The following is a 59,108-nucleotide window of genomic DNA, read 5'->3' as shown; positions in this document are numbered from 1 at the left end:
TGAAACAGCAAGTACAGGAATGAGGCACAAATAAAACGTCATACAAACGACAAGCATAATGGCTTTTGACAGCCTAAACATACAGCACAGGTCAGTTTAAGTGGAGATTAATAAATACAATCCGTGGAGACTCTACCCTGCAATCCACAGCGCCCAAAAGAAGACTGTCCTAGTGCCAGATACCACAGAGACGAGCCCTGATCTTAATCTTTTTAATGTGGCTGATCAATGTGTGCATATATGTACATTGCTGTGAAAAAATATTCGCCCTTTTCTTGATTATTATTATTTTATTTTTTGCACATTAGTCACACTTAAATGTTTCAGATCATCTGACAGATTTTAATATTACTCAAAGATAACCTAATTTAATACAAAATACAGTTCTTAAATTATTATTTCTTCTATTAAAACCCTGTATTTTGGTCAGGAGTCTGGGTGTCATTCTGGACAGCACACTCTCTTTTGAAGCTCATGGTAATAACATTACACGTGCTGCATATTTTCATTTGCGTAATATTATCCGTCTTCGTCCTTCTCTTCGTCCTTCTCTAATTCATGCGCTGGTCACTTCACGAATTGATTACTGTAATGCTCTTCTTTCTGGTCTTCCTACGAAACATCTCCGCAAACTTCAACTTGTCCAAAATTCAGCGGCTCGCGTCTTGTCTAATACACATCACTCCAATTCTAAGGCAATTACACTGGCTCCCAGTTAAGAACCGTACTGATTTAAAAATTTTGCTTCATAGTTTGGCTCCTCCGTATCTCATCGATCTAGTAAACATTTACACTCCTTCTCGTTCACTTAGATTGATGCACTCTATTTCTCTCGTGCCGTTGCTCATTTGTTTAAGTACAATGGGAGCGAGAACTTTTAGTTTTGTTGCACCTCGGGTGTGGAACTCGCACACTTTTGCTGTAAGGTGTCCTTGGGTGTTCAGAAAGGCGCCTTTAAATAAAATGCATTATTATTATTATTATTATTATTATTAAAACTCAAGTGGCACAGATAAGTGCTGGCAACATCACAGGTCAATGACGGTTAAAAAAATTTGCTTGTGGTAGGAGGGAGGATTCAGACACTAAACTGTGTACAGTGGAACCTCGGATTACGAGCATAATTTGCTTAGGAAGCGGGCTCATATTCCAAAACTCTCGTAAACCAAATTTAATTTTTCCATAAGAAAAAATAGAAAATCAAATTATTTGTTCTACAGCCCCCAAAAATAAATACATTAAAATAAATAATACAAAATATAAGGTAAAAATAAAACAAATTAACCTGCACTTTACCTTTTAAAAAAGTAAAAATAAATCCTGACAGATAAGTGTTTCAGTTTGTGCACGCAGACGCTGTGTGTGTGTGTGTGTGTGTCTCTGTGTGCGTGTTATGTGCATGCACACACACACATTAACGGAGAGACTGTTTTATCGGAACAATCAGCAAGGAACATTGCTAGTCACACTCGCGTTAGCGCATAGTAACGGAATCACTGCTGTAAAGTAAAAAAAACACAATAAAAAAAAACAACAACAACAAATAAACCGGCACTTTACCTTTAAAAAGAATCGCGACAGAGCGAAGTTTCTGTGTAAGGCAGAGTGTGTGTGTCTGTATGTGTGTGGGAAGCCAAGAGAAGAAGTGGATAGGAGGGGGGGCTGTCAAGGCGAGAGACAGAGTGTGTGTGTGTGTTGTTGTGAGTGAAGGTGCACGGTGTCAAATTACGCGTGCACACACACACACACACACACACACAGCCCCCCTATCACCCCCTCCTTCTAACCCCCCCCCCCCCCCCCCCCCACACACACACACACACACACACACACACTCTGCCACACTCAGAAACTCCACTCTGTCGCGATTCTTTTTAAAGGTAAAATGAAACACGACAGGCTACAGAGAGTGAGAGAAAAAATGGATCTTTACCCTCTAATGAGACTTGCTTTTGCTTTTCGCTGTACAAACACGCTTACAAACACAAAATAAAATATGTATCACACACACACACATGGTCACAGTGTTATAGTAAACAATACACACGTGAACGGATGTTAATTATACCAGTAAGAGACAAGCACCAAGACCCAGCAGGAGAGACGATTACCCACACTTCTGCAGCGCAAGAGAGAGAAAAAACGTTGGCTCAGTTGTGATCATGTGACGCTCGGTGTCAAAACAAGAAGCACATGCGTAATACATGATACTCGGTGCTCGTAAACCAAGACAATGCTCGTTTTTCAAGTCAAAATTTTATTGAAAAATCTTTGCTTGTCTTGCGGAACACTCGTAAACCGTGTTACTCGTAATGCGAGGTTGCCTGGAATTTGGGTTTTCATTTATGTCAGTTAGAACAAAAGTTATCATTACTTTTATAAAGGGTAACTTTTGTCACTATTATATTTTGGTCATAAAACAAGACATAAAAACACGATTCAGTGCATTTGAGCTATTTCTTTGCTTAAATACCCATGTTTTTTTTTTTTTTTTTGCTCAGTCAGGTTTGCATAGTGAACTGAAATCCAGTTCATCATATTGTTTATTTTGACTTAAAACGTGAAACTTATATATAAGATAGACTCATTACATGCAAAGCAAGATAGTTTAAGCCGTGATTTGTCATAATTGAGATGATTATGGCATACAGCTCATGAAAACCCCAAATCCACAATCTCAGAAAATTTGAATATTAAATGCAATTAATAAAACAATGATTGAACATAGAACATATCAGACCTCTAAAAACTATAAGTATGCATATGTACTCAGTAGTTGGTTTGGGCCCCTTTTGCAGCAATTACTGCCCCAATTCGGCGTGGCATGAAGCTATCAGCCTGTGGCACGGCTGAGGCGTTATGGAAGACCAGGATGCTTCAATAGCGGCTTTTAGCATTTCTACATTGTTCGGCCTTATGTCTCTCATTTTTCTCTTAGCAATGCCCCATAGATTCTCTATGGGGTTGAGGTCAGGCGAGTTTGCTGGCCAATCAAGCACAGTACTCCCCCTGGTCATTGAACCATGTTTTGGTGCTTTTGGCTGTATGGGCAGATGCCAAGTCCTGCTGGAAAATTAAGTCAGCATCCCCATAAAGCTTGTCTGCGGAAGAAAGCATGAAGTGCTCCAAAATCTCCTGGTTGCGTTTACCCTGGACTTAATGAATCACAGTGGACCAACACCAGCAGATGACATGGCTCCCCAAATCAACACAGACTGTGGAAACTTCACACTGGACTTTAAGCATTTTGCAGTGTGTGCCTCTCCATTCTTCCTCCAGACTCTGGGTCCTTTGTTTCCAAATGAGATGCAAAGGGTTGGCAATTCATTTTTTTTCTTTAGCCCAGTTAAGACGCTTCTGACGTTGTTTGTTGTTTAGGAGCGGCTTGACAAGAGGAATACGACATTTGAAGAACTTGTCCAGGATCTGTCTGTGTGTGGTGGCTCTTGATACACTGATTTCAGCCTTAGTCCACTCCTTGTGAAAGTCCCCAACACTTTTAAATGGCCACTTTTAAAAAATCCTCTCCAGGCTGCTGTCATCCCTGCTGCTTGTGCACCTTTTTCTTCTACACTTTTCCCTTCCACATAACTTTCTATTAATGTGCTTTAATACAGCACTTTGGGAACATCCAACTTCTTTTGCAATTACCTTTTGAGGCTTTCCCTCCTTATGGAGGATATCAATGATGGTTTTCTGCACAACTGTCATGTCAGCAGTCTTTCCCATGATTGTGCTTCCTACTGAACCAGACTTTAAAAAACAGCTATTTAAAGGCTCAGGAACCCTTTGCAAGTGTTATAGCTTAATTGGCTGATTAGAGTGGGACACATTGAGCCCAGAATATTGAACCTTTTCACAATATTCTAATTTTCTGAGATTATGGATTTGGGGTTTAAACATATCAATTATGACAAATCACGGATTGAACTATCTTGCTTTGCATGTAACGATTCTATCTCATATATTAGTTTCACCTTTTAAGTTGCATTACTGAAATGAATAACTGTGTAGATGATATTCTAATTTTTCGAGTTTCACCTGTATATTCTGATATACACAGGTTATCCAATGAGGATTATTCCTTAAATCATATCTAGGTATGAATAACATTCTTGGCAGAATTACCCACTTTGCAGAGAAGTTTACCAGATCGATAAATGCACTGGCGTGGTAAGAGTGAATATGAGTTGTATTATCATTCATAATGAGAATAATGACAAGGCGCTGGGTCTTTATCTGGCTTTATGAACTTTCTGAAGTTCTCGTAGCGTGCTGACATCATAGACCAGAGCGCGTCCGCGTCACCGCGCAGGGCTGTAATGGAGTTTGAGAGGTGGCAGCTGGTTGTTTATGTCGGTGTTAGACAAATAAAACTATATAAAAGTTAGAGGGTACGACCCCAGTCATTTGTAAACATAGACAACAACGTGTTACTGAAGCAGTACATTTTAGGTGTACCTTAACTGAACAGAGGTAAGTCGTGAGAATAAGTCAACTTGTCCAAACTAGCAGAATAAAGTTATGTGGCTAAGCAGCTAGCAGTGTAGCTAGCACTGGCTAGCACACACACACACCTCGCTAGCCGTTAGCTAACACCAAACACGAACATTCCTGGCGCATGCTTTCGATTTCCAGCTGTTTGACGCCCACATTGTGTTTCCGTTTTGTTTTGGGATTAAATGCTGGACATGTCGGATCCGGTTGCGGTCGTTCTTGGCTCATTTTCCCCAAGTTTCAGGATGATATGATTAGCAACGTTGCTAAACCTGGAGTCATTTATGGTGTAATTGAATACAACTACAGCTGACAGTCTGCTGGTTCAGTCGAGTAACGTTAACCTTACTTGGAGTTTATATATATATATATATATATATATATATATATATATATATCTGGAACCAATCGAAAAATAAACTCTAATTAGATATAGTATAATGTGCCTTCTAGTTATTAGTAAATACACTTTGTTAAAACTCATGGGTCTTATCAAGTCATACAGGTCTTCCAGTGATTAGTTTGTTCACTTTGTATAGACATGATCAGTGACTTGACATTTGTTTAATAAACATGCCATTCAGATAGAGTAAATCAGTTATCAGCACCTCTCCATTTAATAACCGTGTGTAGTTACTGCATTACAGCATGAGTGTATCTGTGTGTTGTGTTCCATGAATGTGACATAGTCTTCAATCTGTTGTCTTGAATGTAAGCAAGATAGTTTTGCATTTTTGTGATACCATGTTATGACTTACTTACTTAGCACAATGATCTGATTTGTCTCCCAGCATTCCTAGGTTGTTGGTTAACATATTTTCTACCATGTAATTATTATTTTTTTTAATTTGTCTTCAGGTCAAACGGAGAAAAGGATTTAATTCTACGGAATTTTTCCCACGGGAGTTTTGTTTTCAAATTTTTGATGCCTTCCATCTGAAAGCGGCACTATGCCCGCAGCCACTGTGGATCATAGCCAAAAAATATGTGAGGTGTGGGCTAGTAACCTGGATGAAGAGCTCAAAAGGATTCGCCAGGTGATCCGAAAATACAATTATATTGCAATGGTAAGCCCTTTATTCTCATAGCGTCATGTAATTGTTTAAAATTAGATCTCACCTAGAACTATATGTGATCATCTTTTTTTATTTAAATTTTTTTTTATAGGACACAGAGTTTCCAGGTGTTGTTGCTAGACCAATTGGAGAGTTTAGAAGTAATGCAGACTACCAGTATCAGCTCTTGCGGTGCAATGTTGATTTGTTGAAGATTATCCAGCTTGGCCTTACCTTTATGAATGAACTGGGTGAATATCCACCAGGAACTTCAACGTGGCAGTTCAACTTCAGATTTAACCTCACGTAAGAACTATTTTGTCTTCATCTCGTTGTATGTATACATAATATATATATATATATATATATATATATATATAATTTGTGTGCACACAGACATACACACCTGTCAGCCATAATATTAACACATATATATATATATATATATATATATATATATATATATTAGGGCTGCAACAACTAATCGATAAAATCGATAATTATCGATAATGAAATTCGTTGTCAACGAATGCCGTTATCGATTAGTTGGGCTGCTCACGTCACTGAGGCGCGCGACCACAAGATGCACAAATACACACAGATACACAGCCGCTCGCGCAATGGAGGTTACAAAAGCATCTGCAGGAAAAAGCGCGCGCCCCGTATCCTCCAAGGTTTGGGAGTGATTTACATTAAACTCCTCTAATAAGACGGTAACCTGCACGCTATACAAGACCGAGCTTTCATGGCATGTCATGCACGAACACTTAAAAAGAAAACATGTCGGTGTTACGGATGGCGAGACGTCAGCAGGGTTAGTAAAAACTGTATCTCTCCATCGTGTAAAAGTTGAAGTGCTTTTAGTTTAAACTGTTTGCTAACTTCGGCACAGTCGCGCTAGATCTGTTCACGTGCTACTTGCTAGCATCACATTGCGCAATCACCTCATGAGCAATAGTGATTAGTTAAATGGCTCTACTTTAGATCAGCTTAATTTACACGGTGCGAATAACAGTAGAATATTACTTTTAGTGATTGTTGTGGTTTTCAGCAAATGCAAATAACAGTATATTTGTGACTATTAGCTTTTTGCATTTCTACAGTTTTTTTATAGTCCACTACAAAGTTAACTTGTAGTTAACTGTGGTTTTACTTATGAATACATAATTTTATTATACAAAATTACATTATTTTAGCTGTTTATATCTTATCAACTGAATATATCAGTGTATTTTTTAAACTATATACACTCAACAAAAATATAAACGCAACACCTTTGTTTCTGCTCCGATTTTTTTATGAGATGGACTTAAAGATCTAAAATTCATTCCAGATACACAATATTACCATTTCTCTCCAACATTCCAGGGTGGCCTTTTATTGTGGGCAGTATAAGGTAGACCTATGCACTACTCATGATGTCAGATCAGCATCTTGATGTGGCACACCTGTGAGGTGGGATGGATTATCTCAGCAAAGCAGAAGTGCTCACTATCACACATTTAGACTGATTTGTGAACAATGTTTGAGAGAAATGGTAATATTGTGTATCTGGAATGAATTTTAGATCTTTAAGTCCATCTCATGAAAAATCGGAGCAGAAACAAAGGTGTTGCGTTTATATTTTTGTTAATGGTGACATACATATACTGTATATATTATATACTACATTTCATTTAAGGTTTAAAATGTCAAAATTAAAGATTATTAAACTCTTAATGTGGCTTTTGCATTTTTAAAAGTTTATTTTTATACATAAATAATACCCTAATTTATTTTTAATAGTTATAAGCGAAATATCAAATTAAAGAAGCGGTTAGCGTTTATCCGATTAATCGATTAATCGAAAACATAATCGCCCAACTAATCGATTATCAAAATAATCGTTAGTTGCAGCCCTAATATATATATATATTTAATGTATGTATGATATATGCAAGATGAGCAAAAGTACTAGTAGTATGCATGCATACTATTTATTATAACATTATGACCACATGTGTGTGCGTGTAAAGCAAAAGCAAGTGTCATTAGAGAGGTTCCTTGGTACGGCTCTCTCTGTTAAAAAGCACTGATTCCGATAGTGTGTGCTAGTGTCATTAGAGACATTTTTTTGCCTTTTTTTTTTTTACATTTACTGTTTACTATAACATTGTGACCACATGTATGCGCGTGTGTCCAATTGTAGTGGCTGTTCTTTAGTAACTATACTGCAACAACAGCCCCCTAAAGAAAAGAAAGTTCAAAAGATTGTAGCAGTGCAGGAGATGAATCTGTTTAGCGACAATGCAACATCACATTTCTGCAAATCCTCAAAAGGAGGCAAAAGCAATGTCATTAAAGAGGTTCCTTGTTAAAGTTACACAAAAAGAAGATTCCAGTAACCAGACTCTGTCAGAGAGGATAGTCATTTTACACAGTAGTCCCCTGCTCCTGCTTCTTCTCTCGTCTAACACAAGTCACGATTAATTTCAAAGGTAAGTGCAGGTTGATTTGTTTTATTTGTACTTTATATGTGGTATAAATTATTTTTATATTAATATTTTTGGGCTGTGAAACAAATCGTCAGTGTCATTTATTTATTATGGGGAAATATGTATGAGTGCTTTGATATGCAAGCACGCTTCCAGAGTGAAATATGGTTGCAGTTACTGTAGGACGATTTTCACGCACCCACACACACACACACACACACACACACACACACACACACACACATACACACACACACACACACACACACTAATGGAAACACTGCTCTGTTTGGAAACTTCTTTAACAAGTAATATCTTCTAATTAACACTTACAAAATTATTATGTAGAATCACTGCTTTCTGACAGAGAGAGACTCTGGAAACTGCATCTTTAACAAGGAACCTCTCTGATGACACTTGCTTTTACTGTACGCATGTGCACACATGTGGTCACAATGTTATAATAAACAGTACACGCATACATGGATGTTGACTATATGAGTGACGGACGCGCAGTGAGACTGTGCACGGAAGACTATTACCCACAATCCGGTAGCGCAGGAGAGAGAAGCATCATTGGCTCATTTGTGATCAAAGTGCATGCATGCTACTCGTATGTAAAGACCTCGCTTGTTTATTAAGTTGAAATGTATTTTAAAAGTTTGCTCGTCTTGCAAAGCGCCACTTGTAATCCAAGCTTCCACTGTATAACTGGGTGATTCTCACAAAATCTTCATTTCAGAAATATCAAACATGAAAATTCCAAAAATGCTTAAATTAACTTTTTTTCCCCCAAAACATTAGCAACAAAATCTGAAGTATTTGTGACCATAATTTAAAAACTTTTACTTTTCTAAAATAAGTCCTAAAAAGTCTTACTACCGCAGCACTCTGAAAACATTATCACTGTTGGAAAAGCAAATACATTTTTACATAAAAAAAAAATGGATTATTAATACCCATGCACAGTTACTTGATGTTCTGAAATAATATTTATATTTAATTCAACAGTTTTTATTGATTTCTCTCATTACCGCAACACCTTTTACAATGTGCAACCATTTTTTTATATTTTGATGAAACCTGTAATTTTTTTAAATGACGTGACAAACCTGAAAGAACATAATTTGTAGATTCTGCACATGCATTTAACAATTAACATCATTAAATTAACAATGAACATCTGTTATTGTAATTATATAAAGGTTTCAGAAGTGAGGTTAATTATTTCGGTAATAATAAGTATACTAGTATGCAGTTTATACTGAGACTTAGTATACTACTTTGAGATAATGAAAAAAAACCCATAAGATTTGCATAATTATGCATTTAAGTTCAAAACAGTTTTATTGTGTAGTGCTTCAAAAATACAAAAGCCAAAAAATATATTAAACATTAAAACTGGAATAAACCAGGCAACATTTCAATGTGTAACTAAAAAAACATGGAAAAAAAACAGACAAAATACCACATTCTGTTTTGTCAAAAAAACTTATCACATGTATATTAATTCTTAACAACCATGCTGCATAACAGTTCTACAGTGGTAATGGAGACAGGAGTCAGAGCTGGAGGTAGCAGACCTGATGATGTTGAGGTTCTCTTTGGGAGTACCACGGTTGGACAAGATTAGGAACGAGTACATCAGAGGGACAGCTCATGTTGGACATTTGGAGGACAAAGTTAGGGAGGCCAGATGAAGATGGTTTGGACATGTTCAGAGGAGGGAGAGTGAGTATATTGGTAGGAGAATGTTGGACATGGAGCTCATAAGAGATATTTAAAAGTCATACACAATATGATTAAATTAAAAGGTGTGTTTTGCTAACTATAGAGAAGCCATGATGTTTTTATAAATTTGTCCTCAGTGAATATGAGACCTTAATAAAGTACATTTACATAAACAATTGTAAATCTATCAATTTTGGTAATGAGAATCAAAATGTCCTGTTAACAATAGAATATTTAATATAAAATGTCCTTCTGACAATAGAATATTTAATATTTAACTGGATTATCTTACCTGGTAGCCAAAAGGGATGATTTTATCTGGTAGCCATTTTAAAAGTAATTGTCCCATGAGCTCTATCACTCATAACTAAACATTATTTTAATTCTGTATGTGTGTTTTAACAGTCCTTAAAAATGTTGCAGAGGATGAGAACATCAGGCATGTACACATAATTTTCCTACTTTTTATTTATTATTATAATAAATGAATATTTAGCAAATTATTTTTATCTGTCATCTAAAATAGAGAAAGTAGAGAATATCCATTTTTTCCCCTAATTTCTTTAATTTTTTCAATTACAGCACAACGCAAGGCACATAAACTCATAACGCATTGCAGTCATCAGAATTTTAGCAGAAGATTCAGTAAAATATAAAAATAATTATTCTCATGTTGAAATTGCACATTTTGCAAGGTAGATAATAGTATTGTCTTTATTCTGATGCTTTTTACAGTATATCACTAAATTACGTATTTTATATTTAAAATCATTAGTGCTGGGGTGTTTTAATGGTTTTGTGAAAATTACCCATATACACACACGCATATATTTCTTTGTGTGTTTTATATGTCAAACATCAACCACCAACGGCGGCGATTCTTACAGTATGTGTGGCAATTCACTGACTTCAAATTTTTTTTTTTTTTTTTACTATTTTTACATTTATAATAGAGATAAATTGGTTAGATCAGCCAGTGACTAGAACTGGATAGTTTATTAGTTTGCTTGGCCATAACCGGTGATCGCCAATCAGCCTTAGATACAGTATACAATAAACGATTTCGTACTGAGCACAGAAGCTTCTGAGTGGCACACACCCATGTGCTTGCAGCCATTCAACCTGTACGCTCAATGTCAAGTTTTGAGTCTTTGGAGACATTTGAGGAGGTAAAATGTCACTGTATCTTTATAATCCTACAGTTGGCGCACTATGTGTGGTAGGAGTGAATTATTTGCTACGTTTATTTAGAAATTATTATAATAGTGGATGACAGATGCACACTGCTCTGTTAAATGTGCTTTTTTTTTTTTTTTTTTACTAAATTCTAAGTTGAGTTGATTAAAATTGCGATTCTGTAAGTATCCCGATTTTTATAAATGTCCAGATTCTACTGTATATTAAATTTTCACCCTATCTTGTTACAGTTTTAAACCATTTAAAAATTGTAATGATTGATTAAATGTAGTTCCTGTTCCTCATAACATTAGTTTTCTCTCCACAAACCCAAGTGCAGCATTTAAACAATACAAAATAACTTATTTATAAATAAACTTAGCAAATAATTCACTCCTACCACGTGGGACAAAAATGTGTACATAGTTTATCTGTAGGATTATAAAGAAATTCTTGCCTCCTATAACGCCAATAAACTCAACAGTGAGCGTGTGGGTGAGCTGAGGCTGTTTGGCCAATAACTGGTCATGGCCAATCAAACTGAAAACCGGCCTATTCTGGTTACTGTTCAGTCCATCTTTATTATAACGGTAAAAAAAAAAACTATTTAAAAAATAAATTTTGGAGTTAGTATGAGGTAACCCTAAGCATGGTAACTTTTGTAGCATGGTAACATCTGGACCCATCATTTAGAGTGCATCAGTATCTAAAATAATTTCAGAGCAGTCTTTGCCCACTGTCCTTTACATCGCTGCTTCAGGTCATTCGTGCTTTTGAGAATTTGTTTATTCACAGTTCACCAAAACTCCCTCCACAGAATCTTAATAGGGCTGAGGTGTGGATTTGGTCCTGCTGTTGGCTTGGGATCATTGTCATGTTATGTGATGTAACGTCAGCACAGCTTATGCTGCTGGACACCTAGCCACGCCTTTGTCTCAAGAATATTTTGGTATAATATTCTTTTTTTTTCTTTTCTTTTTTTTCAAGGAAAGGTCATTACAAAACGAGCCCAAATCCTCTCTGTCACCACCATGCTTTATATAGTTTCATCAGTCCAAAAGATTTTTTTACAGGGCTTTTATGATCTGTTCAATGGCAATTTTGCAGTCTTAAGATTCATATTGTTTTTGGAGATAAGGGGCTTTTTTTATATCCACACTTATGTAAAAGGCATATATGTTTAGTCAATTTCTGAGTAAACTGTCAAGAATAGACATCCCTTTGAAAGCACATAAAAATTTAAGTTTATGTTCATGGTCACATGAAGCAAGATTGGCAGCTGTTTTAAAGGTTTTTCTTTAGTAGCCACTCCTTTTCAGTGTACCATGATGAATAAGATGGTCTTATAACCCAGATGGTGGAAGTTCACCAAATATATTTACTTTCACATACTGTTTACTGTATGTATTTTACTTGAGTAGTTTCATTAGTGGATACCTTTAACTTTACCTACCTTTAACTAAATCTTGCAACAAATATTTTGACCTACATTTTTGCATGGTGTTGCTTCACAGAGATGCATGGTATTTAAGGCTGTGATCTTGCCGCCTGCTGACTATTTTCTGTAATTGCGTGATTAGCCGTTTTACGGAGGGCAGCCAAATCATGTAGGGCAACAAGCCACAGTCACCCTCGTCGATGAGTATGTACTCTTCTGCGTTTAATGAGCAACTGCTAATATCATTACAAACGATTGTGCATTGGTGAGTTGCTGAAAGTTTTTTTCCCCCACTTTGTTTCTGGTTTACTCTTTGGGAGAAATGACTGCATATTGATATTTAGGTAATTGCAGTATTTTATGGATTACAGAGGTATTACAGAGGATTGTTTTTTCCAAAATCAATTGTATTGCTGGAACCTTAAAATACTGGACTCTTAAAGACTGGAAAATGTACAATCTGATTGCTTTTGGCAAAATGTACAGTTGAAAAAAAAAACATTTTTGTGTTTCCCAAAATTTCAGGGAAGATATGTATGCACAAGATTCAATTGAGCTACTTACTACGTCAGGTATCCAGTTTAAGAAGCATGAAGAAGAAGGCATTGAGACACTGTATTTTGCAGAGCTTCTCATGACATCAGGTGTGGTGCTCTGTGAAGGGGTCAAGTGGCTCTCGTTCCATAGGTAATTTAACATTTTGTTTGGTATTGAGACAGTGAGTCGATGCATGCATTTTTATACCTGAGAGACACTAGTGCATTTCCTCTATATTAACTATCCAAGTATTGTTTATTATGTGTTCTTCTTTTTGTTTAGTGGCTACGACTTTGGATACTTGATCAAAATCTTATCTAACTCCAAGCTGCCGGAGGAAGAAGTTGACTTTTTTGAGATTCTTCGTTTATTTTTCCCCATTATCTATGATGTGAAATACCTCATGAAGAGCTGTAAAAACCTGAAGGCATGCACACTCTTTTTATTCAAAATGTGGAGATATTTTGTTTAGAATGTAGCTGTTTCCAAAAAAAGTCATTGAATTGTATAAGTAGTGAGGAATTGCAAAGGATTTTAGACTGTTTTCTGGATCACATAAAAGACATGTTTTAAGTGGTGGTTGTGTGATGGATGTTCAGGGTGGCCTGCAGGAGGTAGCTGAGCAACTGGAACTGGAAAGGATTGGGCCTCAGCATCAGGCAGGCTCAGACTCTCTCCTCACTGGAATGGCTTTCTTTAAGATGAGAGAGGTGGGTCAGGAAGCATGAAACTCCAGCCTGCATGCAGCAACACTTTTTAACCATAACCATAAGCAACTATGGTAATGGTAGACACACTTCCCAGATGGAAAAAGGGCCCTCTAATATTTCATTAGATCATCTTTAGCTTTGATTATGGTACACACTCCCTGTTGCGTTGTTTCGACAACATGATACAATGTCAACATTTGTTTCTGTCCAGAGGCGCATTACTTTGTGGCTAAGATCATGTGTTTATGACTAGAGAGTTGAACCAGTTTGTAAAGTCTTCTTCTGCACATCCCAAAGAACTTAATAAGCTTAAGGTCAGGACATACATGAAAATGATTTCTCATGCTCTAAGAACCACTTTTTTACAGTTTGAGCCCGATGAATCTTGGCCTTATTGTTCTGGAATATTTTTTGACAACAGGGAAGAAAAAAATAATAATTTGTCGAGATACCTTGTTCATTCAAGTCACCAGCTGACCACACTTTTAATATCACATAACGTTGCTGAGCCTAGACCTGACCATCTGAAGCAACCGTAGACCATAACACTGCCTCCAGAGGCTTGTACAGTGGGCAGTACATGATGCATGATGGCTGCCTTGCTTCATACACTTCACTCATCGCTCTCAAATGGGTAAATCTGCACTCATCAGTCCAAGTGACCTTTTTTCTATTCTGATTAGCCACACTATCAAGTGTTCTTTTTTTATTTTTTATGGTCATACGGCTGTTAGCCCCAATCCTGTGAATTCTCATCGTATTATGTGCGTGGGAATGCTCTTACTTTCACTATTGGTCACTAGGCCAATAATTTTACTCTTTTAAAACACAATAACGTATTTTTTCATGACTACAGGATGCAATACAATATTTACAGCATCAGAAAGGGTTAAAAGAATTTTGCTAGCTGAGACATATTACTCACTGTAGTAATTAGCCGATTAAAGGCTCCAATTAAAGTATTTGCTTATTTAAATTCAAATAGCAACTTTTTTATAGCAGGACAATACATACACACGAGTGTAAATTTTTAAATACCACTATTGTGCTATTGGCAGAACTATTGATACTTGTCATGTTGGGATAATAATTTTCTTCATACATAATCAAAAATGTGTTGTCAACACAGTGGTATTAGGACAGCACTGATGACGGAGCATATTGATATATACTAGTCTTCTGTTTCCTTCTTAGATAGGCTTAAGTCTTTATGTTTAAAAATATTAGAGGCAGGTCATCCTGATCGGACCATTTCCTGCCAACTGATTTTATTGTATGAAGAGATATACATGCTTTAACCATGCTTTTCATGTTTCTACTGTTGAAGACTTAAATTCGAATTGAGTCTTTATGATTTAAGTGTCCAACAGTATTTCCTCTCATTACAGATGTTTTTTGAGGATCATATTGATGATGCTAAGTACTGTGGTCATTTGTACGGACTGGGCTCCGGCTCATCATATGTCCAGAATGGCACCGGCAACGCCTATGAAGAGGAGGCCAACAAGCAGCAGTCATGACATAACAACAACAACCAGCTCAGTATAAAGAACTTCACTTGCAGGGCTTAAAACATGGGTTTTTTAGTTTTTCATGAGATGTTCAATAGGAATTTGCACTTTAAAGCTCGAATGAGACTCTTGGTTTTAGATGAAAAGCTAAAAAAAAAACTTCCTCCACTTTGTTGCCTTCTCTATGTTAATTTTCACAACACATTCCTCTTTTATCATAAGAGACAAGAAAAAAAATGGGTGTTTTATTTTTCCCCTGCAATGCTCAGCCTTAAGCTACATTTTATGTTTTTTTATCATTAATTTATTGCATTTGTTCACATGCTTTGTTGAGTAGCACACATTGACTATTCAACAACAACAAAAAACAGTATGCCTACATGTACAGTTGTTCCCTGATCCAAGGAGTACCCTGTTGTACCATCTCACAACCTGCAGTAGCTTGAGACAGATGGAGCAAGAGACAGTCATGCACCTGAAGATCCTGGCACTTAATGGCACGAGTGAAGCCTTGCACTGATTTTACCTTTATGTTGGGCTAACACAGGTTTTACCACAAAATAGGAGAGTGATGCATAACTGCCACTATTTAACTAAACCGAGGTCACCTCTTCTGTATTGACTGTCCTCACATTTCATTTTAAAAAGTGACTTAAAGGTTTTGTAGTATTTTAGTATAAAATCAAAGCCTTTTATTCTTTGTGCTTCTTAAAAAAATCTTAACCAACTTGAGTACTCTGTCAGTGGAATTAAATTTACTTGTAGCACTGGTTTTTCATTCATGCGTTTTGTGCTGTTTGGGTTTTGTTTTGTGTTTACGGTTGTAGATCAGCTGCATGTACTGCTAGTATTTGAATAAATGCTGTGTTGAGTCATGGTCTGAGCTTTTACAGAGGTGTACACTGCATGGACACTGCTTTTCTTCTGTTAAATGTCACCTGGCTAATTTTTTTCACAGTTGTGTAGAGTTTCCATGTTGACAATATGCAATAACAAAGGTGACTGTTTTTAAGAGCTTTTGTAAATAAAGGCCTCAGATTTTCTATCATCTGCAAAATTGGGACCTGAGTTTAGGTGTGTTGTTTTCCATAAACATTTGCATGCAAATTACAATTCTGTTCTACAATAACGATAAATCAGCAATTGCTCTTAGCCCTAAGGATTTTGAAAAACAAAAAACAATGTATATTCTTTTAAGAATGTTTGACAGGTTTCTTTAAAGGTCTGCTTTGCAGGGATTTGTTTTGACATCATTACCATTTCAAGTATATTCCAATCGTTTTTGCATTACAATAATCAATTCTAATGTGCAGGAAACACCACATGTACAGTACATAAAACAATGGCTTTATTATTGTTACTGAACACAATCATTCAATAATTTTCTAGGCAAATCTTTAATAATTGAAAGTTCATGAAACCATAAATTATGTAGCATAGTAAAAATGTCTTTGTAACAAAGATCCAGAAGCTAAAGATATGCTTTAGTTTATGGCTCACATTGTATTGTATAGTCTGTTGTTAGTTGTCTGTCAGTGGTGTGTTGAAGCACTACTCTTACAATGATTATAAAGAGACAGATAAAAACACTACAGCACATTTAGGTCTTGGCATGTCTGACTCTTTTACCACTATGGTCAACCAAAGACTGTACAGTGCCCTCCAGAATTATCATAAAATAATCTTCATGAAAATAAGCAGTTAGATAGACAGACAAACATGCAATAAGTAGTTCAATTTTTGTTCTCAAAAAACAAGATTTGAAGTGAATTTTTTTTTCCTAGGTCAGAATAACAGGACAAAGTCTTTTCTTTCTGTTTTGTCTCATCTGACAAGGTTGGAGAGAGTTGTAGAGGGATCATTGTCCACTCCACCACACAGAAGAAGCTCCATTATAGTCTTCGGATTCAACTTCAGTTTCCACTTGGAATCAAAAATGGTCAGAGATGGTCTGTGCAAAATAGCAATATGTTTCTTTACATATATCTGTCTTGATAAAAAAAAAAGTCTAGGTTGAAAACTCTCGAGCCAAGTCTGAACCTCATACCAAAGACAACCAAGCTTTGTGCTTAAATGTCTTGGAACTTAGCAGAACTTATAATGCCATAAACTGTTACCAGAGCCCTGGACCTCCAGCTGCAAAAAAGCTTCAACAATTCACCTCCATCTGGCCAAAGCACAAGATGCCAGTTGTAGTTCTAATAATGATTGATATAGTTCAGGATTTGCATTTGATTTAGGCAACTGCTACTGCTACTTATTGCAGTGATTCAAAATTGTTTGTTGTTATTAAAGTTGACCTAAACATTTGACTTTAATAATTTTAATGTTTAGTGCTCAACGTGAGAGCATTTTCACACACGTAATGCAACATGAACTCTTAGGATGGGACTGAACAGCTGTGAGGACATAAGTTAACAATTTGTTAGTGAGACTAACCTGGGAAAAAGGTTTAATTCTCTAGGGAAAATACGTTTTTAGACTAATAGAAAATGGTCATGTGCTCTAATGACCCGATTTTCGTTACTCCAAAATGATGCAAGCATCAGGTTAAGAAAGAAATGAACGTTGTGATGTTGCATAGGGTTCTTGGAATAATTGCACTGCAAATGCACATCATAATCATAGATTTACAGAATTTAAAAAGTAATCCATCAAAATAGTCAAGTTTGCAATTTTTTTAAAGGGTCAGGCACTGTACTTTTTTCAAGGTTTTTCAAGAGGTGTGTGCTATTTAGACCCCAGGGAAACGGTTTGGGTAAATGTCAAAACAGCTGTTATGTGGACTGACAGTTAATGAAAAGTTTACATTATATTTAAAATTCAGAAATTGTATATAGGTATCAACAATTTTGTTATAGTTATTGTTCAAATAAAATACTTCTGTTTTAGCCTAATCAGCATGATTTTCTTGTTAGAACATTTTTGTTGTCCTTTTAAACTAAATGCTACATTTTCAGAAAGTGTGCCAATAATTCTGAAGAACAACTGTGTGAGATGAACATGATATTTAAACAGGAAACAGATTCTCTGCTCTTCAAAAATGTGACAGATCATGTTTTTCCATGTTTGATGGATTGATCTTAATAACAGACATGCCGTTCATTAAATACATTTGCTGCCTTTGTTCAACACCACAAAACTTTTTTTTTCTTCTTCTTTTTTTTTTTTTTTTTGCAAATTATGTGGTAATTTAACAAACGGACTTCCACATAGCGTCCACATGCACCACATATGTTTTTTTACATACAATCATACAAATACTGAAATTCCAGCACACCAGATCTATTTGTTAGTTCTTTCTCTAAAGTTAACAACTACATTTTTAAAAAACCTTTGCAAATCAGGAGAGGCCTATATATTTTAAATCTATTCTTAATGCATTGCACTGTTGATTACACTGTCAAAAAAGTGCAAACAAGTTTCAAGGTATTCACATACTGACTAATCTAAGGGGCGAGAGAGCTAACATTTTCCCTGTGCTTAAAGCATTTCATTGGTTTCATGTGTACATGATTTTCCTAAGTAACTTGGATTTACGATCTGTTCACAAATTCATCCTGCACACAAATGGATTGTGTTCGTGTTGCAATATGTGTGAAGCTAATGCATTTCAGGTTATATTTCGGACCTCCAATGTATTTTCTCTATTCACTGGCTTTAGAACACTGAGTGATATACAGGGCCAATGGAACAGTTTAACATCATAATGTGTACATCATTAAAAATACAGTACAAATGTCTGCTGAAACATGCAAACAATTGAAGCATAAAAAAAATAACTATTTGATAATACTTTGCTACATATCGTCAGCAATTCGTGACAAAAGTTTACATGTTAGTTACAAGTGTCTAGATTTTTAAAAAAGTTCTTTGTAACTTTCAGTGACGTACATATGCACCACACAGCATGCACAAAAACACAAAATTCCATCCCAAATTCATTTTAAAGTTAGCCTCAAACACGGTCACAAGGTATAAACAAGGCATTAGCTGTAAATCATCACTTGATTATTTGATGTTACTCAGGAGTGCACCTTTTTCTGTGTACTGTATTTAGGCACAGAATGCAAATAAAGTCTCCATACATTGTACAAAGGACTGGATCTGTCCTAATGAATACAGACAATCAGGTAACACTGCACAGTAAGCTTTGAATAAGAAGCACCTTGCTTAAGAAATTACATGGAAACCCACTGGATAGTGGTTGTTTCCTGCAGCAGAAGGCTCCCTGTTGTACAAGGAAGTTTCTTCGTTAGTTCTATGGAAAACACACAGGACCACATAGGGATCTGACAAAGAAATGACACATTTTCCATTTAAATGAAACAGATGCTTTCAGAGTTATGAATGTATTAAACCAAAAAAAAAAAAAAAAAAGAATTATTTAGTATTTTCATTGTTTAATATTCAAGATTCTTGAATTAAATTTATGTCCATAGTCCCGATTTAAATGGAAGCAAATTTGTGATATTGACCTGGTTAATTGCTTCGTACAAAAGGTCAACTTATTCTCACACCTAATCTCTTCCACTGAAACATATGGTCAGGTGACAGATTTGATCTAAAATGAATCATTGGGTTTTGCATAAACTTGCCAGCTAGTGTACACACTGTGCATTAAAGCAAAAAAGAGGAGGTACTAAATATTTTGTAATAACATTTTGAAAATGAAAAAGTCTTGTATGTATTAGATAATATTTAAAAAAAAAAATACTTATTTTGTGATAAATCCCATTTAAAACAAACTAACTAACCTTGTTTCCTTAAAGAAGTCATCACTGTGACCAGACTAGGTTTCTTTCTCTATAATCATAGCTGGATTGCTTGCTCCTGTTCATAACGACAAAAAAAGGAAGAAGCAAGAAAACATGAAAAATAAAGTCTGTTTGGTTTCTTCGTCTCTGGTTTCTGTCATAAGATCAGCTGATTAGCCTATAATCACCAAAACAGTTTCCTGCATAACATCATTTTCCTTCATAACTTCTACTCAAAGCATCAAATCATATGAGAATGCAGACAACAAAACACACTTTGTTTCAATATAAAACCACTTTCATGTATCCTTGGGTAAAGTCAGTGGCTCGACCTAGATTAAAAACCTTCTGATCTGATAGAGCAATATATGCCTTTAAATAGAGGACGAGAGATTCTCTCAAATGAGACAGAATTAAAACATGTTTTGGGGGGTTGCAAATTATATTAATGGAACCCCACATTCTGCTTAATATAACAGTGTGATAAAAAATTAAATGCTTATACAACAAAAAAAATTACATGTACAAATAATAAAATAAAATAAATTGAAGTGGAATATAGAAACCTAGTCATGGGCAAGACAATGTGCAGAATTTTACATTGTTTTGACAACCAAAAACTCCTGCTGGATTCCAAATTGTTGTTTAGGCCATACAAAATACTTGTGTCTCTTTTCTCAGCTTTAAAATGGCATGCTTTACTCCCATAGTCTCTCTGGTCAATAAATAATTAATAGTTTAATTAACTAACATGGCATATCTGGGTAACAAGAAACACCTGGCAATCACGTTTTATTATTTTGATAATTTGATGCAAATAACAGGCGCTATGTTCTAGGTTGTTTAACAAAACTAGAGATAAGAAAATGAAAAGTGAAATCCTGGTCTATTTTCTTTTATTCCTGTTTTGATTTCAAAACCAAACTACATTGCAGTGTATAACAAAATAATTGGCCTTGCCATTTCGATAATTTTGGAGGGAACTACAAATAGCTGCAGAAACAAAGTTAATGTTTAAGAGATGCAAGATAAAATATTTATATAAAATCCAAAATTCAAATATAAATTTTACAGGTGCCAACAATTTTTAAAACAAGATTATAAACACTGCCTGGCCAAAAAAAAAAAAAAAAAAGAAAAGTAATTACTATAAATTTTTTTTAAACACATGAAAATAATTCCTCATGCTCACAGAACCACTTTTTCACAATTTGGGTTCAAAAATGCCTCTTTTGGGAGGAAAGAAAGACTCTAATGATGTTATACCCTGGTCATTCAATACATTTAAATCATAAGCTGACTTCATTCTATTCCCGCACATGTTGATGAGCCTAGACCTGACTAAGTGAAGCAACCCCAGATCATAACACTGCCGCCAAAGGCTTGTACAGTGGGGACTACGCATAATGGATGCTTACCCTGCGCACCCATCGCTCTGGAATAAAGCTCATAACTCATCAGACCACATGACCTTTTTCAACTGCTGTAAAGTCCAATCGTTATGCTCCCTTGCAAATTTAAACCTTTCTTTTTCATTAGTCATTATCAAGTAGTTTTCTTCTGGCCAAACATCTGTTTAGTCTCAATCCTGTGAGTGCATATGAAGATTCCCTCACTTTCACTATTGAACATAGCTATGGCTTTTACTGTTGAGTTTTAACCCACTTGAAGTCATTTCAAATCTCCTTAGTCGTTTTCTTTGCTTAAAACAGCCCAATAATTTAACCCTTCTGAAATATTGACCCTTTCTTTGGCCAGGCAGTGAATAAACTTACCTTCTCTGGCTTGTTGCTCAGTCTCATCACCCTCAGTCCAAGTCTGCCCATTGCTCAGCAGTCGACTTTGAGATTCTCTCAGAGGTTTAGCAGGAAATTGATGGGATTCTCCATCACTAGAAATCAACAAAACAAACAGACAAAATAGGGTGTTAATGTTATAAAAACCCAGTGCATATGATTATGTGGATTCTCTACCTTACACACTGCAGTGTTCAAATGGCGATATTATAAAAGAATCAGAAATATCTGGCCTTTTCAGGTTTGGTAGCACATGTCTTGTTTGTTTTAAAATGAGTCAACAATCCACGGATCTTGATCATTAATACAAAGACATGGACCTTTTGACAGCATGTCCAGATGGTGAGGCAGGTTGTTCTGGGTCAGGGTTCACGAGACATGTGGGGAAAGAGCATCCATCACCTTGGCTAGAATCACAATAAAGAAACCCCAATATGTTTTAAAATTTTCCTGAACCAGTTTATATGTGCAATGATAATGTACAAGCTGAGATACCTGGAAAAAACAGGCAGAAGCCAATACTTCTTTTCATCGCCGAAGACTTGGCAGAAGTTCTTGCTTACTCCAAGACTGAAGCCATTTTTGTCAGCTCCATGAAGGAAGGCAGGTGCACGGAAGACCTCTAAGGATGAGAGTTATTCGAGGGGAAAATTACTTTAGATACTTTAGATTACTTTAAATATAAAAAACAAACAATCACACATTTCTAATTATCTTTTTTTTTTTGGGGGGGGGGCTCCCTAATTTATTTGTATCCAAATCCCACCTAACACTAGGGCACTCCTACATTAAGGCCACCCCTACCAACCAGGGAGGGCCGAGACTATCACGAGTTTCCTCCGGATCATGTGATGCCTGCCAATCGCATCTACTGTATAGGACTTCCGAAATAAGGATTATTCACTATCAGAACAGCTGTACAGGACAGCCATTTTCTGTCATCATTCTTCTCGTGAGGCCAATTCATTTCTCCCGCACATACACACATACAATATATCGGACTTTAGACATTTTATACATTTACTTACACACTGAAAATATTGCCTATAATTGTAAATATTGGTATCTGGTGCACTGCAGTGTCTGTTTTTTGTACCATACACGTGAGCTACAGTACTTCCGTGATTTGTTTCCGCAGTCAGTTAGTATCTGCGGAAATTCGCTACTCGAATGTCGAGGAGTAAGTCGGGGACAACCTGTATGTAACATGACATTATTGACCTGGAAATTGGGGGAATCCTTATCACTATCACAAGGGTCGTTGAAAAGCTCCATTACTCTAGTTTGTTAAATGAAGTACCAAGTCGATCCAAGAGCTCAAGTCTTTGATGCGCACTTATGTGTTTAGAATGGAAATCAATGTGGTCATATATATTTTAAGCCCTGTCAAACTATTTAGAGTCTTATGGCATTTTCATGCTCACACCCTTTTTCAAACCTTAGCATGTTTCTATATTTGGTTATGTGTCAAAAGCGTTTTCAAAAACAAGTGCCTAAATAACTGATTGCTGTTTCAACTAAAAACTGTGGTCTGTAAACCTCAAGTGTGTTTCACACATACTCAGAGTACTTCCTAATTCACAGTAGCAGGAAATGGTTATGTTGAGATGTGAAGATTAAATATACGACGTTGAAAACAAAAACGCTCAAATGTTTTAAAATATATTTCTTCATAAGCTAATACTGTAGGTTCAACTAAAAGTCCTCATCCACACTTCTATAATAAAGTCTTGATGCAAAAAAAAACTAACATGTTTTAATGTAAATGTATCACTGAATGCTGAACAAAATGGTAATGATGTCACCAAACATTCAGTGATTCCATAGAAGTACAGAACAACGAGCACTCATTTTATGTGCCCTTTAAAATTAAATTTAAGCTCCAATTAAGATGCTTTACAGATAAAATGATTCTAAATTGATAGTTAACCTATTTAGTCTTTGCATATACGTAAAGGATCCAACACCAAATGAGTAAGTTATGATCAGAAAAACTGTTAAACCAATTAAACTTCACACCTCAGTAGATTTCAGCAGACAGATGCATTAAATCCTAAAAGCTAGATTGAAATGCAATACATTCTGTTTTTTTTTATGTCATCAACAGCTATCTATTTTAAAATATTATAATAGTTTGGTTTTTAAGGTCAAGTCACTCACCCAGGGTAGATCTATTTTTGCAAATTAGCCAGCAGTGATAGGCGAACAGTGAAGCCAGACTGACTGAGAACATGGAGGCAGCAAAGAACAGGAACATAATATGGAACTTGGCTTGAGTGTCTGGCAGGCCATTCTGTGAAAAGACATGGAACCATAAAAAAGGAATTCCAATTATATCATACCCCACAACTTATAGATTTAGGACATTCAAATAGAATAAAAACTTATGGGAACTATAAGTGGCAAAGCTATAAACACTTCAGAGCAGATTTCCTATTTCTACACCTGACACAGCAGTTTACAGTGACTAATAATTACTATAGCAGTAACTCTACACTTCTCTAAGTGTTCTGCAGCCAAGGCCACTACAGAAGTCTGTTAGGAGCTAAATAAATATATAATAAAGCTCTAACAGTCACCGCCAGTTTGACGCAGTAATTCCTACCCAGTATTGTTTAAGTCGCTCGTGTTTTACCGTCCACCTTGCAGGAAAATACAAATGTTTGGAAATAAGCACACACGGTCATCATGAAAATGAAGACAAGGCTAAGTGGTTAACACTTTCTTAAAGTAATAGAAATGAAGGCTGAAATTTATGTAAATGTTCATACAAGGGACACAGAATAACGGGAATTTTTGAAATGCGTAATGGAGCGACATCACACACTGCACGGCAATCAATGGAAGCTGTGCGAGAATTGTCCAGTAACCGTGTGATCTCAAGATTCGGTAACATTCCCTGGCCCCCTAGATCGCCAGATTTATCCGTTTGTGATTTTTTTTCTTGTGGGGCTACCTCAAGAGGAAAGTGTACACGACTCGACCAAGGACCCTGGATGAGTTAAAACAGAGAATTCGGGATGAAATTTGCAGAATCCCAGCTGAGATGTCGCAGCGGTCAATGAGGAATCTCAACAGCTGATTTCAAGAATGTATTCGTACAGGAGGACGCCATCTAAAGGACGTAATTTTAAAAAAATGATAAATTTTATCAATGTTTCCTAAATGGCAAGTTTTAGGTTTAAATTACTATGAATAAAATTTATTTATTTTATCACTTCTAGTTTTATTGGACTGTGAAAAAGTTCCCGCTTTTTGTGTAACCTTGTGTATCTATATGAACATTCTCTGGAAGAGTTTTGCAAAAGAGTAAGTTATTTAAAATTTCTTTCAATTGTGTGAACTCAAATGCTCTGATATTAATTAAGCTAAGAAATCATTTATACTTACAGTCCAAAACTGAATAAAGTACTGCAGGTCTGTCGCAGTGATAAAGAGGCAGTACAGCAAAGAGTATGAGAGAAAAAGAGTAAAAAACTTGTAGTTGGAAAAGCCCACACAGTTGTTCACCCTGTCAGAAAACAATAATTTTTGTATTAAACACAAACAGAAGTGACTTAAAAACTTGTATTTTTGTTGCATCATATTAGAGTACTCATAATGTCTATGTATTAATATAGCAAAAAAAGATAATAATTTGAAATTTACAATTTGATTTTAGGGTTCAGTCAAGCTTATGTCTCTATCTTAGTTGGCAAAAAGCTATTTTTTATTTATAAGTCCACCATATTGGTTTCAGTCCACCAATTTGGTTGGCCAAGCTGCATTCTATAATTAAACTGGGACGTTTCACTGCTTGTATCCCTACGCTAAGTGTTCGGCAAGTTAAATTCCATTCTGTAAATTCAAAACGGTTACTACAATAGTGTTAGTGATAACATTAGTGAACACAAAAAACAATATTTTTGTTAATGCTGACATAAAATCTGGTCAGAAATGGACGAAGGGATCCCAGTTTTACCGAAAGCACATTTAACAGCAATGTACAAATCAATGTGACCTACAGTAGCTGGTCAGCATGACATGAGTGTGGCTTCTGGTGGAATAAAACTTATACTAAACATTTAGCAGTATTGCATTCTAAATGTCACTGAATACAGTATTAATACATTTATAGAACTATAGTATAAAAGCAATGTCACACTCACATTTAGTCTCTTGCTCACCACTATAAATATTTTCATATCCTTGTTACTGTGTCATGCATTTATTTGATATATATATTTTTTCTATCATATTTTCTTTGTATTTATGAGCTACTACATACCACGGACAGTGGTGATCCATCTTCAAGATGCAGCTGTAAAAAACAGTATGAAGTATTTGTTTTGAAAAGATACACCAAGAGTAAGATAAGAGTTTACTAAATGTCAAGTATTTCTTTTATATTATAGAAAATCATACTTATCACAGACTGAGCAGTGATGGCATCGGTCAGGTTTCACCAGATGGCACCGATCACAGTAGCGAATAGCTATGGAGATAAGCTTTATTCATTCTGTAGAAAAATTATTTGCTAAAGACTGACTGGAACAAAAAAGTGCACTCATTGGTATTTGGCTTGCATCTGTAGAATGTTTCTTGGTCACAGTTCACCTGGCAATAAGAAAGTCTCACCTCCAGACGTGGTGCGAGTGGATATGGGTAAATCCTTGGCTATTCTTCTTAGAATCTCCTGTTGAGATTCAACACGATCCTCCTGCTTCAGCAGTTCTTTGTCAGTGTGTGACAGGTGGAACTGAGCAGACCAGACAAACACAACGCTCTGATTTCTGTTTTTACTTAACATGCAACAGTGTGCTTTACACTGATACAATGATCTTGGTGTCAAATAAGATGAAATATCTATTAATTAGAAAACTGCATTTTAGGACATGGACACAAGATACACATATACAAAGTATTATTTATAATACAATCAGATATTGTAGTTCCTGTATGGAATGGTATAAATTGTTTAAGAGGTGTTTAAGGTATTTTGCTCTTTAAAGTACAGGATTTATAAGACAAATTAATGATGCAACTGTGACATTTAAGAACTGATTAAATTACTATTAAAGATGTTGTAATCTACTAGATTACACATTATATTTATTTATATCTTAAATATATATTATTTTAGTATTACATTGTTATACATTTCTAGTCTCTCATTATTATTATTATTATTATTATTATTATATCATACACTGCCTAGTCAAAAAAAGGTTGCCGTTTCCAAGGAGTCAAATTATTGGCCTGAATCCACCAAAGAAAACATTAAATTACTGGAATTGGGTTTAGAATTGTCCAATGAATTATTAAAACCTGGAAGGCTAGTGCTGAACCATCAACTCCGTGGAAGCAATGTGGTCAGAAAAATAATCATGAATGACTTGAGCTCACTTGAACCCTGCTATATATGAGTAAAAGATTTTGTATACAAAGTGCGAGAAGAACTCACATAAACAGCTGTGTGAAAAAGACTTGAATTTGATAGAGAGCAAAACGATTAGACTTTGGAGCAGTAAAAAAAAAAAAGTCATGTGGTCTGATGAGTCCATATTTAAGATATTCCAAAGCAGTGTGTGTGTGTGTGTGTGTGTGTGTGTGTACTGGTCAGCCATATCATGCCCACTCGTTTAATATTGACTAGCCCCGCCCTTTGCCACCAAAACAGTAATGACCTCTGTGTCATATGACACATATATCTTCAAACGAGCATTAACCTTTTCCTTAATTTGAGCTACAGTAGTGCTTCTACTGGATCAGACTACACAGGCCAGCACTCCTCCTATGCATCAGTGAGCCTTGGCTACCCATGACCTTGTTGCCAGTGCATCCGTTTTCCCTCCTTGGATCACTTTTGGTATGTTCTGACCACTGCAGCCTGGGAATATTACATAACAGCTATATTTTTGGAGTTGTCTACATATTACAATTTGGCTCTTCTTACAGAAGCTACATTTTCGAAATCTAGTTACAATGGAGGCTTGAAGTGGGTGGGATACATTAGGCAGTAAGTGAACTTTTTCCTTACGTTGATGTGTTGGAAGTGGGAAAAAAAATGGGCATGCATAAGGATTTGATTCACAAGGGCCAGAGTAGACCGAGCTGGCCTGCGTAATCCAATCTAATACAAGTGCTAGTGTAGATTAAATTTCAGAAAAGGTAGATAGAAAGGCATCAGAAGACACAGTGGCAAAAGGGGGACCTACTCAATATTAGGCAGGTGGTCATAATATGATGGCTGAGAAGAGAGGGGTATGAACCAATGCACAGATTGTGCAGAGTGCCCTGTGTATACCCTGTGTTTGTTATGATGTTATAAAGCGTTATGAAGAGTTTCCACAACTGAATTGACCACCACATTGTGCACCCTAATCATAGCTAAAAGCAGTCAAATAAAATATTAGCATGTTCGATTTGTTTTTAGCCAGAATACACATAGCTACTAAAATGATAGGGGTGGGGAAAAATATTGCATACCTCTTTGAGTGGGTTCATTGGTTTGGTGAAGATGGTTTGCCAATATGACCATACAAACATGATAAAGGAGACATGGTATGCCATGAGGTAGACTACTGGAAAACAGAAAAGATAATAGATATAGAAGAAATATAAAAGAAATATAATTTACTACTGATCATAATGAGCTGTCAGATCTTTAAGTATACTTATTTAAAAGCTAGTGAGTTGTCTTTTCTTTAATTCATAATTACCATTATTTGCAAGTACCACATACAGTACATCAGATTTTAATTAGTGGAAAGCTAATGTTAAAAAATTAGCTAATATCTGAACACCAGAACAAGTATAGCTCCTGTATAAAGGAGACAATTACAAAGCTTTATTAATTTTGCAAAATAAATACCAAATAAGTATCAGTCATTTTTAACATTATCTTATTTTTTTTCAATGTACGTTTCCGTGCTTACATAGTGTTTGACTAACCCAGGTCTTCTCATTCTATAACCTTTTTTCTTATCATTCCCAGTCAAACTATTCTACGCATATCATTATTTAAAAAAGCTTTCTTACTTTTCTCTCCCAGGTTTTCAATTGTTTCTGTGTAAAGAATGAAAAACATAGAAATAGGTTAGACTTAATGTGTGGTTTAATTATTTTCGGAAAAGCTTCAGCTTATGGTGTCTATCTCTAGCCCTACCAACATGCATGAATAGCTTGTATTCTTGTAATTTATTGTCTCTCTGCCCTCTTTTCATATTCTCTGAGTTAATTTATGAAAACAATAATGCACAAGGAAGCCATTAGCAAAATCCAGGATTAGAAAGAAACAAAATGCACATTGTTTAAAGCAACACACAATTTACTGTAGAAGCTCTATAGAGGGAAATTTCAAAGATCTGACCTAAATATGAAATTAAACAGAACGACAGTTTATATGGACTAGCAGTGAACAGCAGCATATACTGTACAGCTGCAGCAGGTGCTGATGCTGGAACCCACACAAAACAGAAGCGATCTGCTGATCATGCTTCGTGTCTCGTACATACTTGCACAGAGGTCTTTAGTGATGCTTAACTGACTTGGGCAAAATCAAAGTGAAATGGCTGTATTCACAAGATAATTAATCAAGGTGTTAAAACATTAACATTATTGTATCATGGTACAGGATTAAGCTGCAATCATACTAAAATGGTGGCAGTTTTGAATAGAGCTTAAGCATTGCCCGTATAAACTTTAACATTTTTTTTTTACTCTGTTAATACATCAATCACACATACTTTACAAGCTGTAAGGTGCTGCCATTTGTTTTCGTAAGTGTGATCTTAGGGTGTATTTAAACTTCAAAGCACTTCTGCATGTCAGTCTGGATAGAGGCATGTGCCAAATGCAATAACTGTAAATGTACTAGGTCTCAACATATAACTTTAATAATTTTTCCTGCAATTTGCACATATCTTTTTTAAAAGATTCAAAAGTTTTCTATATGCATAGGACCACACCCAGGTGCTCTTTAATATCAGAGGCAACTGCTTGGGACCCCCGAGGGCTGACAAAGATTTTATTATTTATACGGCCCCAACAAGCTCTAGAAGTGTGCAGTGGCTCTGCATTCCCTCTGATTAACCATCAATACTGTAAAAATAGTGTGAAAATTTGTTAAAACTTGCACAACATACATGGAATCATGAGGGAGGACTACTGTACCTCAGAATCCTTCAGCATGGCCTCGAATCATCAGCTACATGACTTAAAAGCTGGCAAAACTAGGGTTCAAACACACATTTCCACCCTATTAGAAATTTGCGCACCATGCTTCTGGTCTGTGATTTGTACTGTTGATTTTTTATGATGCAATTTTGTGTTATTAAAGTGTTTACATGATCTCTGATCACAATCATTTATCAGTTATTTTTCCCCCCAAGCACATTTCTTCTGTTGACACTCAACACTACTTTACAATCCTTTACAATCACTGATGATGTACTCTAGCTAGCCGCCAGTCATTATATTATTAGTATCTGTTGATGTTGTGCTTGATGTTGATCTGTTGATTGTGAACTCTAAAGTTCCTCCAAATTAGATTGGATGCATTTGTAAAGCTGCAGAAAGAAAACTTACAATTTTATTCTGCCGAAACTATCATAAGCTGAACCATCAATAAAGGTTATGATATGAGGCCAATCCCAAAATCACAAAGTCAGAAGATTCTACCTCTACTATTTGCCCTAGCCATTACATAGGTATAGGTTAGTCTTATAAACCTTAGTGCCTCATCTCCATTTCAAATTCCTTCCTAGACTTCCAATATTCTGTAATAAGTCTGACTGAGATACCTACAGTACACTGCTCTCCTGTGGAGGTTGTTGTTGAAATCACTGATCTGTTTTGGTGGTTCTCTTCACACATCTCACAGTGTTTATCTTCTCTCTCTCTCCCTCCCCCGTCTCTCTCTATTGAGCTACAAATGCCGCTCTTGAGCTGCCTGTGATCAAGACCCCCCTAGGACCTGTTCGACTCATCCTGGTGCCCTGCTTCTGATTGGAGATCTTGTTGCATGGAAGCCCTATGTGGGTTACTTGGGATGCATGTGATGAAAGAGGACAGTTCCACTTTACCATAAAGAAGGTCCTGCCCCTTGCCTTCTCAGGGAGTTTTTCCTTGCCACCATTGCCCTCGGCCTTCTCATCAGGGAAGATCAGTTTTTTTTTATTCATACACATTTTCTCACATTTTATATACAGTTCTTTTTTTTCTCTTATCATTTTCTTTTGATTCTGTAAAGCAGCTTTGATGAATTGAATTGTCTTTCATTAACTGCTGTCGTTTTCTCTCCTGTTTCCAATGCTTTTCTAATGACTCTGACTATTTTTCACGTTGAAAATGGCCACACCTCCCTTTCCCTGGCCATGCCCTCCAGCTCCTTCCAGGTGCTATCAGGCGAAATGAAAGATTTAATCTTTCTATCTAGTCCTTGGTCTGCCCTGAGTTCTTCTCTTTGTTTGACAATCACCTCCCCAAGGAGGCATCCAGAGGCATCCTAGACAGTTGCTTGACCCACCTCAATTGGCTTCTTTTAATACAGAGTAGCAGCAACTTTACTTTGAGCTCTTCCTGGATGCCCAGAGCTCCTCACCCATCCTGAGAAGGATGCTAATTTCCACTTCTAAAATCCACAACCTCATTCTTTTAGTAACAAACCAAAGCTTGTGAACATACAGTAGGTAAGTGCTGAGATGTACAGTAGATTGACCAGGTGTTTGAAGTGTTTTGTTCATTTATTTAAAAAATAAACATTTAAATATTGCATTGTGGCAAAATGTTGAGTGAAAAAAGGATTTAATTCCATTTTAAGATGTGTCATACATATGTGGAAACCTGAAAGGTTAAGAAAACTTCCTGCAGGCACTGGACCTAATGATCCATAATAACAGGACTGGTACCCCAAACTCCTGAGGCACCTTCAAAAGGACCCAACAAGGGATATGGTTGTATGCATTTTTCAAATCCACGAAACACACTTAGACTGGTTAACCACACCACCTTGAGTCCACCATGAGCCCTCCATGAACCTTTTGAGGATAAAGAACAGGGCCATTCTTTCACAACCAGGACAGATTCCACATTGCTCCTCCTGAAACTGTGGTTTGAATAAACATCCAGACCCTATTCTCCAGCACCGTGGCATAGACTTTGACATAAAGAAAGAGGAGTGTGATCCCCCTTATTTTGGAAAACATCCTCCAATCTCACCTCTTAAAGATCAGGACCACCACCTAAGGTTAATAATCAGAAGCACAGAGTCGGCTGTACTCTTTCCATCATCACTGTATTACCATCCCTGGGACATCCCTATGTCCCAAATAAACAGTTATTTATCCCTGCTGTAAATAATAAGGCCTTTCTTCCCCCTTGATTTGACAGCCAACCTTGAGGAGCTACTGGACAGGGAACACTGCCAATGTTCGCAGCAAACTTAATGCCAAACAATGGCATGCTTAAGCCTAACAGGTCTGTCTGCCATTTTCTAATGCCACTTAATCCAAGTTGACCAGCAGTTGATGATCAGTTGACTAATTACATCTACTCCTCACCCATGTGTTCAGAAAATATGGATGCAAATCCAATGATACAACTATATACAGTGGTGTGAAAAACTATTTGCCCCCTTCCTGATTTCTTATTCTTTTGCATGTTTGTCACACTTAAATGTTTCTGCTCATCAAAAACCATTAACTATTAGTCAAAGATAACATAATTAAACACAAAATGCAGTTTTTAAATGAAGGTTTACGTTATTAAGGGAGGAAAAAAAACTCCAAATCTACATGGCCCTGTGTGAAAAAGTAATTGCCTCCCTTGTTAAAAAATAACTTAACTGTGGTTTATCACACCTGAGTTCAATTTCTGTAGTCACCCCCAGGCCTGATTACTGCCACACCTGTTTCAATCAAGAAATCACTTAAATAGGAGCTACCTGACACAGAGAAGTAGACCAAAAGCACCTCAAAAGCTAGACATCATGCCAAGATCCAAAGTAGTTCAGGAACAAATGAGAACAAAAGTAATTGAGATCTATCAGTCTGGTAAAGGTTATAAAGACATTTCTAAAGCTTTGGGACTCCAGCGAACCACAGTGAGAGCCATTATCCACAAATGGCAAAAACATGGAACAGTGGTGAACCTTCCCAGGAGTGGCCGGCCGACCAAAATTACCCCAAGAGCGCAGAGACAACTCATCCGAGAGGCCACAAAAGACCCCAGGACAACATCTAAAGAACTGCAGGCCCCACTTGCCTCAATTAAGGTCAGTGTTCACGACTCCACCATAAGAAAGAGACTGGGCAAAAACGGCCTGCATGGCAGATTTCCAAGGCGCAAACCACTTTTAATCAAAAAGAACATTAAGGCTCGTCTCAATTTTGCTAAAAAACATCTCAATGATTGCCAAGACTTTTGGAAAAATACCTTGTGGACCAACGAGACAAAAGTTGAACTTTTTGGAAGGTGCGTGTCCCGTTACATCTGGCGTAAAAGTAACACAGCATTTCAGAAAAAGAACATCATACCAACAGTAAAACATGGTGGTGGTAGTGTGATGGTCTGGGGTTGTTTTGCTGCTTCAGGACCTGGAAGGCTTGCTGTGATAGATGGAACCATGAATTCTACTGTCTACCAAAAAAATCCTGAAGGAGAATGTCCGGCCATCTGTTCGTCAACTCAAGCTAAAGCGATCTTGGGTGCTGCAGCAGGACAATGACCCAAAACACACCAGCATATCCACCTCTGAATGGCTGAAGAAAAACAAAATGAAGACTTTGGAGTGGCCTAGTCAAAGTCCTGACCTGAATCCTATTGAGATGTTGTGGCATGACCTTAAAAAGGCGGTTCATGCTAGAAAACCCTCAAATAACGCTGAATTACAACAATTCTGCAAAGATGAGTGGGCCAAAATTCCTCCAGAGCGCTGTAAAAGACTCGTTGCAAGTTATCGCAAACACTTAATTTGTTATTAGGTTCAGGGGGCAATTACTTTTTCACACAGGGCCATGTACATTTGGATTTTTTTCTTCCTAAATAATAAAAACCATCATTTAAAAACTGCATTTTGTGTTTACTTGTGTTATCTTTGACTAATAGTTAACGGTTTTTGATGAGCAGAAACATTTAAGTGTGACAAACATGCAAAAGAATAAGAAATCAGGAAGGGGGCAAATATTTTTTCAAACCACTGTAGTTGATAATAAAATTGCAGTCTAGGGCACTTATAGATATCAAGCGTACTTATAAACACTTATGTTTAAACATGGAGTTTGATATAGATAATTCCATGACCTAACACACTCTTTTCAATTTCTTCTTTATAATATCTGAAGGATTTGCCTATTTCTTTTTACACAAGCCACTCGTGTGTGTATATCAGTCTCTTTTCAGCAGGCAGCATTTAAGCAGGAATTTACCAATTGGATTAATGTCTTTTCTGATTTCAGCACCCATGAACATGTTTATGGTTTGTTGACAACATACTAAACAGTTAACTCAGAGGAGTGATACATGTTTTCTTTCTCAAAGTGAACTGTATTATCACCATTAGATTTAATAGTTTTACATTGTTTCTATACAAGTTGATTTGATATCATTTCATAATCAATGAAGAAACTCAGATTTGGGATTAATACTCTTAAGTTGACTTCTGTTAGCTTAAAAAAGACATGGTTCGTATTTATTCTGTCGAGAGAGAGGGGGTCTGTAAGTTGTGCAAAAATAGTAACAGTTCCATCACTAGTAACATATAGTACAAATAATATTAAACACAAATATATATTCTTTACATATTTCTTATTTTTAAAAAAAATCATTGTTTGCACTATTTTAAAGTATAGTGTTTTTTGTTACCTCTGTTTACAAATTTGATCCAATTTATATGTTTACAAGTTAAATGCATGATAAATGATTTCAAAATGGCATGTCTCTTTTTCACTTCTAAACTGAGGTACCTACCAAAGCTCGACTTCTTCATATCTTTACACCCTTAATTGGCACTATGCTGAGTTAGACTCATGACTGCCCAAGAATATTTTGTCCCATCTAAAACAAAAACCTATTTGTTTATTAATCTGTTCCAAGAAATGAAAAAGTCTTGGTTCTAATTTTACTTTGGCATGAATAAAAAATAAAAGGGAAAAATAAATCAGGATGGTGCTGGTAAAACATTCTCCTTTCCTATAAATGCTTGAACATTAATTACACCATAAGCTAGCTAATAACTGTAATCGTAAGGAAGCTGACAAACTGCTGCATTAGCAGTCAGCTCGTCTGTCTGTTGGAGAAGTTCCTAATATTAGCATGCTCCCATTTTCTGCTCACTTTGGACAACAGCAGAGCATGAGGATAAGTGGACTAATCAGAATAAATTTTAGTTCACATTTAGCACTTTGCATGTCCTTTTCAACATATTTAATCGTTAAATACATTTCTTTTATCATTGAATCATGCAATACATTTTTAATATCAGTATTGTAAGTGGTGCTACGGTACTTACAGACAATTAAGTTTATAACTGCACTCTACCGAGCAACTCACTCGCCTCTTCACGAGAACAAAAAAATGCATGATTTTCTACAGTGCGGTAGCAAATGTTTATATTTAGACTATATAATGGTTGGCTGGCCTGTATAATTTTAGTTTGCCCTATACACTTGAAGTGCAGCTAAGTATTAGTAGCTAATAGAAGTTCGACAAATATTATCAGAAAGAATATTTACTTCTTTGAGAGGGGTCTTTGATCAGGTGCCAATTCATTCTGTAGAGCACTATAGTTTTCATGAACTTTAAATTAATTAAAGAGTATGGGGTGAGAAAAAAACACAAAGCTGAGAGTGTGGGGTGAGGGACAGAGAGAGAGAGAAAGAGAGAGAGAGAGAGAGTGCTGAGATGACTATGAGGTTTTGGATGTACAAAAGCTGATTCATCACTGCTATTTTGAGTTCAAACAGTTCCGTGAAAAAGTTGATTTGATATCTGGATTTATTTTTATTTTTTTTTGCATATTTGTTAAACTTAAAAGATTCAAATCATTAAACAAATTTTTACTATGATACAAAGAGACCCAAAGTAATTACAAAATGCAGTTTTTAAGTGATGATTTCATTTATTAAGGGAAAAAAAAGCTGTCCAAACCTACCTGGACCTGTGGAAGAATTTTGGCCCACTCTTCTTTGTTAGAAATGTTTTAATTCGGCCATATTAGAGGGTTTAACCTGTTTAAAGTCTTGCCAAAGCATCTCAATCGGATTTAAGTCCAGACTTTGACTAGGCCCCTCCAAAACCTTAATTTAATACCAGATGTACAGGGATGCACACCTTCCAAAAAGAAAAACTTTTGTCTTATAAGTCCAAATAATTTTTGCCCTAGAGTCTTGTGGATAATCAAGATGTTTTTTGACAAATGTGAAACAAGCATTTGTGTTCTTTTTGTTCAGCACTGGCTTTTGCCTTGGAACTGTCCTATTGATACCATTTTTGCTCAGTCTCTTCCTTACTGTTGAATCATGAACACTAACCTAAACTAAGGCAAATTACTTTTTCACATCGAGCCAGGCAGGTTTCAGACAGCTCTTTTCTTTTAATAAATGAAATTAACATTTAAAACGGCATTTTTATTTACTCTGGTTATCTTTGCGTGTCATTAAAATTAGTTTGATGATCCAAATCTTTAAACCGTGACAAATATGCAAAAATATCAGTTAGAGGCAAATACATTTTCATTTCACTATATTTTCATACCCATCTCTGCAGACATTTAATTTCTCATATGCTTTGTTTGGTTTTCTGGTTCTTTTCTGATTCAGTGTGGCTAGAATTTTCTCCCGAAGAAGCCAAATACAGTACCAGGTTACACAGATCAGAAAAACAACTTCACTTGTATCCTTTTTCTAGAGAATACAAATATTATCACATAAATAAATATAATACCTCAGGGGGGCAATGTCACCCTGTGCTGAAAGTGAGTGTGTGATCAAATAAGGTCAGGCTGGAGATTGTTCCCTGGTGACAGGCAGACAATAGGATTAGCTTCAAGACATTGAATTGGCTGATCAAACACTCATAAAAAGTTCAGTTGTTTTAGGCCACATGCTGCCTCGTGGATGAGTCAGCCTCTACCTTCTGCTTATCAGGAACACTCGCAGTTCAGCACCAAACAAAAAAAAGGCTTTTTAGTAAATTATGTTTGGACATTAGAGATTAGGGGAAGATAAAATTATTTAGTTTAATTTTCTGTCTAAACCATCCCAAAAGTACCCTTCAGGGTGATATACTATGATGTAATAGCCATTTGTAGCCTGGTGATTTTATTAAATGTTCTTTAATTTATTTTTTTTGTGCTGTCCTAGGGCTACAGTTAGTTTGAGTGCCAACAATCTGTATAGACTGTCTGTCTGCAGTTCAGCATAATTGCTGGTCTTACTCAGCAGCAGCAGTTGGGACTATGCTCTCCGCCTGTACCGTAACTCCCTGGAACTAACCCTATGGCTTCAACACATTGGGCCAATTCGCTAACATTTCAAACTGAGCAAGAGCTGGTAATTAAATCCAATTGGTATGAATCTCTGTTCCTTCAGAAACCAAAGAAACATGGAATTAACACAGTCCCCTATTTGACTGTCCTTTGTGGTGATGAACTTGTACAACCTCTAACACAATAACAACTGAATGGCCAAAAGAACAACCTATAAGTTGTTACTGTGCATTTAGCAATTATTTTTTGTTCTTTTTTTTAAAGCACAAATATGTTAGATATATAACTACTGACTGCATAACGAATTGAATTTCTGATTATAAGTAATTTATCCAACATTGTTAAACACCAATTTGTCTCTTATGTAGGAATGTGGTTGTTTTAGTGCTTTATCTTCCTGACACCTTCATAATCACATACAAGCTCTTGGCTATTTTCCCGATGGGTCTATTAACATTTCAGTGTCCTAACGACTAACCTTCAAGTAAATGCACTTGCAACAATGTGCTTATGTTTCTCGTTTATACATGCAACGAAAGACTGAGATAAAAAAAGGCAAAGCGCAAGACACGCGTCTCCTAAGACGGTTCAGGTTCAGCGAGACCTCAGGCGATCCGCCCTTACCTACGCAGAGCTGGAGCACATACGCGTAGTAGGACCACGCCACGAGCGCGCACACGAACAGCACGGGGATCCAGTGCACTACTCGCTGACACTTCCGCTTGGCGCTGCGCGAGCCCGACGGCGCCATGTTTCAGCTCCGTCCGCTGACCCAAACATGCCAAAGCAAACACGCCGAGCTCTTTCGATCCGTCAGGACAGTAGATGCTTGGAAATAGCGGATACGCACCCGCTTTCTTCAGCCCCGCACACAGTCATTTCGCCCTGTGTGTGTGTGTGTGCGCGCATACGGCGAGCAATAACGGCCCCGCCTCCTTCTCACCAAGTTACCATGACGCCCATCAGGCGCAGACCATAAACACACGGACTTAGCTTTGATGTGCTATTTTTTGTTTTAAAGTCAAGTTAAACTTAGTTCTTTGTTTTCTTCAACATACTGTCTTTTTATTCGACCTTTATTTGTTCCCATTCACTTTAAACTTGATTTATACAGTATACGGAAAAGGACCATAAAACATGAGTTCTGACTTTTTCTCAATATTCTGACTTTTATCAGAACATCTGTCAGAATGTTGAGAAAAAAAAAGTCAAAATTATGAGATTAAAGTCAGAATTGTGAGGGGGAAAAAAGTCAAAACTTAAATATTTTTAATGGTAGTTGTAATCCTCTTTTGTAATTAATTCACTGTAGATTTCAAATAAATACTTGTTCCAAAGAAATAGTAACAGTAGTATCAAACAGATTTAATTCTGTACCCATTAAAAAAAAAGTTAGTATAGGGCCAGGTGGACCGCTCTTCCAGCTGAGGGAGGAGATGGGCTTAAACAGACCCCCAGCGTCTTAAGCATGCATTTATGGAGAATATTTGTCTCTGGAAGGGCAGTGATCCCAATCTAAATTTTTGGAGTACGCTAACCCACAAGAAAGTCAGAATTTTTGGGCTCCTTTTACTGAAACCAGGACACGTTTCAGTCTATGGTTTTGCTATCCAAATGCAGGATGATGACCCACTTTTGGGCTACTCACAGCTCCTGGAAACCCAGAGGGATCACTAAGCATCATCAAAAGACTGCAATACTACATGGGCCAGCCTGCATCAACAAAGTCTTCAGGAACTGGTCCATCCTCTTATGTTGACAACTGTATGGAAAGTGATGTTCTGTTCTGATATCTCCTAAAAGAGCATGAAGGAAAATGGTCTATAATCCATGCTGTCCTGTGCATGTCTTCTTTGACATCAAGTCCAGGGCTTGTACCTTAGGGCTAATTTGCACATCAAGCAGAATAGCCACACCTGATCACATGTAGAGAGTTACCAAGTATCTTAGCTCCCACTACCAAGAGGGATGACCACCAGGAGTTAGCCACCTCCATTGCAGAGGAGTCAACAACTGCAGATTAGAGAAATTGCTTTAATGCAGAATAGCCAACATGCTGCATTGCCAGTCTTGGCCACACGCAGTGCATCAGAACTCACCAAAATATTATAAAATAAGGCACTGGTCAGAGCAAGAGCCTATCTTGGAAACAAGAGATACAAGCAGGAATACACATACTCATTCCAAATCATCACACACACATTTCCACATTTATTTACAGCTAGACTCAATTTAGAATCGTCAATCCACATAGTAAAATGGTTTTGAGTATGTAAAGGAAACCCAAGATAACAAATGTAGAACATGCATAATTCCACAGACAGTGTCTTGAGCTTAGGGTTAAGCTAAGGTTCCTGAGGGTGGGAGTTGGCAATGCTACTCACTGCTTTAAGATGTCATCCTTTCATTTAATACAGTCTAATTTATGACAGACTTTATTAAGTGTATATAAAGTATTACATTGAATCAACACCTTTAATCAAATAAACCTTGAATGAAATTCACTGGACAACATATGTAAGGTACATTTTTGTGTCTTATTTTAAATAAATATGTAATTGTTGGAATAAAAGGAAGGAAAAAAGATTAGATTAGATTTTGTATAGCTACCTGAAAAATATGTAAGAGATTCTTATTAGACTCTATTCTGTTGAGTAAGCTGATTTCAAGAGTTAGAGGCTCACATAAAGTATGTTAGCAATGAGTGTTTAGAGAGGATTATGTGGCTTAACAGTTGTTGGGAAGTAACGAGACCAGTGTTGCTGTACTGCCAGCAAATTACACACAACAGCTTGGTACTCGTTGACTTTTAAATGGCAATTAAGTTGAAAAAGAGTTCAGTATTGATTTATGATCAGAACATGATTTATTCTAATTTGGTCTATATATATTTCAGTCTAATATTTAGCAATTTAATAGTCTAATAATAATTTATGTATATAACTATAGTTACTATAGCTACAGTTAGGCAATGTTTGGGTGAATGTGAAAGAAAGCCACATCTATCCATTTGAGTAACTCTGACATTCTACTGTTCAGAGTAAAATCTTGCTCCTGTTTCCTGCCAGTAATGATTTTAAGGCTTTTCTTCTGAATAACATTCTGGGTTGACATTTTAACTGTGTGCTTTGAGTTTGCCCTAGCCTAGTGTATTCTGTTTGCTGAGATCCTGCCCTGGCTGTCTTTAACTCTGGGTTTGAGTTACCTTCACTCTTTTGGTTGTCTGTTTTGTTCCTTTTAATAAGAGTGCACTTGGGTACAAACTTTGCACATCTCCTGACAAGTGTTAGTTTAAGTGTGTTATAGTGAACAGACAGTAGATTGTCATTGTCAGATAATCATCATTTAAATGATATACATGTGGCCAATTTACAGACTTATGTTCAGTCTTGGACTCTACATCATTGGTCTGCAGGGCTGTAGTTAGATATTAAGCTTTTGGTATAATTCATTCTGAAGCCCTAAAGGTATAACAATGAATTGAGAAGCAGGAAAGCCTTGGATTAAAGTTTGGTCAATTTAAACCTAAGTGTAGGGAAAAAATACTGTAACTATTTATTCATATCAGTCTTTTTTAAAAAGATGTGATCTTACTTTCAAAAACAAACATGCCAACTTTAAGCACAAATACTATTAATCATAGCAGATAAATAAAGCAGAAAGAAATTAAAATAAAAAATGTAATTGCACTCAGTTGTTTTTAGTTGTTAATTACCCTAAATTATGTTTCAGCCTACATTAGTAAAACACATGTAGGTGAAAACTATCACAACCTACAGCAAGATAATTAGCAACCACAACATAACAAAAATTAAACACATGCACACTGTATAGTGTAGGTTATTTATTCAGTCTAATGGATATTTTATTGTGTTTTTACATTTTTTGTGTTTTCAGAGAGCCCCACTTTACAAAAGAGAGACATAGGCTAATACAGATATATCAGTGCTGGTTAGCTTTTAAAAATATATCTGTTGATTTCATCATTTGGAGTTGCCACCTCCACGAGGATTGGGACACTGTCCTGACGATTTAAATATAACCTGATAATAGAAGTTTGTAAAATGATCTCTGAGCAATCCTGATTGAACATGTGGTTCTGGCTAGAAGAATAGGTATTTTGCTGAGGATGGCTTACAAAAACTAACTATATTCAAATGCACAGAAGGATAAGCTTGTATGTGTATGGGAGATTATAATATTAAGGTCATGATGAGTCAGGGCGTATATTAGACGCTCATACAAAATACATTCAGATAGGGCTATGCATTGTCATTGAAGTATTAAATGCATCTGAAATTTTACCTTTGTAGATCATACCTTTAAAGATTTTTAAAATATTACACATCATCATAAATGTTAACTTCAGAAAATAGTTGAAAAGAATTTTAATATAAATTTAATAAGTCCTCACATAATATTAAAGACTACATAGAAAAATATAGTCATAAACCCACTATGAATTTGTCTTGGTTGTTTAGTGAAGGCATAGTGCATTGCTGCATAAGGCTTCAAGAGAAAAATACTGTATAGGTGAAACTTAAGTTATAAAACGTATAAAATATTTGAAAATCTTTCCATTTTTTTTTCCAAATCAAAGTATGTATAATTTATATGTTTGATTTTGTTCCCATTAGATGTTAAAGGGCTCTGCAAGCATGTCAGTGGAAAGGTATAATTCCTGGAGGTACTAAGCATAATCCGATTCAATGGCTTATCATATACTGTAAAGGTACTCTGAGTGTAGGTTTTAGTCTTATGGCTATTGCTCTGAAAGGAACGATACACAAGGAATTTTACTACTTTACATATAAGTATTTACAGCCATTAATATTACATAATGGTAACTAGATATAGTCTAATTTTAATCTTATTGGTAACTAGCTATAGTAAAATTTAAATTACACAGTTTCTAATGTTACAGCTAACATCCTGCAATTAATGTCAATATGCAAAGACAGAAACTAATTTCTTTCTAAATCCTAACTTTATATTAATACCTTGCTTTAACAGTTCCCCTGAGTCTGGCTGGTATCTAGTATCTGTTAACTGACCAGTGCATTAATATTACAAAGTAATATAATGCTAGGCAAAGCCTTGGTCAAATGCACTGTGCTTTCATCCTGTGTATTTTGTGGGAAAAAAAGACAATATTACTAATTTCACTGAGAATAGCTATAAATAGTTAAAATGATAATAACAATAAATGTTATAAAGGTAATATTAAGGCTATATACTGTACAGTATTTGCCTTTTTGCCAAAATTATTTTCCAGACAGCTCTTTCTTCATACAGGCCTTAAAGGAGGTGAACCTCTCCTCTCCTCGATATCCCTAGAAGTAAAAGAAAAATGGAAATAAGATAGTATCAGTGTGATGGAACCCTATACCAAAATTATGAAAGTGAAGAAAGACTACGGGGAAATAAAAATAAGAATGCATGTGTGTGTGTAAAAAGAAAGAAGACAAAGGGGTTAAAGTTAAATAGAACAGAAGTCCTAGTCATAAGGTCATTGAGTGCAACATTTTATATATACATATGAGCCACAATCCTTCAGCTAAGGCCACTAGATGGCAGAAACTATTCAGGTAAATGGTCATCCACAGTATTACATACAGGTCTACCCACATGTCACCACACTAAAAGATACATTCACACATATTGATTTGGTCAAGGATTTTGAGGGATTTAATCCAAAAATTTCCTAAAAATGAATACAAAAGAACTAGTGAACCACCCATCTTTACATTTTTCAGGCACTAAACTCATTTTCATTCTTCAGGGCCTCCTTCTCTTTTTAATACATTAACTAAGTACTGTGAGGATTAGACAAAATATCTCTTTATGCATGGATGGGTTTGCCAGAGTAAAATGCGATTCTGTTTTGAATTAGACTTAGACCACCACATCCAGTTCCTAGCTTAGCACTTGCATTGATTTCCACTTTCACTTGTGGAAAGCAATAGTGTGATTCCTCTAGAGGAATTAGTTGTTATATAGATTATTCAATACTAATAGCAATAACATAAGTATCACAAATGAACAGAGTAAGAGTAAGAAAATGTTTAAAATCCGTTCAAAGTGCAGAGCAGCTCTAGGTGCTCAATGTGACTAGCTCAAGGCTTAGGCACTAGCTCTCTGGGTTTTAAACACGGTGTTGGCCCAGTGGCTAGGGAAACGTTTCGGAGTTTCAATCCCAGTACTGCCAAGCTGCGACTGCTTGGTCCTTGAGGAAGACCCTTAATACTCATCTGCTCAGCTCAATTGTAAGTCACTCTAAATAACATTGTTTGCAAAATGTTTTAAATATATGCATGGCAGCTTGTTAAATGAATGATCAGAATATAAAGTGACACAGATTTACAACAACAGAATCTATGCTCCTGCATTGAAAGCTGAATACCTTCTATATTGACTGGAGCCTCAGACAGGAACCAAATAAACCCATACATAATAACTTATTAACTAACAAAACTCTGCCCTTTCAGTCTGTATCACATCAGCGTTCTGTTTTACAGAATCTACTTGTTTGATTTCCTTTACATGGACATTTTTCCTTCAGATTGATTAGGGGTTTATAACCCTGCTGTCACCCAGGCTGCTGTAAAAGGAAGATAAACAGTGTTTAAACAGCCCCAGCTGTGGAGGGGCTGACCCTCTCGTCCCATTTACCCAGGAGCCTCGATGCAGGCGGTCCTTCATTATGCCAATGAACTCCTTGTAGCTAAGTTGGTCATCATGATCCACATCAAAAATCCTGAAGACTGTTTTCACAAGGTGTTGGGAGAGTTTTAATCCGGTGGCAACGTATACTGCACGTGCAAACTCATCTGTGCATAAAATAAGATGTAATATGTTTCAGTAAATAACACCTCTTAAAAGGCTTGGCTTTAGGAAAAGGGCAACAAAGAGTATAAAGACAACTGGATATATATTGGCATACTGATTTTTCTTTTTTTTACCTTGTCCAATTGGCCGACTTGCATAGTTGTACATTTGCATGGCGATGGCAAAGTCTTCTAAGTTATTGAGGAACTGAAAGAATGACCTGAACTCCTCAAAAGTGATTCCCTGCAAGAACCAATAAATGATACCATGACACAATTATAATCAAATGTTCTGTTAAAAACATTTACACAGGTTCGGAGTCCAAATATGATTACAAATACAGTACAGATTTAATTTACTTTTTTTAAAATCTGTAAAAAAATAAAAACTAAGGTATCTTAAAAATTGCATCAAGAAAAAAGACATTCTACATAAACTTTTAAGATTAAGGCACTCTCTCAGGGAGAAAGCTCATAAAAATAATGACTCTCCAAAGAATGTCTCAACCCTGAGAATGATGTTTCTGATAACAAATATAGAGCTCTGACTAACACATTATCTATACCAGACTTAACTCTCTTCATCAGAGGGAAACCTTAAGTATCTAAGGGACCTTGAAGCTGTCAGACAGATAACAGATCCAAAGGCAGGAAATAACTTAGTCAAACAGTCAAAGTATAACCACCCAGGTCCTGTTCCAGGCCTATGATTTGAGCTGTCAGCACTTGGTTTTAAGGTCAAGCAGTCTGTAGATTTTTTCCCCCAAAGAAGATTAACCTGATTCTCACATAAACAAAAACAAAGGACTCTATCCAAAACACCTCAGGACTGGTGGATTACAAGCCTACCAGTCTATTGAATTCCATTCATCCATTCTCACTCACTAGGACTTTTTTCTTTCTGCAGTGCCATTCTTATGTCTGTTTTACAAATGATCTAATGAGTAACATGTGACGCTTGGTTGTTGTCATAAGTGGAACTGCATGAAATATCACTTAACGTGGTGATAACACAGGCTTCATCATCAATGCACATCCACCAACAGCCACCTCATTAGGTCAAAAAATGTTTTATGCACAGGTGGGATTTAACTGAAAGCAATCTAAAACAGGATTGTATTTTTTATTAGGATCGTGTTAACATCCCAGCTGAGTCCAATTGATTTCTGCTGTGTAATTTAGGCTCACTCATGAAAAGCAATGGAGCAGTTTCTCTGGAGGGGAAAAGCTCTGCACAAAATGTATCCCTGGCCAATAAGCATCATCAATATGGTAATACAAAAGAACACATTGGGGGAATGTTTATTTACTACTGCAAAATTTTAAATGTGTTTTTATGGCTATTTATCCAGGTAAAACTGGGTTTAGCTGGTTACAGCAGATCACTAGATCCATATGTATATTTTATGTGGCATAGGCTTTCCACTGGATACCCTTCTTGGTACTGGCACATGAAGTGCACTGACTCCTACAGCCTCTTAGTGGCTGAGGCTGGTTCCCTGACCAGTGATCAGACCTGAGTTGTGGCAGTAAAAGTGCCACATGCTAGTCAGTACGTCACCAAGGAACTTTTTAATATCTATTTGATAAAAAAGCAAATGTGTTCTGACAAAATAAACAACCCCTTGAGTGTTTGCATAAAGATATCCGACAGTCATTAAATACGGACAGTGATATTCATACTTTAAAGTAATGTTACACTTTACTTACAATTATTATTATTATTATTATTATTATTATTTTGCCAGTATTTAGATTGCAGACATAGTAAAAAGGGAAAAAAAAGTAGCTGTATTGTAATCTATCTCCAGGTTTAGCACCCATCACCCGACCTTCAAAAAGCAAAGCTTCCCACTGCAGACATGAGAGACATTTAAAGCATGCTGGTCAAAAGGTCACTCTGCTTTGGTGAGCAACACTGTGTTAGATGGGAAAAGCAGAGCCTTTACCTTCTCATCAGGTATGCTCTGATGCACATTCTCCAGATAGCTGCTGATGTTGTCCACCGTGGTGTATCGCAGAAGAATCCGAGCAAAGTCCTCCTCGCTGATGGTGGTCATACCTTTAGAATAGGCAAGGAACTCAATCTCAAGTACCTCTGTCTGCAGGTTGTCCATGAATCTGCCGAGAGTGGAAGATATAGACGCAATGCTGAATGAGACTCTGATATAGGCTGGGTCGAATTGCTTCTGACATAATTTAGTGTGACACATACAATCCATTAATTTAGAGATGCTTAAGAAATATAATGGCCACGAAAACGGTAACAAAATGGATGTATGGAGAACAGAGAAATATATTATTCAGCACAATGTATTCAATTAACCTACAAAGTTGTTGATTTGTCTTTTTTACAGAACACCAAAAGCAATATAATACTAAAGTATTTAGCATTTTACCTGTAGAAATCCTCAAAGTTCAGTTCAGTTTTTCCCTTTTTTCCAAAGAAATGCACCAACAGAGTTGTGTCAGCAATGTTCTCTTGTACATGCTATGAAGTGATAAGTAAACTGAATTACTCATTTTTAAACACAGAAGCTGTTGTATGACACAAAGAATCAATCACAATAAAACCATTACAAGTGATTCATCCATAAGATGTGTGCCTTTCTATAAAAACAACACAAAACTGGCGACCAGTACAGGTGCATATCATTATGCCAGCCAGTGCCTTACATCCTTGCTTTTAACTTTCTAGGGATTTAGTGTTGTGCGTATTTAATTAGTGAGAACTGGGTGGTTGTGGTTAGATTTTCTAATTTGTTTCTGTAAGAATGAAATAAAAAGTGGATTATCCATGCTAAAAAGCAAACAGGGTCTCATGCAAAAATAAGTGCACTTTAGTTATATCAGTGTTCTTTCCTTAAAAGTTGAAACAATTGTTGAGAATGTTGAGGCTTTCCCCTTAGAAGTCCCATTGCTGCAAAATATTCCAAAAACAAATGAAATACACTGTAACTGCATACACGGTGACTTTACTAGTGACTAGATTGCAAAGCTCTTAGCAAACAGTTTCATAAATCATTTAATTGATGTATTGAAACAGGAATTTTGTTCTATCCTGCGGCAATCAAAAAAATTATTTGGACTATTGCTTTTATTATTATTATTATTATTATTATTTTATTTATTTATTTATTTATTTTATTTTATTATTTTATTTTTTTATTTTTTTTATTGCAAAACCTTAAAATTGCATTTCACATTCAGCCAAGGTACTGATAATGTGAAGATATAGAATCAGCCAGAAAAGTGACAGAGGATGTGTGTACCTCCACCAGATCTGAAAAGAGGACTACTCTTGCACCATGCTTCAGCACATCCCAGAAGCTTCTCAGTTCAAAGTTTTGTTGCTCTTTTTTAAGAACCTGCATTAGAAGTACAGCTGTTAACACTTTAAAAAAGACATTCCCCAATAAATGACTGAAAAATGCACAGAAACGTTACAAATTCACAACCCTCCATGTGGAATTTATACAGGAGTAAATGGTTAAACCCCTGAAATATTGTATACAAGACAATATGTTTTTATTACCATGCAAACCATGCCATGCGAGTCATGCACATCCTCAAATACAGACAGAACACGACAAGTTTGCCAAGTTTATTGGCAATCGAAAAAAAATAATGTGAAGACAGCTCAAACCTTTGTAATTTTGTTTGTTTATTTTTGTTGTTGATGTTGTTTTTTTGTTGTTTCCCTTTTTTCAATTTGTCTTTAATAACAGGAATATCGCAAAGCTATAAGGAACTTACACACCTACAAATCCAGTTATTATGCTGAAATCGAATCAATGCTTCATTATAGCATGTTAACCATCAAGAAATACTACATACAGTTTGCACCATTGCCACTGGGGGTCCAAATACCATCCATGCTCTGTGTGCAGAAGATTTTATGTGTTCCCTGTGCTTGGTGGGTTTTCTCCAGGGGCTTTGGTTTCCTCCAATAGTCCAAATACATACGTTGTATAGGCTACTGTTTGATGCTTCTAAATTGCTTGTAGATTATTTTTAGAGTGTGTGTCCAGGGTGTTTTCCACCTCATGCCATGAGTTTCCAGCTAACCATACACAGGATAAGTGTCATGAGAAATGAATGAATTAATGAGTGTACTTAAAATTCATAGTTTTACTCATACTTTTGCAACAATTCCTGAAATGTCCATTTGAACTGTGCAGCAGCTTTTTTTATATATAAAAAGGCTCAATTATATAAAAAGTTGTCGCCATCATTTTTTATTCTTGTTGACTTACTCTAGATTATCTTCTTTTCCTTCCTTGGTATATTTAGACTGTAGGATTTCTTCGTACATGCACAAGTTCAGTCTGTAATGCAACAAGATTTCATGGACCACAATAATCCTTTACAAATGTTCTATTATGCCTATACTGTAAAATATAGGCTTCCCTGCCATACATTATAATTAACAGTAGACCTCACAGATAGCAATTAAGACTAATTCACCTTAGAAACACATTCAGAACACTTGAACAAAACCTTTAAAAAAATATTAGTTTTTCTAGTCTCTGCTGAGACTGGCTCCCACATCATTGTTAGCTGTGATTGGCACATGGCTCTTCATAGTCAGGCTATTACAAAAAGGTAATCTGAGCTTGAATACCACTTTTCAAATAACTGTAAAAATAAAACATGGGGGTCCAGGAGGAATGGTCTATCTTTGGGTGAGGGCCTTTTAAGCGAGATCTGGGCAACTACGCCTCAGCGAACATCACCTGACAGTAGACAAGTAACATAAATCATCTAGTCTCCTTTTGGTGCTGTCCCAGACAATGGAAACATGTTTCAGATTGCATTTGGGCCAGAATCCATTAGGACACATTGTCCTACCTTTCTAAGGCTGAGCAGTGTATAAGGGTCATTTCATTTGACTTTACCCAAACGTGACACAATGCATTGTAAAAGCCCATTTCTCTGTGCCTGTCAGGAAAGCTCCCTAATAGTGAAGCAGGCCCAGGTTTGTTTTACATGTCTGCCTCAGCCATTGTTCCTAGCACGAATATCACTCACATGCACAAATGTTCATGACTGGCATTTTTTAAATTTCATCATGCACTACACAGATCAACAGGCAGACAAATAAACAAGTCATGCAAAGCTTTACATGTTTTCCTCACATATTCAGATACATACAGGATGGTTGACAGAACCTTGAAATCCATACAGTTCCACATTCTTGAAGATGACATGCAGAACACAGAAAACGAGAACACACTTTGCCACACTGCATATTTTATACTGGCCTCTTCAGTTTGTAATATTGCTTTTAGGGTTAACAAGTTTCAGAATGGCAATGATTCATATCGAATAGAAGAATTTGCTGTTTCTCTTACCAGTTGTGATGAGCTGTCAGTCTCTCCACCTCTATCTTTTTTGTCATTTTTCTTACGAAATATTTCCTCGAGCTAAGAGAGAAACGTGTTTTATTTGACATTTGCTTACATGCACTGAGCCAGTTAGATAAGTATAAAGCCAAAGGAAAACATACCACCATAAACTCCCTTTTATCCACCATTTCATTGCCATCCGCATCAAACATGTTGAAAGCTATCTTAAATCCTGCCTGAGGCTCTGCATAAAAACAACAAAAAAAGATCTAACAAGGATGCAGAAAGGATACTATAATATTTAAACATTTAAAAATCTGTGCCAATCAAAGAATACTCATCTATACTCACTTGTCAAGATGCAAAGAAGAAATAGATATTCTGTATACGAGATTATTCCTGAGAAAACAGTATATACCAATTAAATGATACATTTTTGCCTTTTTAATCCCTAAACCTTCAATTACAATCAAGCTATCACATGACATTTCAAACAGAAAAAGATCCCTCCCTAGACCTTGATAACATCTAAGGGGGTTCACTTCTTAACTCCTAATTGGTGTTTTTTTCCTCGCACAAACAGAGACAGTTACTCTGGTAATCAGGGCTGGTCACAAACCCAAACAAAAGCAGCCCGAGTGCCTGGCTCCTGGGCCATCCTCTGTTTGTTTTCCTAGGTGTAAAACATTCTGAAGTGATCTGTCGCTGATTGGGGATGCTTGATGTGGGGTGTGTGTTCTTTTAGGCCTGCTAGGCCTTTTGTTGTGCAGAAAGCGAGAAAAGGAAGAGCAACTGTCAGGATTCAGTCAGGGAGAGACTTAAGGAAAATTGTTGTGAGCGTTGAAAGCATTCCCAAGCTTTTGTTTGCAGCCAGAGATAGTGACTCAAGCACAGATAGCTCAGGGTGACTGGTTTGAGTCTTGTGGGAAAGGATGTCAGTTTGCATAGCAAAGCGGTTAATAGACAACTGGCTGCAGGAGCATGTATAACAAAATCTAGTCCTAATACCCAATGAGGTATTTTCATTTTTAAACTTTATAAAACAGCATGAGATTAATATGATTAATCAAACTGCTGCAGTAGTTTGGTGAAATTCTTTTAAAAGACATATAAGCTTTGTTGAAAAATCTGACATGACTAAAGCAAGTGCTACTACGTCGTAAGACTGAAAAAGCTGTTGTTAGACTATTGGTATGTCATCATCCAGGGGCTCAAATACAACAGGCTTTATGCGCTTTTGTTATTACATCGTTTTACTAAGAAACGTTAGTGCAATGTGTTGAGTGCATTACTTTTTTCCAAAGTGGACTGTAGACCTGTTGTCTCAATCAGAATAAAATTTGAACATTCCTAATATTATTTGAGGAACTCATTTGTTATTTAATAGAAAACGTTCGATTCTATAAAAAATGGTTGTGTAGACTCCTCCTATCATATATTTTTTTCTATGCAAGCCAGCCACAATAAGACAAATGAAGAGCCATCAGAGTAACAACATAGGTTCGGGCCTGTTTTGTGTAAGAAGGTTAAACGGTTTTGCAGACATCCAGACAAAAGTCAGTTTCAGTCTTGCAGAAAGTAACTAAGCCCATATGCTTGAGCAGATGCAGTCAGAAATACAAACATGCTCAGAAATGATTCACACAAATGTCAGTGTGAGCAATGTAATCCAATGCCATTCTTAGAATTCATAGTATCGTCAGTGATGGGAAGCTGTCACAGGGACAAGTCTCAACACTGCAGATTTCAAACAGCTCTCCTTATCTTCCTTGCTTACAGATGGAGTAATCATCTTTAAGAATATATATAAAACTTGAGTCTAATGATGATCTATCTATCTATCTATACACCTCATTTACACACTATAAATTAGATATTTTTTCATATTAAATTTAATTAAATTTTGTAGATTAAATTAAAGAAATGCCAACACATGTTTTACTGAGACAGGCTGCAAACTACCTAAAGATACAATTTAAAAATTGCCTATTTATGTTACAACCATAACAGCAACTTCATTTTTTCTTTTGTCTGTTTCAAACTCTCAGCCTTCAGCATCATCAGTATATTAATTACTGGCCTGATCATCTGTCGTCATCACCTGTTTCTCACTGGTCCATGCCATAGGATCAATTGAATGACTCATAGGTCACTATGTGACTTAACAAACAAAAAAAACATTCCTCTGAAATTGGTCAGGTACAGGGACTGGACTGGACTGAAAATTAGTGCCAAAAAACTTGCTAATGCTAAAGTCATCCAAAATATGCAATAACCTTTGAACAGGTGCTGTAAATTTGCAATTTCTAAGGCTGGTAACTCGAAATGAACTTCTGTTTAGCAGCAGAGGTAAGTTTTGGTGTTAAAAAATTGTATTGTTCTAGAATGTAGAAACTAAATCCAAACTTTTGACTGGTACCATACGGTATATACGGTATATAGAAAATCAGTAGCCTTGGGTAAACTTTTGCAGCATCTCAATAGACTTGGTGTTAGACCACAGTATTAGAACCATGCAATCGGACCTGACAACAGTGACTGCTTTAGTTCTCATTCAGATGTCTGTAATTACTAAACTAGTTTATTGTAACAAGCTAGTGACTGATTTACTGTTGTAGTACCACTGCTCTCTTCACCTGATCTACAACCTCTACATTCTGTCCTGGTTCAGTTACTAAGATCAGCAGTTTGCAGCAGTTCAAATACAAAACACTTGTCTTTGTTTTGCAAACCTTGCAAAGCATAAATTATAAATGTGTACTTCTGACTGCAGCTTGCTACTGGCTTGCTTTAATCCATATGCTTCCTTTTCTCGGGAAAACCACACCTGGTAAGTAACAGATCTAATTTCTTTTATAAAATGTCCCTACTGAGACTGCTTCTCCAGCTCACAAGGATCAAGTACAAATCTTTCATTTTACCTATCAACACAAGGTGACAACCCAGACCCTCAGGTAGTCTGGCAACTAAATGTAAAAGTAAATATCCGTAGGAGTACAAAAATATTTGCTTGTTAATGTTGTGAATTCTCACCTTTTTCATTTAAGTTCCTGAACAGCCTGGATGACCCTTTCCAAACAGGAGGTGTATCTGAGAGAATCTTGTCTAATTCCTTAAAAGAGTAAACTTTTCAATTTAAAAAGTGAACATTTAAAGAATTTTCAGAAAATTAAGCCTCATTCAAAAAATCATAAAAATATTTTGATTTCTTTAAATCATACCTGTTTTGTCAGGGCTCGCCAAAATCTTTTTTCTAGGATTTAATTAATAATACACTTTTAGATATCACACAAATTAATAACACAGTATGCCAACATGGTTTAATCAATGTAATAGATTATTAAAATACATGGTAAATTGTGGTATAATAGTAGTCTAGCTAAAATTATTACAAGACATACACATAATCCAGGGTAGTGCTCTTGCTTTATAACACTTTTATAAAATAAATAAATATATAGATAAATAAGGAGGAAGGGATAGCAATGACTTGTTGTTGAGATCCAGCCAAGGGGTCATAAAATGTCCATGCATTTTTCCTCTCTCAGCACTGCAACTATAATCATGAAGCTTTTCTCCATGCAAATGCAAAATCTCTACTGACCATGCACTAAAATGCAGGTGTACCTACAATTGTTTTCTGCTTCTCACAGCAATCTGGCCCTGAATCTATTAAAAGAATATTGCACATGGCCCATAAACACAAACCGATTTTACTGTACAAATATTAAGTGTAGTGCATAAGAAAACACTAAATTTAAGCACGAATTAAAGTAAAATTTGGATCTTATGCATAATCAAATTATTTCATGCTTAGTGGTTCTCTGCATAGGCTTTCACAAACATGCAAAGTTATAGCACACTCAAACAGCCTTTATAGCCATGGCATAAAACCATAAATACCATAATGCCTTTTGCTGAGCATGTGCCATTAAAAATAATGTGGCTGACATAGTGAAGCAATGTGTGCCCTTTATATTAGAGTTCAGATTTTATTCCTGTCTGGACATACCAGGCACTTTCAGTCAAAAAGATAACAGGAACATACTCACAGGGTGAAACCACATACGCAGTTTCAAACTACCATTGGCCCATTTCTAAACAGGCCTGAAGAAAGCTCCAAAGCTATAGCTTACACCAACCTAGCCAACAACTCACCAAAAGCAGTTTTGAAACCACACACACACACACCTTTGATTCAGCCCCAAGCCAGGGCCAAAGAGTCTGGTTTTCCTTTAACCACAGAAATAAGACTAGAGAAAGCCAGTGGCTTTCTATTATTCCAATGTGGTTTAAACCCACGGTATGAAAGAAATAATCAGGGTGGAGCCTTAAGTGGAGTGAAAATATCCTAGGTATAAACTTTCTTCCAATATTATAAAAAAAATGCCACTGTATAATAGCCTCTGACAATAGTGTATAATAACATTGGTACAATAGGGTTTCTAAATAAATGTAACTAAGATCCAAACCACCAACCACACCTGTCTTGATATGAACTTCCACCACAGGTAGGTGACATCAGAAAGATGCCTTACAGCTCAAATACATTTGGGAATGGTTTTCAGGATTTTTTTTCTCATTCCTGTTTGAGATAGTGATCTGCATGCAGGTATTATGACTTCATAGACAATGACCAGTCATAGCTTCCTTTATAGCATCAACTGGGTGGTTTGCTTGTATGTAAAACATCCAACTGATGCCTATGTCAATCTCAGTTTCACGCAGTCCATAAGACAAATAATGATTTATGTTCATCCACTGGTTTTCAATTAATTGACAGCTTTAAATGCTTAGCTTTAAGAGAACGAACTACTGCATTGTGTGGTTAGTGCATACAGTATGTGTTTAATGCTTACTCTTTGGCTCACTCATGGTAACCGACTCAATGAAGTCCAGTGGTGTCATGTAAAGCTGCCCTTCATACTCCACTGAACTAAACAGACGAAACCTGTGCTCATGAGCTGACATGGCAATGTCTTCTTCATCAGCAGATATCTTGGTCTACAATAAGAAAAACACATCTTAAAAAATATTGATATCAAAATAAAGGAACCATTAAACATGGAGTTAAATCACAGGGGTTTATAAGTATTTTGTCATTATTGCACATTTATATGAATTAAAAATGCAAGCATTGTAATAAAGGGTTATAAATCAAGGTTAGGACAAAAGCCAGGATTAAAGTTCATATGGATTCTAATAATTCTTATTATTTGGATTCATATTCATGTCAAATTTATTGCAAAATGCTGATCCGTTTTAAATGTTTATTCCTTTACACTGAGACTTAGCTTACAAGGACAGAGTTGATGTTTTTCCCAGGTGGCATGCAGCCAGGCCCACTGGGCACTAGGCAAACACCATAAGAAGGTGTGCCTATGCTACTTATTACCCACATCATATGTCAGCTTTCCTGCCAAGGCTTAGTGTTCTTTTACCTCAGCCCTGAATTCCAGTATCTCAATCCACAAGTTAAGGTTATGTCCATTGCCCTCCTCCCCACCCACCTCGAGATAAGAGACCAAAGAAATAAACGAGCACAGTGTAAGAGCAATTGAACAGGAGACTGAGCCAATCCTGTATAGCTTAATGATCTAACAAACCAGTGGTGCTACAAAGAAATAAACCAGTTCGCACTAGAACCTTCAAGAACAGGTTCCTACCCAAAATAATCATGCTTTGATAATTTAGTTTTGTTAGCTCCTTATTAAATATTACTAAAACTTAAAACAGTGCCTATCATACCACCCCATGACAAAGTAATGCTGCCTCACCATAACCAACTGAAATCCATTTCAGAAAATATTTTACTCAGTGGAGGAAGTAAATAATCATTGGCAGATTTAAATCTTCTGACTGAAGAATCTCGTTTTGCTGTAGGGTTGACCTTAAGCAGTCTTCCATGCAGACATTCAAAGAACCACTAAGGTTATTGCATTTATCCATGTTTTCAATGAGCAAATACACCTTGATGTGTATATTTAAGCGGGAATTATTTACCGCCCATACTAACGTACATTTAAACTGATTATGCTTGCAGGCAACATCTTATGCATGAGTAGGAAGTGTTTCCTTCGCTGTGCACATCCTATTCGAGGGTGGAGATTTCGATTTTAAAAATCCGATTTCCTTGTTTTCAGCACCCCTGTACAGTGGAGAGCGTCATTGACCCAAGTCCCGAGGGACCGGCTTGTTTACGCGATCACACTATCATGAGCTTGTAAAGAGCAATGTGTAATAAATAAACACAGCATTGTAACGATTTAGTAAACCGTACCTTTTCTCTAGCAAACACAACCGGGAGTGGGTGCGACATCCTCGTTGTGTGAGCTTCTTTCACGCGGCATTTTTGACACACAGCTATTCCTCCTACCGCGATGCAAAGCCCTGTAACAACCTGCCGCATGGAGATTTTCCATTTTGGCGATTGGGCTGTGCTCACATGAACGCCTGCGCCGTTTTTACAAGCGGTGATGGTGTTTACTATCGTGCTAAACCGGCGTGCGGCCGCCGCCATCATTACAGTTCTACCGTTATAGAGCGGAGACTCCTCGCGAGATGTGCGCGGCTTCAGCCCAGGCCAATCAATCACGCTCATCTGCGCTTCATTTGCACTATAGCCTCATTTACTTAAATGATGGATGCAAAGGATGCACTTCTCAGGATTGTATTCAAAACTTGTGCTCTGTCTGTGGATTTATTGTAGTTTGAGATTATGTGACTTTTTTATATTGCTTTTTACAAACGCATACACACCTTGCAGAGAGAGAGAGAGAGAGAGAGAGAGAGAGAGAGAGAGAGGTACAAACGCATAGACACATTTAGTGTGAAGGAGAAACGCTGTAACGCTGTGGCAAGGCAGGTCTACAATCTCAGCACCTCCCACCAGAGCCCTCCTGCAACCGCTGTGCACCTGCCCTGTGCTCACACAGCATAAACCACTTCCAGCAATCACGCACACACCCACAGCATGACACAAACACACACACACACACACACCTTAAACGGGCTGCTGTGAGTTTTCCCTAGAGGTGCGCCGGATTTATCAGACGTGCGCTTCAAGACTTAATAGGTTTATTCCTGCGCCCTGGATGTGATTCATGTTAAGTGCGAAGTGTCAAGACAAGTGCATGGAATTTATCTGAAAGTGACTAAATCCGCGTGCAGTTGACGTTTCAGCCGCAGGTTAAGTAAGTTTCCTCATCGGTGGATTTTTTTTTTTTTTTTTTTTTTACATCTGAGAAAGTCTGCCGCGGAGTGTCATAAATTACATCTATCTTTTTTTGCACTGCACTCGAAAACTCTTGACTCGTTCTTGATCATGGATCGTATAAGCGCAGGGCGTTAAGGGTTTTGCGCTCGCTCGGTTCGAGTGACAGTCGATCGCGCGTGCCGGTGATGGCGGAGATGAGCGCGCTGCTGCAGGGCGCCGAGGGCGCGGGAGCCGCCAGCTCTCTCCTCTTCCTGCCGCCGCTCGCAGAGACTCTCGCGCTGCTCGGAGATCAGCGATTTCCGGCTGAGTGGCTGTCCCGCAGCACGCCGGCCGAGCTGGACCACTTAAAGGGCATCCTGAGGAGGAGACAGCTTTACTGCAGAACCGGGTTCCACCTGGAACTCCTGCCGGACGGCACGGTGCAGGGCACGCGGAAAGACCACAGTCGCTTCGGTATGGTTGAGTTTTGTTTTGCCTTGTCTTTTGATTTGTTTTTGTTGTGTTTTGTTTCTTAACACATTGCTTGAGTTCTGCCTGAAACTTTCATAAATTATTTTTGTGCATGGTATTCTTCATATACATTACAACACATCTACACATTCATATATTTAGCCTCATCATATATATATATATATATATATTACACTTACTTGTATTAAGTTATTTGTATTGTATGCTACAGTGATGCACAAGTGTCATATACAGGAGGACCCTCTATAGCCTATCCTATAACCCCTGCGTCTCTTAATTTAAATAGAAGCAGTGTATAGTAATCATGCCTAGCTAGTATTTCAGAACAGCTTACTCACAATGTGTGAATACAATGTGGGCTTAGACTGCAGAGTACATACTTAGAACAATTGATTTATTCTTCTCCAGGTATTTTGGAATTCATAAGCCTTGCTGCTGGATTAATCAGCATCCGAGGAGTGGACAGTGGCCTCTACCTTGGAATGAATGACAAGGGGGAGCTCTATGGCTCTGTAAGTATTTCTGATTTAGCTTATGCCAAGTATATTAAATGCAGTGTGTGTTTATGTGCACGCCTGTATGTGTGTGTGTGTGTGTGAGAGAGAGAGAGAGAGAGAGAGTAATAGTAATAAATAAATAGGAAACATACAACTTAATTGTTCTCCATGTATTCGGGGTTCATTATTCTGACGTTCTGCCTTGCAGGAGAAACTGACAGCTGAGTGTATCTTTCGGGAACAGTTTGAAGAGAACTGGTACAACACTTATTCCTCCAACCTCTACAACCAAGGAGAAAGGGGGGCTCGCTACTATGTGGCACTCAACAAGGATGGAACACCACGAGATGGGACAAAATCAAGGCGACATCAAAAGTTTACACATTTTCTCCCCAGGCCTGTAGTCCCTGATAAAGTACCTGAACTTTACAAAGAAACAGTAGGACACAGCTGAGACCAGCAGCTTGGTGTTTGAAGATAAATTCCCAATAAAAAAAGGAACAAGGGAAATGGATGGATGTCTAGTAGCCCTGGTACACCTGCCTTAGCCGCATGGATTGTTACTCCAGGAAGTATAGACGGCAAAGGATGGTAAAATGCTCAGTGCTGGTCATTTTTCCTTAGCACTGCAAGCAACAGAGGGTGTCCCCAACTCCATGGGACGTACAGAACCTATTTAGCATTAGGCCTGCTGCTGAAGAGGAAAAAGAGAAAATGTTCTGTCTGATGCTGTAATGGATTTTTATATGACAAGTTTTTTTTATTATTTTAAACAAGGATTATTGTGGACTAGCTTTGGAGAAAACTGAAGGAACACTACTTATGTGATGTACTGAAAAGTTGAAACTCACAGCTGTGGAGAACACATAAGCAGCATATTATTTATACAGTTCACACTATATATATTTATTTTATGTATTTATTTATTTGATAATATATATTTTTACATGTAATTGTAGACTTATCTAATTAGATACAGTGTAGAAGGTGCCTTAAGATAGCATAAAATCAATGTGTTCATACCATGGAACTGCAAAATATTACTTTATATTGACACTATCATATAATAAGTATGCTTTTATTTTCAGTCTTATATAAAATGATTGTTATGTCTAGCAATATTCCAAGAGGGTCCAGAAACAAATCTGTCAGTTCAACTAATAACAGCATATTGAAACTTTCTGTTTCTTAGGATTATTTTTCAAATGCACCAACCATATATTACTTTCCATGAGAATTGTATCCGTCTAGAAACTTGATATTTAGAAACCTCATTGATATATCCCCTGAAGCTTGAAAAATGTTTTAAAAAGAGAAATATTCCCTTAAACCTTTGTTTGTTTTCTGTGTCCCTAGTTATGCTGTGAACAAAAGGCTTGTCCAGCACTCATCAACTTCAAAGCTCCTTTTAGAGACCTTCTCATGTAACAACCTCCCAATGACAAGATCAGGGTGAAATAAAAACTCAACCTTAGCTGCAGTCTAGTGGTTTGGCAGTCTTGCACAAAAGGGGTCAAACTGATAAGTATTAAGCCTTCTCTGCTAACACTTTATGAACAAAAAACAAAGAGCTCAATATAACCACTTAAGAACCTATCAGT

The 59,108-nt window shown here is 36.7% G+C and overlaps 4 protein-coding genes across 9 annotated transcripts; 2 read left to right on the top strand and 2 right to left on the bottom strand.

Annotated features, from left to right (window-relative positions):
* Positions 1–4,318: 4,318 nt before the first annotated feature.
* On the top strand, positions 4,319–16,190 carry cnot7 (CCR4-NOT transcription complex, subunit 7). Of its 6 annotated transcripts, none has more exons than XM_053505558.1 (7): positions 4,319–4,476; positions 5,356–5,564; positions 5,665–5,858; positions 12,897–13,058; positions 13,191–13,335; positions 13,508–13,618; positions 15,007–16,190. In XM_053505558.1, exons 2-7 carry the CDS (start codon positions 5,448–5,450, stop codon positions 15,136–15,138), a joined length of 861 nt encoding a protein of 286 aa, XP_053361533.1. In that variant the 5' UTR covers positions 4,319–4,476; positions 5,356–5,447; the 3' UTR covers positions 15,139–16,190. The 6 variants fall into 6 exon arrangements, with proteins under 6 accessions (XP_053361533.1, XP_053361536.1, XP_053361539.1 ...); XM_053505561.1 differs by lacking the exons at positions 4,319–4,476; positions 5,356–5,564 and adding exons at positions 9,563–9,757; positions 10,163–10,196 and having other exon boundaries at positions 5,720–5,858; XM_053505564.1 differs by lacking the exons at positions 4,319–4,476; positions 5,356–5,564 and adding exons at positions 9,563–9,769; positions 10,163–10,196 and having other exon boundaries at positions 5,720–5,858.
* A 2,296-nt stretch (positions 16,191–18,486) lies between these two features.
* Positions 18,487–38,032, bottom strand: zdhhc2 (zinc finger DHHC-type palmitoyltransferase 2). The gene is made up of 13 exons (XM_053505557.1): positions 37,773–38,032; positions 28,703–28,729; positions 28,151–28,245; positions 26,300–26,420; positions 26,087–26,156; positions 25,950–25,982; positions 25,073–25,193; positions 23,843–23,975; positions 22,178–22,304; positions 22,003–22,089; positions 21,662–21,777; positions 19,887–19,962; positions 18,487–19,421 (listed from the first exon to the last, which is right to left on the bottom strand). Exons 1-12 carry the CDS (start codon positions 37,897–37,899, stop codon positions 19,922–19,924), a joined length of 1,098 nt encoding a protein of 365 aa, XP_053361532.1. The 5' UTR covers positions 37,900–38,032; the 3' UTR covers positions 18,487–19,421; positions 19,887–19,921.
* Positions 38,033–41,043: 3,011 nt separating this feature from the next.
* On the bottom strand, positions 41,044–55,846 carry micu3b (mitochondrial calcium uptake family, member 3b). The gene is made up of 14 exons (XM_053506085.1): positions 55,604–55,846; positions 54,183–54,327; positions 52,545–52,576; positions 52,357–52,435; positions 49,675–49,722; positions 49,485–49,567; positions 49,330–49,401; positions 49,130–49,171; positions 47,248–47,343; positions 46,375–46,466; positions 45,925–46,096; positions 44,111–44,219; positions 43,821–43,978; positions 41,044–42,481 (listed from the first exon to the last, which is right to left on the bottom strand). Exons 1-14 carry the CDS (start codon positions 55,844–55,846, stop codon positions 42,413–42,415), a joined length of 1,440 nt encoding a protein of 479 aa, XP_053362060.1. The 3' UTR covers positions 41,044–42,412.
* Positions 55,847–56,580: 734 nt separating this feature from the next.
* On the top strand, positions 56,581–58,394 carry fgf20b (fibroblast growth factor 20b). Its single transcript, XM_053506335.1, has 3 exons — positions 56,581–56,992; positions 57,419–57,522; positions 57,716–58,394. Exons 1-3 carry the CDS (start codon positions 56,725–56,727, stop codon positions 57,959–57,961), a joined length of 618 nt encoding a protein of 205 aa, XP_053362310.1. The 5' UTR covers positions 56,581–56,724; the 3' UTR covers positions 57,962–58,394.
* Positions 58,395–59,108: the final 714 nt, after the last annotated feature.

The sequence above is a fragment of the Clarias gariepinus genome, chromosome 10 (assembly GCF_024256425.1).
Source record: "Clarias gariepinus isolate MV-2021 ecotype Netherlands chromosome 10, CGAR_prim_01v2, whole genome shotgun sequence".
Classification (NCBI taxonomy): Eukaryota; Metazoa; Chordata; class Actinopteri; order Siluriformes; family Clariidae; genus Clarias; species Clarias gariepinus.
Note: the sequence above shows the minus strand (reverse complement) of the source record. Positions and strands in the feature narration are given on the sequence as shown.

Excerpts from the sequence above, each read along its gene's own strand:
- cnot7 (XM_053505558.1), top strand. The coding sequence starts at position 5,448 with ATGCCCGCAGCCACTGTGGATCATAGCCAAAAAATATGTGAGGTGTGG. Across the intron at positions 5,859-12,896 it reads AACTTCAGATTTAACCTCAC|GGAAGATATGTATGCACAAG; the intron begins GTAAGAACTATT and ends CCAAAATTTCAG. Across the intron at positions 13,059-13,190 it reads AAGTGGCTCTCGTTCCATAG|TGGCTACGACTTTGGATACT; the intron begins GTAATTTAACAT and ends CTTTTTGTTTAG.
- zdhhc2 (XM_053505557.1), bottom strand. The coding sequence starts at position 37,899 with ATGGCGCCGTCGGGCTCGCGCAGCGCCAAGCGGAAGTGTCAGCGAGTA. Across the intron at positions 28,246-28,702 it reads TGAAAACCTGGGAGAGAAAA|TAGTCTACCTCATGGCATAC; the intron begins GTAAGAAAGCTT and ends TCTGTTTTCCAG. Across the intron at positions 23,976-25,072 it reads ACTTTATTCAGTTTTGGACT|AATGGCCTGCCAGACACTCA; the intron begins GTAAGTATAAAT and ends GTCTTTTCACAG.
- fgf20b (XM_053506335.1), top strand. The coding sequence starts at position 56,725 with ATGGCGGAGATGAGCGCGCTGCTGCAGGGCGCCGAGGGCGCGGGAGCC. Across the intron at positions 56,993-57,418 it reads GAAAGACCACAGTCGCTTCG|GTATTTTGGAATTCATAAGC; the intron begins GTATGGTTGAGT and ends ATTCTTCTCCAG. Across the intron at positions 57,523-57,715 it reads AGGGGGAGCTCTATGGCTCT|GAGAAACTGACAGCTGAGTG; the intron begins GTAAGTATTTCT and ends TCTGCCTTGCAG.
- micu3b (XM_053506085.1), bottom strand. The coding sequence starts at position 55,846 with ATGATGGCGGCGGCCGCACGCCGGTTTAGCACGATAGTAAACACCATC. Across the intron at positions 52,577-54,182 it reads TACCATGAGTGAGCCAAAGA|AAAAAAGATTTTGGCGAGCC; the intron begins GTAAGCATTAAA and ends ATTAAATCCTAG. Across the intron at positions 49,568-49,674 it reads TCTTCTTTGCATCTTGACAA|AGCCTCAGGCAGGATTTAAG; the intron begins GTGAGTATAGAT and ends GTTTTTATGCAG.